Source organism: Vulpes vulpes, chromosome 5 (genome assembly GCF_048418805.1).
Source record: "Vulpes vulpes isolate BD-2025 chromosome 5, VulVul3, whole genome shotgun sequence".
In the NCBI taxonomy this organism is placed as follows: Eukaryota; Metazoa; Chordata; class Mammalia; order Carnivora; family Canidae; genus Vulpes; species Vulpes vulpes.
In genome coordinates, this window is record NC_132784.1 from 86,278,163 (window position 1) to 86,350,251 (window position 72,089).

Below are 72,089 nucleotides of genomic sequence, written 5' to 3' on the forward strand. Positions count from 1 at the left end.
TAGCTGGCTTCCAATTAAGAGGAAACACTTAAGTGTTTTGATTTGTTTTGTTGTGTTTACTTAATCTTGTCTGATAGTGAATTAAATATAGCTTTATTTGGGGGTCAAGGACTATATATATATATATATATATATATATATATATAGTTATAGTTATAGTTATAGTTATAGTTATAGTTATTTAAAATGAATAATAATGTAAAGAAATTCTTAGTTTGTGGCCAGATTTGGCTCTTGGACCATATAGTTTGATAGTCCTTGATTTAGATTATTGGTTAGTTACTAGATGCAAAATTATGAAGCACAAAGAAACAAATAAATAAAGCATCCTGTGAAATTACCTATAATATCACATATATATTATATATATAAATATTTTTCAGATGGTCATATATTCTATGTAGAAAGTACTCCAGGAAGGTTAACTATTTCTTGTGATTGTTTTTGATTCAACCATTTACAGACTGAATGGCTGACAGGTAGAAGAGAGACAGTCAAACAATGAGAACATAGAGGGGTAGATGCCTAGTACCTCAGTACAGAAAACTATATTAATTGAACACCATTAGGGGGTGTTCTATTTTATAACATTTTATTTATGTAATATAAATATATTTAATATATAATAATATATAAATTTTAATATTATATTTATATAATAGTGTGACCTATTATATTTTTATTTTTTAAGATTTTATTTATTTATTCATGAGAGACACAGAGAGAGAGGCAGAGACACAGGCAGAGGGAGAAGCAGGCTCCATGCAGGGAGTCCAATGTGGGACTCCATCCTGGGTCTCCAGGGACCCGCCCTGGGCTGAAGGCAGTGCTAAACCACTGAGCCACCCGGGGCCTGGTGGGACCTATTTTATAACATAAATTTATGAATTAGTTTTTTAAAAATTGATTAAAGAAAAGCAAAAATTTTTAAATGCTTCTCTTGACATAAAGTTGGGTTAGAAGTTTGAGGTGTTTTTGTGAAAGAGAAATTCATCAATCACATCTGCTTCTGATAGAGTAAATAATCCCTCCTTTCAATTCTCCCTGATCCAGGAAAAAATAAATATAAGCTAAAACATTCAAGAAAAAAAAATAGGTGTTTTACAGATTATATGACTGAACATGTGGAATACATAGAAAATCTAAAAAAATCTGCATATGCATATTTATAAGTGAGTTTGGGAAGGTAGAGCAATACACAGGTAATGAAAAGGGGTGCCTGGGTGGCTCAGTTGGTTAAACATCAGAATCTTGGGATCAAGCCCCTGCTGAGTGGAGAGTCTATTTCTCCCTCTGCCCCTTTGCCTGCTTGTACTCTCTCCCTCTCTACTTTTTCTCAAATAAATAAAATATTTTTAAAAATGAAAGAAAAGAAACAACTTTGAGTTGTTTAAAACAAACTGTAGTGAAAAAAATCTAGCACTTTCATGTAACAATAAGGCAAATAAAAATCATATATAAAACCATTTATAAAAACACCAAAATATGTCATGTAGGTAGGAATAAATCTAACAAACATTACATAAGACATCTGATCCGGGAAAAATATTGAGAATAATTAAAGAAGATAGATGGATAAATAGGAAATATTACAACCTTATGGATTGCAAGATTAGTCAATAAACATCTTTCCAAATTGATTTATAGATAAAATGCAGTCTTAAGAATTCCCAACCCCTTTTCACTTGTAAAAGTTGATAAATTGATTCTAAAATATACTGAGATGTATGAAGTTCTAGGAATAGATAAGATGTCTTTAAGAAGAACATTTTTGGATTATCTGGTCTACTAGTTAGCAAGAATTATTTTAAAAGCTGTAAATATTTTAAAAGCTGTTGTATTTAAGAGAATGTAATATTGCTGCTAGGTTAGACAAATACACAGAATAGAATAGAAAATTCAGAAATAGACTCACTCATATATAGAAATTTGATATACAGTAATGTGACAATACAGAGCACAGTATTAAAAAAGTCAATATAAAAAAGTGCTATATAGATACCAATACATGAAAAAAAATAGTAACTTGACCCCTACTACCCATGAAGATCAAACCCAGATGGATAGATTGATTTTAAATTCAAATGTAAGAGGGGGAAAAAATAAGATTTTAAAACAATTTTATAAGAAAAATTTTAACTCCCAAAGGATGGAAATAATAAGAGAAAAAAAAGCATGGTTCATAATGGAAAGATTAATAAATAAGACTGTATTTTAAAAATATTTTCCAATAGATACTTTTATCTGATAAGGATGTTTTAGTTACATTTTGGAAATTAGTTCTGCTCTTCCAAAAATGGAAGCTGATATTTTTACAAGATAGATAGGTAGATAGATAATGTGTGTATGTGTGTGTGTATGGAATTTCTACAGCAAAATAATTCCATTGTTGGTGAAAGTGGATGGAGTAGAGATGAAACTAGTTTGTCCATGGAGCAATATTTCTTGAAACTGGATAATGATAGACATAGGCTCTCTTGCAAATGTTCTCTTATGTGCTTGAAAATTTTCACAATAAGGTAAATAAACAAAGTAGAAAAAATCATTTGCCACACAAATAGTTGACAATGAGCTCATATCCTGAATTGGTAAAGAATCCCTATAAATCTGTAGGATAAAAAGGAAACAGAACAATGGCTGAGAGACTTGAACAGACACTAAACAAAAGACGACATTCAGGTTTCCAATGATCTTAGGAAAGGGGACCAATATCAGTAATCATAAAGGAAGTATAAATTAAAATTGTAGTGATACACGACTGCACACCCACCAGAATGGCTAAAATTAAAACAACAACAACAAAAAAGATTGGCCATACAAAACACTAATAAAGATGTGGTACAACCAGAACTCTTAAATATTTAAGTATAAATTACTACCAACAGTCTCTGAAGTCCCAATCGGTCTTTCTAGGCCTACAAACCAGAAAAGTGCTGTACACGGGATCACAGATCTTATTAGACAGAGAACCAAATAGAATGACTAGGTAACTTTCCCCCCTGGAGGAACTCCCCTCACATCATTAAGAAGTAGAGATCATGTTGACTAATGGGGTCAGGATTTCAAAATTATACCTTCAGAATAATCCCACTGGAAAAATTTTAGGTGTTAGCAAACTCAAGAAATATGAATATTTTGATTTAGCTTTTAAAAACTCTGAAAAAATGGAAAATTTGAAAGGATCTGAAGTACTGACAAAATTTAACTTCACTGTAAATTTCATTGAAGACCTGGACAACAGTAAATGCCACAGCACAGCCTCTATCTGAAGGAGCTCTTTTGCATGGGTAACAGAATGGTGACTTTGAATGATACAGGAGTTTGATGGTGGCAATTCTTCAGTCGCTAAAGTGTGGGATGATAAAGGGAGCTCAGAAGGGATTCAAGAATTTCAGAATTAGTCAATAATTAGGCAGGAAAAGCATATTGTCTTAAATGTGCCAAAAACAGAAACATGTGGCTCAGAGGAAACTTCAAAAATAGCATAAAAACATACAAAAAAAAAAGTTACCCAGGCTTTGCCAGACATTGATACACAGATATCACTACTATCCTATCATCTTTAGAGAACAAAGACCACCAGATGCTAGAAACACAAGAAACGGAACTCAATCAAAAGAAGTCAGATGAAAGCAAAGAAGACTTAGCATTCTGGTATAACCTCTCTGAGTTTACAACTGAACCTACATTGGAAACTTATAGACAGATGCAAAAATAATGGAAAGACCAAGAAAAATTAGGTGCCACAAAGAAGAAAGGGAAATCACCAGAACTTTGATCAGTGAAGATGGAAAAGCCTTGAAAATAAATGAACCCCCAGGTGACTTCTCCATGACAGATGATGAAAGACATAACCAGGTCATCCTGGATCTTGCTGTCTATAGATAAAGGCAATTGATGTCCATGTGCAGTCAACTTGTATGTGAATAACGGCCAAAGGAAAGTCATTTCAGCTTGCACTTCCTACAGAAGTCAAACCCTAAAGCAGCTCTGCTAGAAAATCTCAAACATCAGAATGTTTAGTAATTTACATGCCTCAAGTAGAAGTAATTACAGGTGACAGAAAGGCACCCAGGTCTGCGAAAACTACCTTGAACATCAGCGGAGAGCAAACAAAAGAAGCAAACAGAAACCAGAAGTGGATTCTCACACCCACAGTCCCTAGGTAGCTAATGTAGTTCAAAAGGAAAAACAAACAAACAAACAAACAAACAAAAAACAAAAAAACAAACAACAACAACAACAAAAAAACACACCCAGAAGTGTTGGATCTGAAAAAAAATTATACCAATTGGTAAAGATCCACGCTAACGGATAACCCTGGAATGCCTCCATTGATATGAACATCAGACTGAGACCCAAGAGACTTAGTTTTACTCAGCAAGGAGTGTATAAGTAGCATTTGTGGAGTAAACAGAGTTATTTGTCAATATTGCTATGCTCTTTTCACTCACCTACTCTGTGTAATGCTACTTAAAGTGAAAAGGAGTAGTTAAATATTCTATAGCTGATTATTTGTCTCCGTAAAGTTTGGCTAGTGAAAATGCTCAAAAAATTAGTACCAATGATGTAGGAGTTTCGGAATCCTCTACTATATTTGAACCTATGCATATCCCTCAAAGTAGACTTTTTGCATGTGCTTGAGAGAAAAGCATAACAGAAAAGTTGTTAAAGAATTGTACAAGACTATGGGATAAATAAGGAAAAATGAAAACAAACATATATAATATATGAATAAATATACATAATGTAAAATCTATGAATCCTTCTATATAAAGATTCATTTAAAACTGGTAAATTAATCTCCAGTGTTGACATTTAGGACATTAAGTAACTATAGGAGAAAGGAGTAGTAGTGAATGAGGTAGGACCAGGTTTTGGGTGCATCTGGAATGCTAGCCATGACTTATTTATTGCCCTGTTTTGAGGTTTCAAGAGTGTCCATGTTTTGATAATTTGACTTTACATTCTCTTTATGTGTGGTATACTTCTATATATGCTTAGAAAAAGGAAATTAGCTTAAAGAGGAATATTTGGCAATGGATTTGATAAGTGTAGTGTATATGAAATGTCAAGGGATACAAAAAAGCAGTGATCAGTCTTTAAGTTGACACTATTGAAGAATGACAGCAGAAATCTTTCAATGCTAACTTGCCTGGATTCCAATAGACTCTTAAGGTCCTTTTAGTCTGGGGCCTTAATAATTCATTCATAAGTTAAAAGCAAAAGCTTTGCTTTAATATCTAAAAGAGTTATTCTTATTTAAAGCATAAAGCAACTTTGTAATGTTTTTTCTTAGGGATTTATACGAAGCAATCCAAATCTACTCTTTAGATAGGAATTATTCTAATGTTTATCCCTTGCATATCTCAAAAACTTATTTGACCTGATTAATGTCTTCTGAAGATCCAAAATCCCTAATCTAAACCCATTCATTATTTTACTTTTATGAATATCCATCCTTTATGCTTATTTGTAGCCCTTACCACTTGAAACTCTTTTTTTTTAAATCTAATCACTGACTCTAACATTTGAGCTCCTAGTTGTCATTACTTAAGTCTGATTTGTCTGTGTCAATGTAATATGCCCAATACTCATGAGAAAAAAAATATATTTTTAGAAGATTCAGTGTTGAATGATGTCTGGTTTGGAATCAGGTTGATAATCTTATAACTCTGAAGTTATTGTCTTTGATGATAAAGACTTAAAATCCCAAACACTAACTTAAAAACCAAAGCAAAAAATGCCTCTATTTGACTAAAACAGTTTCCCTTTAATATTCTTATACCAATAGGATGCTGCTTTCCTTTTTTTTAATATTAAATTTATTTTTTGTTGGTGTTCAATTTGCCAACATACAGAATAACACCCAGTGCTCATCCCATCAAGTGCCCCCTCAGTGCCCGTCACCCATTCACCCCACCCCCCGCCCTCCTCCCCTTCCACCACCCCCAGCTCATTTCCCAGAGTTAGGAGTCTTTATGTTCTGTCTCCCTTTCTGATATTTCCTACCCATTTCTTCTCCCTTCCCTTCTATTCCCTTTCACTATTACTTATATTCCCCCAAATGAATGAGAACATATAATTTTTTTCCTTTTTTAACACATTTCTGAAAGAAGTTGAAGACAGTACTTGTGAATAACACGTACTAGAGTCACTGGTTCTGCAGTTCATGCCTAGAAAGGAATGGATGTGTCATCTCCTTCATTAAAAAAAGGTGGGGGGGGGCATACTAGGAGTGTCATTTTTAAAGAAGCAGGAAAACTACTTTAGTATAAAAAAAAACTACTTTAGTATAAATCAATTCAATATTTAATGTCTATTTAGAAAAAATAATATAAAGCATGAAGGATTAAGGATGCCTGGGAAGTTCAGTGGTTGAGCATCTGCCTTCGGCTCACGGGGTCCTGGGATTGAGATCCACATTAGGTTTCCCACAGAGAGCCTGATTCTCCCTCTGTCTGTGTCTCTGCCTCTCTGTGTGTCTCATGAATAAAGAAAATCTAAAAAAAACAAACAAACAAGCAATAAGGATTAACTATACTAGTAAACACTTCCAAAGTGTCTTATATGCTAAAAACTATAAAGAGCTTTAATAAAAGGATGTCATATGGAGAATACATATATAATGTAACTGGGTATGGCAATATATTTAATCAATAAGACTTTTTGTGATTATTAAATAAAATAGTTTATATTTTAAAAGGCAAGCCATAAAACAGACTCTTAACTATAGAGAACAAACTGAGGGTTGTTGAGGGTTTGGGTGGGGAGTTGGGCTAAATGGGTGATGGGGATTAAGGAGGGTACTTGTTATGATGAACACCGGGTGTTACATATAAATGAATCACTAAATTCTACACCTGAAGCTAATATTACACTGTATGTTAACTAACTGGAATTTAAATAAAAACTTGGGGGGAATAAAAGAAGCATTAAACATAAAAACCCACGTACAACTTTAAAAAAATACTAAAAGTTGTAAATGATGTACTTGAAAGGAGAAGAAATGAAGATACTGCATAATAAACAAATGTAGGTCATCAAAAATTATATTTTTGGTACTCTTGGTACTCTATATATTTGGTACTCTTACAAGTACCAAAAAATATTTTATTTATTTATTCATGAGAGACACAGAGAAAGAGGCAGAGGGAGAAGCAGGCTCCCTGTGGGACTTAATCCCAGAACCCAAGGATCATGTCCTGAGCTAAAGGCAGATGCTCAGCCATTGAGCCACCCAGGCAACCCCCCCCCCAAAAAAAAATTAAGATAAAGGAAGTACTCTTTAAAATAAATATTTACTGTATCTCTGTAAGCATATGTGCATAGTGTACACATAACTAAACAAAACTGTGAGACTCTCATTCAGATATTACTTTGGTTACTTTTTATTATTCTCAAAGATTTCTTAAGCTGTATGAACTTTCGGTAAAATCAATTTTTTTGAATTATGACAGTGATTGTTGACAACATGAATGAATAAAAATAGCTTAGCCATTGTTGCTTGCCTTTTAATAGAGTTTAAGTAGAATTTAATAGAGCTTAAAGTATCACTTAATTATAGAATATGTTCACTTGCCTTCTGAATAGCAATTCTAAAATGTAACTCCATAACGATATGTGTACTTTGGCTAAAGCAAGAAGTAAAAAAAAAAAAGGAGATTTTTTTTTAACAGAAATTAAATAAAACAATAACAAGTCCTTAAAATCCCCATATCTGAGAGGCTCCTCAGTAGCAGTGCTTTTTTTCTTTCTGGAAGCATGAAGGATTACTATTCTTTAATAAATAGCATTATTAAACACTGTCACGTATTCTGTTTTGCTCCGTGTTCATCTGCTTTATTTCTCAAATTCCACATATGAATGAAATCATGTGGTATTTGCCTTTCTTTGACTGACATTTCGCTGAGCTTAATGCTCTCAGCTCTATCCACATTATTGCAAATGACACCATTTCATAATTTTTGATGGCTGAGTAATCCATATACTACTCAAATATACACACAGCACATCTTCCTTATCGGTTCATCTGTCAATGGACGTTTGGACTCTTTCCATGATTTAGCTAGTGTTGATAAAGTTGCTATAAACATTGGGGTGCGTATATCCCTTCAAATCACTATTTTTTGTATCCTTTGGGTAAGCACCTAGAGGTACAATTGCTCGATCATGGAATAGTTGTATTTGTAACTATTTGAGGAACCTCCGTACTGTTCTCCTGAGTGGCTGCACCAGTTTACATTCCAACAGTGTGAGAGGATTCCCTTCTCTGCATCTTTGCCAACATCTTTTGTTTCCTACATTGTTAATTTTAGCCTTTCCGACCAGTGTGAAGTGGTATCTCAATGTAGTTTTGATTTGCATTTTCCTGATGGTGAGTGATGTTGAGCATCTTTTCATATGTCTGTTAGCCATTTGCATGTCTTCTCTGGAAAAATGTCCAGTCATAGTTACATGTGATTTTGACATAGACTGTTTAGATACTGGATCTCCTATCCACCCTTCCCTTCATCCCACCATCTGGTCCACCTGATAAAGCAAATGCTTTTCATCACTATAGATAATTGGCTACCAGAGTTTGGGTCAATGTGGAAGAAGATTATTGTACCATAAATAGATCTAGTCTGAGTATTCTCGAGACCATTAGATATGTCCATGAAATCAATAGCTTTTGGTCATTAACGGACTGTCAGGTAATAGAGAATTCTCTTGCCTGATTTGCCTTGAGATAGGATATTGGTCCTTTCCTGCCTTTGGACTCAAATTAAAACATAAGTCCTTATTGGGTCTTTAGTCTGACTGTTTTTAGATTCGACCTTAATACCATTAGCTCTCCTGGTTCTCAAGCTTTTGAACTCAGACTGGATTTAGACCATTGGTTCTCCTGGGCATCCAACTGGCTTAGTATAGATCTTGGGACTTCTCCCCATCCATAACCATTTGAGATGAAAGTATACACACACACAGAGTGTATATATATATATATATATATATATATATATATATATATATCCTATTGGTGCTGTTTCACTGGGGAACCCTGACCAATACTGTGACCATGTCAAATTTTTTTTAACTCTTCCAATTATGTATTTAGAATCTTCAAAATGTGCTGGCTTAGTTATAAAACTCTTATGGTATTTTATTAAACATATTCTGTCCATATATTCTTTATATATATATTTATATAAATTCACATATTTTCTAGATTAATTATATGGTATGCTGATGTGTATATGATATAAATATATAAATTTATAAAGTGGTGAAACAGCCTGGCGTGAAGTAGGTAATCAATATATATATATATATATATTTTTTAATTTTTATTTATTTATGATAGGAACACAGTGAGAGAGAGAGGCAGAGACACAGGCAGAGGGAGAAGCAGGCTCCATGCACCGGGAGCCCGACGTGGGATTCGATCCCGGATCTCCAGGATCGCGCCCGGGGCCAAAGGCAGGCGCCAAACCGCTGCGCCACCCAGGGATCCCTCAATATATATATTTTTAATATTGTTAGGTAAATCATACACATAAACATTTCTTTAATACTAAAATTGTCCTTGGTTATATTTTTTATATAAAAAATAGTAAAGAAGGAATATTTGGCTCATTTTGGAAGTGATCTCAGCCAGTTCCCAGAGAATAGCTAGAAGGGATCAACTTCATTTTAGAGATAAGGGAAAAGATGATGCTTGGGTAACTTGCCCAAGGTCACAAGCCTATTGTGGAGTAGAGTTGAGATCAGTATCCAGATGGTCTAAGGTAGCTCTGTGCTCCTTTTTATTACACCATGCTGCCTCTCAATTTTACAAGTTCAAGATCTCAGAGGGTTTCTATTTGCTCATTTGTTTTGTTTCTTTTTCAGTCACTATCATAGGATTTGGGGCCATGGCAACAGCTGCTGCACTGATGCTCCTTGCTTGCCAGTTCTCTGGGATGGCTGGCCATGTAAATGATGGTTGATTATCCTGTTGGCACAATTTTGTGCTTCTAACATCTCTGCCATATGGTCGTGTTTTCCCATTGGAAAATCTGACTAGTTTGTAAACTTTTTTCCTCAAGAGCAGAGACCATGACTCCTACTTCTTTGAAAATTTATTTTGGGCTGGGTATAGTACACACTAGAGCAAGAGCTTGATAAACAAAATGGGGGTTCGGGCCCTTCCTCTCATCTTTCTGTCTACCTAGGACAGATGATACCTCTATTAATTTTCTATTGCTGCTATACCACAAACTTAGTAGCTTAAAGCAATGCAAATATATTATCTAACAGTTCTGGAGGACAGAAGTTTGAAATGGATCACCTCAGGCTAAAATGAAAGGATTAGCATGGCTACATTCCTCTCTGTAGGCTCTAGAGGAGAATCCTGTTCTGTCCTTACCAGCTTCTAGAGGTTTCCCATATTCCTTTGTTCTTCCATCTTCAAGCCAGCAATGGTAGATTGAATCTTTCTCAGATCACAACATTCTGATGCTCTGTTTCCATCATCTGTCTCCTATTCTCATTCAGACTCTTCTGCTTCTCTCACTTGCAAAGGACCCTTGTAATTACGGTGAGTCCACTGAATAACCCAGGATACTCTCCTTATTTTAACTTCAACTGATTAGCAACCTTAACTCCATTTGTAATCTTAACTCCTATAATCCATGCAGCATAACATATCCATAAATTCTGGGGATTAGTGTGTGGACATCTTTGAAGGTCTGTTCCACCTACCATAGTTCCTTTTTATCTCGGCTATTATTTCTTTACATGCATTTTTATTATCCAGTTGTGAGCTTCTTGAACATGTTCTAGGTTGCTCACCTTTATACACATTAATCTGAACCTGGTTCCTACTGTGTAGAAGAGGTCAAATACATATTTGATGAAAAAGTGAAAGCATGAAGAAATATGATGCTTAAAAATGTCCTTCCCAGGGACACCTGGGTGGCTCAGTGGTTGAGAGTCTATCTTTGGCTTAGGGTGTGATCCTGGGGGCCTGGGATCAAGTCCAATATTGGGATCCCTTCAGGGTACCTGCTTCTCCCTCTGCCTGTGTCTCTGCCTCTGTCTTTGTGTCTCTCCTGAATGAATATTTAGAAATCTATAGAAAAACGTGGCTTACCTAGAAACAGAAATATGCAATCTGCATGTGTACATGTGAACATTGCTTTATCCATTTAACGAACATTTTGGGTTGTTTACCATATACCAAGAGCTATTCTGGGCACTCTGAACAAAAGCAACCAAAATTCTTGGATTTAGATCCTAGCAGTTGGTGAAAGTCAACAAATAATTAATAGGAAAAAAAATAGTACATTTATGCCATGTAAGAAGGTAATGGAAAATGTTAAATTGGAGTATGAGAAAAATGAATCTATATGTCCACACAAAAACTTGTACACCTGGGACACCTGGGTGGCTCAGTGGTTGAGTGTCTGCCTTTGGCTCAGGGCATGATCCCAGAGTCCCAGGATCGAGTCCCGCATCGGGCTCCCTATGGGGAGCCTGCTTCTCCCTCTGCCCGTGTCTCTGCCTTTCTCTCTGTGTCTGTCATGAATAAATAACTATAATCTTAAAAAAAACTTGTACTTCAATGTCCATAACATTATTGTTCATAATAGCCAATGAGTGAAAACAACCCAAAGTCCATCAATTAGTGAATGAATTTTAAAAATGTAGTATAGAGATGCCTGAATGGCTCAGTCATTAAGCATCTTGACTCTTCATTTCCACTCTGGTCATGATCTCAGGGTTGTGAGATGGAGCCCCGTGTCAGGATCCGTACTGGGTATGGAGTTTGCTTGAGATTTTCTCTCTCCCAGTGCCCCTCCCCCGCTCTCTCTTTCACACTCAAAAATGATTTTAAAAAAATTTAAAAAAATTAAAAATGTAGTATGTAGGGCTGTGTTTGGAAAAAGGAAATGACTACAAGTGGACACAGGGTTTCTTTTGGAGTTATAAAAATGTTTTAAAATTAAATTGTGGTTATGCAAACCTCTGTAAATATGCTAAAAATTACTAAATTATAAACTTACAGTAAAAAATTTATGGTTTTTAATTACATCTCAATAAACCTGTTAATTAAAACAATAAAGAAAAGGAAATGTGGAAATATAATGATGATATGGAGGGTCACCTGGGTGCATCTCTAATTTTCATTACGGTGTTCAGCACAGTTGGATCTCACTAAGAAGAAGATATTTGATCACAGACTATATGGATGTGATCAAAGTGCAGATGTATGGGGACACGGGTTCAAGCCTGAAACAAAACCTGCAAACCTGTGAAATGTCTCTGATGCAGGAGGGTAGGTGGTATGTCATATGGATAACAAGGGAGTAAGTGTGACAGAACTAGAAGGAGTTAAATTGCTAAAAATAAGAGAGATAAAGAGTGGTGCACAGAATGGACAGGGCTCTCTAGCCCACTCTAGCCCATTCCTCTTGAGTGAAATGAAAAGAAAATGGAAGATTTTGAGCATAAAAGTGAGATATTTTCACTTACATTTTTAACCGATCCTCATAGCTGCTTTGTAGATAATTATTACAGGAGGACAAAGGTGGACACAGGAGAAGTGGGTTGCTCGTGTGTGTGTGTGTGTGTGTGTGTGTGTGTGTGTGTTGTTGTACTAAGGAAGAATTTTCCCCTAGCTTTATAAAAACGATATACCATTTTTAGAAAATCTAAGATGCTGGATGTAATTTAGCCAGTCTGCTGTAGACTTTCAGACATCCTAGTTGTATCAGGCAATTCCTTTCCCTTGACCTGTTCTGTTTCTATAAAAAACTGGAGGTGCACACTTATAGAATCATTACAATGATAAGGAAGCAAAATAGATATGGAAACAAAATTTTATCAACCTTGGCAAAATGTAATTTGGTTTAGCTAGTAGATCAAACAAATGAATTAAGTTCTTAGAACTATATGAAGAAAAAACAAAATTAATCAAAGACTTTTAAATCTAAAATAGTAATTATCTGAAGTCTGATGTGAGAAAAATAAACTGATATTTGGTTTCTACTTAAAAGAACTGTTCAAGGGGTGATTGGGTGTCTCAGTTGGTTGAGTATCTGCCTCCGTCTTGGGTCATAAACTCAGGGTCCTAGGATCTAGTTCTATGTAGGGACCCCTGCTCAGTAGGGAGTCTGCTTTTCCCTCTCTCTTTGCCCTTCCCCACTTTTCCTTTATTCTGTCTGTCTCTCAAATAAATAAATCTTAAAAATAAAAAGAACTGTTCAAATTTATTTACTTAAAATTATTTATAATTTCCTAAATATCATTTATTTCACTATTTTCTACGGAGACAATTTAGAGAAAGATTAGTAGATCCATATCTCAGAAAAATTCCAATTTTACTTGTTAGAAATTTTTGAAAAGATTATTTTCAAATATAAATATTACTTTTAATGAAAAATGCTCTATAGAAAGCATATGAAAAAATTCTCCTTTGAATCACCTGCTAATATTCTGAAATAAAGGACTTTTTTTCATTATTTGTGAGTTTTATGGGTGTGTAACACATGTGAATTCCTCAAAATGGAAATATTCAATCTTTTAAATTATTGTGTATGAGTTACTAGCACATACATCACCTTCCATTTTATACCTAGCAATAGAGAACAAAAAGAACAGAGAAAGGAGGAGGGATATAATATCACTAATCTAGCATATTAGTATTATCTTTGATCCTAATTAGTAGCTTTATTTCAACCATACAATATTTTCTTTGATCTATAGGTAGAAAATACTCAATGAACATTTGTCCAAATAAAATATTGAAAATATCATAGTCTTTCGAAAAATATTTTTAAGGCTCTTGGTAAAACAAAAAGGATTTTGTTTACCTTGATCACATTTGTAGCTTTGTTTTTGGATCCTACAATGTTGTTTTACTTCAAGTATAGCCATTTTGTGATGATGTTTTAAAATTTAGAGTTAAACGTAATCCAACAGGCTAGAATGATATTTAATATTTGGGAGTTTGTAAACATGAAAAATAGCTCAGGATCTTTTTCTAATTACACTGGAGTTTTATAACATTGTATTTGGATTTAATGACCATAGTAACTCTACATGGAAGTGACTGCTCTTGAGATGACTGTTATAATGCATACTAGGCTATATTAAATTATATCATAAAAAGGGTTAATGAGTTCATCAGTAAAAAAATATTTTTCCTGATTTCTCTTTCCTCCTATGAAATTGCTGGACATGCAGTATTGGTGGCAAAACCATGTAGATGAAAAATATATTGGAGCCTAATTCACTGTGTAAATGTAAACTTGTAAAACTATTTAGAAAGAAAAATCCATTGTTCTTTCCCACGTTGTGGAGGAACCTTAGTTTATGGTAGTGTATGGTTTTAGTTTTCTGTTAGGTTGCACTGTACAGTTAGGCAAAGATATGGAAAAAATCTGGTGGCAATATTCCCCAAATAAGTCATCAAACAAATGTAATCAGGTTCAAAAGCCAGTTAAACTATCTGGTGTCCCCCCAAAAAAATAGGAATCTGGATGGCTGTCATAGAGAAAGCCAGTTGATATAGAAATGTTTCATTGTACACCCCGGATAGAGTAAAATATGTTGCCTAACTTCAAACCATTTTTATTGGTTGGACATGTAGAGAGTTGCAATAAATGTGCCCAAACTTCAGTATTTTAACACAATACAAAAGTATTTTTTCACTCACACAATCAAACAATATGGTAATGTGGAGCGCCTATTCCATTGTATCTCCTGGGTATTTCCATTAAGTGGTGATTCCAGAGCCCTGCATCTTCCTATCCCCTGGTTCCATCATCCCCTTGGGTTTTGGAGTCCTCTGCTGGATTTTTTTGCATTCAAACAGCCAATGGAAAAAAGAAAGCATAAAGGAGATGAGGAATTTGTTTAGATGTGTGATGTGGAAGAGAAATATGTATCACTTCTGCTCACATCCCATTAATGAGAGCTCAGTCAACCAGGACCCTTGTAACTGCAAGGAAGGTGAGGAAATTAGCTCTAGCTCTGTGTCCAGTGTCAAAGGTGTGGTGAGCTTATTGGTGCCTCTGCCATGTGGTTTAATTCTTGAGGGTGAAAAGAAGAGGCAACAAACAAGATGTGAATTCAGGAATACAGATCTTCCTCGATTTACAATGGGGTTACTTCCCCAATAAATCACAAATGGAAAATATGATAAGTTAAAATATCGTAAGTCAATATCATAGGTCAAAACTGAATTTAATTCACCTAGCCAACCAAACATCATAGCTTCACCCTGCCCCCCATAAATGTGTGTAGTGCACAAATGTTCACCTCTGGTTGGGCCCAACATCCTAACAAAAAGTCTATTTTAAAATAAAGTGTTGAGTATCCCATATAATTTCTTGAACACTGTACTAAAAATAAAAAAAAAATAGAATGGTTGTCTGGTGCAGAATGGTTTTAACTGTATTGGTTGTTTACCCTTGTAATCTCATGGCTGACTAGAACATGAGGCTTGCTGCCACTGCCCAGCATCACTAGAGAGAGAATCATACTGCATATCACTAGCCTGGGAAAATATCAAAATTCAAAGTTACAAGTATGATTTCTAGCGAATGCCTGTCCCTTTTGCATCATCATCATAAAGTCAAAAAATGGGATCCCTGGGTGGTGCAGCGGTTTAGCGCCTGCCTTTGGCCCAGGGCGCGATCCTGGAGACCCGGTATCGAATCCCACGTCGGGCTCCCGGTGCATGGAGCCTGCTTCTCCCTCTGCCTATGTCTCTGCTTCTCTCTCTCTCACTGTGTGCCTATCATAAATAAATAAAATAAAAAAAAAAAATAAATAAATAAAGTCAAAAAATCCTAGGTTGAAATGTCATGTTCCAGGGACGTTCAGTAAAAAAAGATTAGAGTGTTTATGAAAACTATTATCTTAATAAACCACGCTCAAGTCCACAGCGTTGTCAATAGAAATATGTATCTATTTTTACAGGATAATGTTAGAATGTATGTTTTAACAAAATTCCCCACTGATTCATAGGTCAATTAAAGTTTGAGAAGCACTGCTCTATATAATATATCTCACTTGAAAAATTTACAGTGTACCATAGTGTTTAAAAAAAAAAAAAACAAGCTTGAGAATTTGTACTGCAAAGAAATTTGTTAACTTTTATTATTATTATGAATAATCTGAATATTCCAACTGAACTTGATCATGATCACTTCTTAACAAGACAACCATCAACATCCCACAGGAGGCTAGTTTTCTGTGAAACTGATAGAAAAATTGATTTTTTTAAAGATTTTATTTATTTATTCATGAGAGGCACCGAGAGAGAGAGAGAGGGAGAGAGAGAGAGGCAGAGACACAGGCAGAGGGAGAAGAAGGCTCCATGCATGGAGCCCGATGCAGGATTCAATCCCGGGACTCCAGGATCACGCCCTGGGCTGAAGGCAGGCACTAAACCACTGAGCCACCCAGGGATCCCCAGGAAAATGGATTTAAATGCACAAAATGGGGAAGAAGTAAAGTCAGAAATTTAAGTGTTAGTTTTGAAATGGTGTCTCCTCCATAAGCTACCCCTGAATTGGAAGACTAATTCCAGTATTCCCAATTAGATAGACTGATTCTAACATGAAGGGTTTTAGTTCTCCATTCATTTATTAATTCTGCCTACTATTTTTCAAACACTCATTTAAGGTCTGTGAAACCAAGAGTGATCCAGGATTTCAGCGGAGGAAGAGGGAAAATAAGTTAAAATAGGATGTGAATATAAAATATTTACAATGGGTGGACACATCCATTTGGATAGACTGTAAGTGAATTTGCCTTAAAATGAACCCTCATTTGTTGCAAACTCCACACACTCTATCAAAACGTTGTAATGTTAGAATTAGCCTATTAAAAACTGAGGTCCTCACTGATAACACTGGATTGGCTCTGAATTGTTTTATGTATTCAGGATTCATTAGATGGATGGATGGATAGATAGATAGATAGATAGATAGATAGATAGATGATAGATAGATAGATAGATAGATAGATAGATAGATGATAGATAGATAGATAGATGATAGATAGATAGATAGATAGATAGATAGATAGATAGATAGATAGATGATAGATGATAGATAGATAGATAGATAGATAGATAGATAGATAGATAGATAGATGATAGATATCATAGAGTAGAAAAAAAATTATTGGATTTGGAATCAGTTACCTAAATTTCAGTCTCGGTTCTTTAATTCTAGAATACTGTAGTGGCTTTAAACATAGATTTCCATTGAGAGGTGGAATCTCCTTGCTCCATGAATCTGGGTGGGCTTGTTACTATTTCAACGAAAGAAAATGATAGAGGTGAGACTATGTGTCCTCTAAGGCTCAGTCAGAAAAAGTTATGCAACCTGTCTTGGAAGGGTTGCACTGAGAGAAGTCAGTCACCGTGTAAGTTGACTACCCAGAGTCTACCGTGTTGGAGAGGCCACTTGTAGAAGCACCCGTCGCCAGCTACAGCTGAGCTCCAAGCCAACAAAGAGCATTAGCTGCCCCTTAAACTGTGTGAGTGAACCGTTTTGAAAGTCCAGCCAGGCTCAGTCTTCAGGGGACTGCAGCCCCACTTGGTGTTTGACCAAAGTCACATGAGAGACTCTGAACAAGAATTGCCCAGCTAAGCCCTTCTCAAATTCCTGACCCACAAAACTGTAGGCAAAATAAAGTGGTTGCTGGTTTCAGCTATGACAAAATTAATTTATGATGCAGCGGTAATAACTATAACAGTGTTCTGGGGTGAGTCACTTACTCTCTTTAAACTCTTACGCCTTACATTTCCAATAGGAATATCATCTCTTTAATACCATCGCAAGGCTTAAAGGATATTATAAATCTTAGAATACTGAGAAAATACTTGTAGTTTTATTTTGTTCACTTATTTATATGTTTAACTCAACATATGTATTGAATACTTACTATATTTCAAGTCTTTTGTCTATATAGTAGCTTCCCATTCCTTTCATTTTAAGAAAATAAATTGCTTAAAAGTATAACATAGCAGAATTGAGTTAAACATGAAGCTTGGATACATTTTAAGAGCAGTTGGGGGCTAGGGGAGAAGTATGTCTCAAACTAAAGTGAAAAGCAACCAAAAATTATAATGTGAGAGTTTGATGACTATACCCTACACATTTTAAAGACATATATATATATATATATATATATATATATATATATATAATTATAAGTTGTATAATCGTAGCTGAAACACAGGCAGCTGAGTGTATCACCCAGCTTTTATTTCTGTTGATTCTGTTCTGAGGCACTATAATGTTCTGGAAGAACTGTTTTGATGAACAAGTTAATCCTGCTCTTAAGGATTAATAAGAACATTTAATTCATTTTAAATTTACTCTATTGTCTTTAATAGCCAAATAAACCAGGGGGGTGGGGAAGGTTGTGGCTTAATTTTCCATCTGCACAATGTGGCTTAACTAAATGTGATTTAATGAGTTAAATGGGTGTGATATATCAAATTGCACTTCCTGCAGAGAAAAGCAAGTTCAATGATGTGAGCCACCAAACCCAGGTGTTTGTTTGTTTTTTCTCCTTCACTAAGGGAACTAAAATATTTCTTAAATCAACTGTTAAATACCTAAGTGATATGCTTTTGGTTTAGATCTGATGTCATTAATATTTATTTTTAATCAGCTCTTTTTGGATACAGCTTCAGACCCATTTTTAAGAATGATGACAAATTTAGACACTTGTGTAATAGCCAGCACACACCAAGATACAAAACATTTGTCCCACATTATAAGTTTGTCAATGAATTTCCCATTTGGTGTCCATCCCTTTGCCTACAAATCGTACCCTATCCAGGCAACCACAGATCTACTTCATGTGATTATGAATTTGATTTGCATCTGGCTTCTTTTGGTCATCTTAATCTTGGGATCCATCCATATAGTTGCACATATCATAGTCCATTCCCTTTGGGATGAATAGAATATACTTACATGGATATATCACAGTTCATGTAGCCTTTCCCTTGTTAATGGACATAGGGTTGTTTTTAGATTTTGGTTACCATGAAGAAAGTTGCTATAAATGTTCATATACAGGTCTTCATGTAGACGTAGGTTTTTGTTTCTCTTGGGTAAACCCTTAGGAGTAGAATTGCTGGTAATTGCATCTCTAATGTTATAAGAAACTGTCAAACTGTTTTAAGAGGCGATTGAACTACTTGTCATTCCCACAAACAGTACATAAGAAATCCAATTGTACCATGTCCCCTTTCAGTTTTGTCGTTCGTTTCAATGTTAGCAATTCTAATGAGTGCTTGCTGATACTACTTTGTGGTTTTAATTTGCATTTATTTGATGACTAAAGGTGTTGAACATTTTTTCAAGTACTTATTTGCTTGTTCTTTGGGTTAGTGTCTGTTCAATTATTTTGCCTGTTTTTATCTGGTTATTAGTCTTATTAAGTTGTAAGGACCCATTACATATTCAGGATATAGTCCATCAGATTTATATTTTGCAGAAGTTCCCCACCACCTATTTTGTGGTTTAACTTGTTGGTTTCTTTGCAGTGTTTCACAAAGTGTACAAGTTACCAATTTGGATGAAATTCAAGTTGTATTATTTTTTTCTTAGGGTTTGTTCTTTTGATTCTCTAAGTATTTTTGGCTAACCCAAGATCACTAGGATGCCTTATAAGATTTTCTTCTAGACTCTGCTAGTTTTAACATTCACATTTAGGTGTATAATTCAATAAATTGAAGTTTATTGAAATAAATTTCTGATTGCTGTGAGTTGGATAGCACATTGTTTGGTTGATATTGTTTAAAAAGACGATTGTTTCCTCACTAAATTTTCTTAAAAGATTTGTCACAAGTGAATCAACTTTATAGAAAAGAAAGAAAAGAAAGAAAGAAAGAGAAAGAAAGAAAGAAAGAAAGAAAGAAAGAAAGAAAGAAAGAAAGAGAAAGAAAGAAAGAGAAAGAAAGAAAGAAAGAAAGAAAGAAAGAAAGAAAGAAAGAAAGAAAGAAAAGAAAGAAAGAAAAAGAAGGAAAGAAAGAAAGAAAATGTCAAATGTATAGATCGGTTTGAAGAGAATTGACATCTTACAATATCTGGGTGTTGTAATATATAAACACAGTATATCCCTCCATATATTTAGGCTTTCTATAAATTTTCCCAGAAATGATGTGCAGTTTTCAATGTGTTATCTTCCATGTTTTTTCTCAAACTTACTTGTATTTCATTATTTTGGTACCATTGCAAATAGTATTTAATGCTTTTGCAAATAACATCATCTTTTCTTTTTCAGCTTCATCATGATAATTGCCTACCATATATTAAATAATATTGTGTTAAATACATATTTTAGTTCTGATAGGATTTTTGTAGTTTCATTGATATTTTCTGCATCAACAATTCTACCATCTATAAATTTTAAAAAAAGTTTTATTTTTTTCTCCAATTTGTATACATCCTATTTTTACAATGCTAGGACTTCCTGTAAATTTTGAAGACAAGTGGTTGATAGTGACATGCATGCCCTTATATTCTATGTCTATTCATTCTGTTTCAATTAATGAAAACAGTTTTGACATATCAAAATATTATGCAAGTTTTATTTCTCATTTCTCCTTCAGTTTCATGTTTTTTATATGTTTTGGCACTGTTATTAGATGCATACACATTTAGAATTGTAATGTTCCTTGATGAGTTGATTATTTTTATCATTATTATGTGTCTCTCTTTGCCACTTACAATGATTCTTATTCTGTGGTCTACTTCCATATTAATATACACAATCCAGTTTTTTTTTTTAATTAGTGTTTGCATAGTGTGTGCTTTCCAACTTTACTTTTATCCTACATATGCATTTTTCATTAATATTTCTTGTAGAGAGCAAACAGATTGATTGTGCTTTGCTTTCAATAGCTTTGGTTCAAGTTTGTCACTTTAAATCAACGTTTGCTCATTTATTTATACTATATGCTCTGTTTCTTTTTTCTTCTTTCCTGCTTTGCTTATTATTTTTTTTACCATTAATTAATATTTACTTTCTCTTATTTCTGAGACTCTAATTACATTTTTTAAAGTCTCATTGATACTGGCTCACAAGCCATTGATACTTGGTTTAAGTTTTACAGTCTTTGTATTTCATTTTAAATAATTTCTCCTGCTATATATTCAAGTCCACTAATTTTTTCTTGTGCTATTTCTAGTCAGTTATTAAATCTTATTTGGCATAATTTTTATTTTAAATATGTATTTTATATCTCTAGATATTCTGTTTGGGTCTGTTCTAATAATTCCATCTAACTTACCATTGTGTTCACATTTTTATTGAACATTTAGAATGTGCTTGTGTATGTATGATTTTAATGTCCATATTTGATAGTTGTGTAATTCCTAGAGGTAACCGAGTGATTCCCAGAGGTATGTAAGTGCTTAAATTCATTCAATTTATGGCTCTTCTGTAACTGTTATTTCCTTGACATTTTTTTTCTCCTCCAGCTTGTGTCCTTTATGACATATGTGCATATTGATTTTCAATCAGAGACTCCACTCAGAAATAGTCTTCCTGTCTTGTTCTCCCTAACCTATCCATGTACTCTTATCTTAATGAGTCTTCTGGTCTCTGCTTGGCTTCCCATGTTTTGCTGAAGCTGGAACATGCTTCACTGGAGAAATTGTCAGGTTCACCTCATTTGTTGATTTTCCCTTTGAGATTTTTGTCTTGCATTGGCTATTAGCCAGGGTCCCAAAACAGTGGTTTCATATATTTAGTTCAATTTTCTATTTGTTAGAGCAGGAGGGGACTTATCATTATGAATGATCTTTCATGAAGAGAAATAGAAATTTCCTCATCCTATTTTAAATGCAAAATATTGGCAAGATGAAATTAATGTGCACTTTGCCATTATGTTTCTAATTCATATGATACATATTAAATGCATTTAAAAAACCAAATAATATACAATAGTATATTTAAAATATTGAGACAGACTTAATGAAGCAAAGTACTCTGAATTATCTGAATTAGTTGTCAAATGCTCTTGATATTAACCCTATTAGCCCTATTTCTACTACTAACCATTGACTAGATTTTATTTTTGAACACCAAATACTCTAGTTCTTTTTTGAAGTGCCCCCTGTCGGAGGGAAGATTATAAGGTTTGACCCTGAATAACTCAAAAACAGCTATGAGATAGACATGGCTAGGAGAATGTGGATAGAGATGCCATGTGCTATTATTCCTGGGTAGGGCCTTTGTAACATTCTTTTTTCCTTCTCCTTATTCACGAGCTCATTCCATGTAGGAGTTGCTCTATCAGAGTGGGATCCTGACTGAAAATGACATGAAGTAACATATCATAACTGGGTTAATGTATACCTAACCCAAGACAAGTGTGTAATTCAAAGAAGAAATAAAACTTTAGTTGTTTTGTACCACTCACATTTTTTGATCTTTAGTTACTTTGACGTAACTTAGCCTATTTAAACTGATGAGTAGTGCAGTTTTATCAACCTAATAAGTTCTTTAATCTCAAATTCATTAAAAATGAATTTTAAATAATTCCTACAGTATATTACATAAAATTTTCTTGTGGTAATTTAGTTCATGTGTAGATTCAAGTACAATCGCTAATTAAGGACAGTGCATAAATATAAAGAACTCATCCTAAGCCATATTTAGTTCTTAAATATAGCATTTTAATCTATTCTGTTAACTTTATGAGAATGTAAGTTTAAATTTTGAAAGAACTTGGTCTTTAATGGCCTGTAATTTCTGCCTAGTAAGTGCCTTAAATTTTTAAAGCAATCTTTTCTTTCAAAATTTTAGCTCCAAATACCTATCATCTGTCAACCATAAAATACACTGAATGATTACGTATTCATTGTATACTTTATGTCTATTTTATTTACTGAAATTTTCAGTGCCTCTTCAAAAACTCTAAACCCTATTTAAAAAAGAAAGATTGTTCTGTTCTTTGATGTTTCATTCTCTAGTAATCTTATACTGCAAAGTAAATTGAAATTTAGTTATTCCCTTAAAAGATATAAAAATGTACCTCCAGCACATTTTGCAGCCCATAATAAACCATTTTGCTTCCCTTCGTAAAAATATCTTTTTTTTTTCTTATGCTTTTAATCCCAATCTCTCTTTTGAGAGACAGGAATGATCCTTTTAGGTCAATTACTATATTCCAAACAGTCACATTTTCCAGCTATAATACAAAGATTCCCTAAAGTAATAGAAACCACTAACATGACTTTTTGACAAGAGAGATAAAGACGAAGTGTGGGTAAGACATTTATTTCATCGTCCCAGGTCCTTATTTTGATCTCCAGTATCTTTTATCATAGCATCATACACATGTCAGTTCTTTACACATTCTTGGAGCTTTAAAGAAAGGGACGAGGTTTTTCATTTCATGTTCAAATCTATTCAAGGTTTATTTAGGCATTCTTTTGTGTTCTATCTAATCAGACTTTCTGAAATAAAAAGGGCTTGTGCTAAAACTGTGTTATGGACCAAACATAAGAAAACACTTTTAGAACTATGTTCTTTGGATTAATATCTTGTGCAGCTTCCCAAATAGATACATTTGCTATAAGACATTTTAGAGCATTCAGCATACCCCAGGCTGTACGATTCCCCAAATAGGAGGTACAGTAGGCAATAGTTTCTGGAATCATTGGACCGTGGTGTCATCTTATTTATAGAAATCTTGCAAGATGTCACTCCCTAGATCTTCTTTTACAAACAAAGGAATAAAGCAATGAAATTGTGTCTTAGAAAGAAGATAGTACTTGTTTGCCAGCCAACAAATAAGGTTCTTTCTCACCTGAGAGGAACATCCTCTTTAACAGAGATTGTTACTTCAGGAGTGAGGTGTGATTAGACCTGACATTTGAAGATCCAGTAAGATTTATATAATATTCTCTGTCTGAACTCTAACAAATCATTCAAAAGCTATATCCCTGCAGCTTGCTCTGAATTAAGCTATTTCATCCACACTTGTCACACAATGAAAAAGAAATCACCCCACTTGCTTCAAAACGTATTTACCTGCAATAGAAGTGTTTATTTCATTTTTCAGGAAAGAGTAATGTTTTCTTAAATCTTTGTTTAAAAATCTACCATCACACCAAAGTCTGTCTTTTCAACAGTTAAGTGCAGTTTTCTTTCCATACTCAAACCTAGCATCTAGTATTTTCCTTTTATTATTCACATCAGATAAACAAAAATCCCATCACTGTATAACTTCTGCCTAAAATATCACTGGCTTATCGAGCAATTGAGATAAATGAGTTTCATTCTCTGTCTTCTGAGTAGGGTGGGTGGACATTTATAATATTGTTCTTCCTTTCAGACACAATTTATTAAAGAGACACACCCAAATCAGAACAAAAAACATAATAATAGAAAGTTTTTTTTTCTAACTATTTTATCTTTTCCTTGGTTTATTTTATAAGGTAATGTAATAATACTGGTTTCGACTTTGGGAATTGAAGGTGTTTGATATAAAATATTTATTTGTTATCTTTCTGCCTTGACAAAGCCAACATTTAATAACTTTCTTGAAAGTGAGTACAACATCAAGGCCCAGGTGCTTTTCCCAAATTCATCTTTATTCTGGCATTGTTAGGTATCTCTTGGCCTTTCAGCAACCACAAATGTTAGATTTTTTTTTTTTCTTTTTGGCAGTCACATCACTGTCCTCTCTACCTTCCCGAACTTGTGTGTTTTGCACTCTTTGTCAAAACATTAGCAAAGGAAAATTGCTAAATTTCCACAGGAGGTGGAAGTCTAAGGTCTAGCTTGTATAAGATTACATTATTTTGACCTCTTGCCACCAACACCAATACCTTCTGCAATCTGCTTGACTTAAAAAAAAAAAAAAAAAGGGAAGAAATGTAAGAAAGACTGATTCCTACTTCAAACTAGGCATTTGCTACTAACTAGTGAAGAATTTGTAAAAAAGAATAGGGAACAATTACCCTTCCCTTATTTCATGTTTAGTGGGTGCATTGTTGTCTATTCCAGAATGGGGCAAAGAAATTCATGTTAAGCATTCCATTTTTAATATTTTTTGTTTATTTATTCATGAGACACACACACACACAGAGGTATAGACACAGGCAGAGGGAGAAGCAGGCTCCCTGCGAGGAGCCTTATGTGGGACTCGATCCCAGGGCCCCGGGATCATGTCCTGAGCCAAAGGCAAACGCTCAACTGCTGAGCCATCCAGGCATCCCAAGCATTCCATTTTTAAATGTTTGTTTTCCTCTCTTTCTTTTATTTATTTCTAATTTCCCCTTTGCATTGAACAATAGCAATTTTCAGAAAGTTGTTTTTCTGTTATATGTCAGGCAATGAACCAGTCACTCTGTTCCATCATATTCTGAGCACCCAGTTTTACTGAATGGGAAATTAGGACCCAGAGAAGTCCTATGACTTCTCTAACCTCAGTAAATGAATCAGACTTTTCACACTGAAGAATGTATTTCCACCTAATAATTCTATCCTTTCATAAATGAGAAAGTAATGTATATGGCACCAGTTCTTTATGACTCATCTGCTAAGAAACATTTTGTTTGTAATGGAAGATCTTATCAGTCTAAAATTAGAGTCAAATGGCCCATTTGACTGTACTGGGATTGCTAATCATTTGGTTCTTTGTCTGTGAAAACAGAAACTGGTGCGATCCAAGCTGGATGAAGGTTCAGTGATTCATCTGTGAAAGGGTACAGTTCCAATTTCGTGGATTTGTGTTTTATTTGAGGCAAATTATGCTCAGAAACTGTGATTCTTTGCAAATAATTTAGTTAACATGGGTTCCCTGTAGGAACTATCATTTATAATAATAATAATAATATTTCACAAACTGATACCATACAGGATAATATCTCTTAAGAAGCTAATAAAGAAGTAACATATGCCAAACCAATGTTTCTCCAAACAAAGGAGAAATGAAAGAAATAAAGCCCAAATTTAGCTGACATGTACCTTTCTAAAAGCTCATATTCAGAAGCACCAGCTTAGCTGAGGAAGAGCTGATGTTCACAGCTGTCAACGCAAAACAAAAGTCCCTTGTTACTAGAGCACATTGCTAGGGAAACGGAGGTGCTGGTGTTAGCAGGCAAGATGAACTCCTTTACAAGGCCACTTTATGGTTTTTAGCACTGCTGGCAGACTTGGCTTGCACAGCAAGAGTTAATGCTCAAGGTCATCAGAGAACTATTTAGATCAGCGAAGCATAGCCTTGTACAGACTGAACACTCTAGGCAAGTCCTCACAAATTCTTGATTTTTAAAGTTTAAATGTCTAGGGGCACCCGGGTAGCTTAGTAGGTTAAGCATCTGACTTATGCTTAGGTCATGATCTCAGGAACCTGGGATAGAGCCCCCAGTAGGACTCCAAGCTCGGCAGGGAGTCTGCTTCTCCGTCTCCCTCTGTCCCCCAATAAATAGATAAAATCTTTAAAACATAAATGAAATAAAATTTAAATGTCCATTATGTTATAGCCATTCTTCCCCACATTTATCAATCAGTCCCCAGTGGCTACTGTCATCAGCTGAGCCACTGAGTGCTTACTGACAATAACAGATGTCATTGACAACATCCTGACACAGTTTCCCGAATGTGAACACATTCACTCCTAGATCAAAATAACTTTAAGTGAGAAACGAGTAAATCAAAACAACTTCACTTAAGTCATGAATAAGTAGATTTGAAGCCATAATACAACAATGTAGAAACTATGGGGTAATATCCCAAATTTTTGTTTCATTATTTTTGTTTTTTGTCTATTGTCTTACTAAATCTTACATAAAATGAAGGAATTAAAAAAATTATCAGTAAGTATCAAAGCCTAGAGCAAGCCATGAATATCATATCTAACCTTTCTTTTTACAGACACGAAACCTATTTATGAGGTTGGGAATTAATCACCTCTCAATGGCCCCACCTCAGCATACCATCACATTAGGGATTAGGGTTTCAACATATGAATTTGCCAGCACACAGTCAGAACACAGTAACATCAAAGACAGAGACAGAGAAAGAGATACAGGGAGGAAGGAGAGAGCAAAGACATTGGGAGAGAGAAGGAGAGATTTATTTAAAGGAATAGATTTAAGTGATTGTGGAGAGGCTGCTGAATCCAAAATCTGCAGGGTAGACGAGCCAGCTGGAGACCCAAGAGAAAGCTGTCATTGCAGCCTGAGTCCAAAGGCAACCAGGAGTAGGAATTCCCTCTCCTGACAAGGACATTAGTCTTTTTTTTTTTTTTTTTTAAAGCCTTCCACTGATGGGATGAGGCCATTGTATTATGGAGAGTAATTTTCTTTATTCATAGTCTACCTATTGAAATACTAATTCCATCCAAAAAATCTTTATACAGCAACTCCTAGACTAGTGTTTGACCAAACATCTGTGCACTGAAACCTAGCTAATCTGACACATAAAATTAACCACCACAGTTCCACTGATCCAGGAACAAGACAAAGATTCCACTGTTTTCACTATAATTTAATACCACATTGTATATTAACCAATGTGATCACCTAAAAGGAAAAAAATAGAGATGCACATTAATAATTAAAAAATGGATAAGACCATCTCTATTTGTTTATCATGAGTATGTATATTTGGAAAAGCCAAAAGAATAAGTGACAAAAGTAACTCAAACACTACAGGCATTCAGCAAGTCAGAAGAAAATAAAAGAAAAAATGAACAAAATACCTATGTTGTTCATACAAACAACTAATTATAGACCTGGTTGGACAAAAATTATAGTACAAATGTGTAAAAATATTTAGTAATAGACTCAATATGAGATGCACAAAATCTATAGGATAAATCTTCACAGTGTAGCAAAACTTAGCCTAACCTTTCTTAAATAAGACCCAGAATTATAAGCAATAAGTTTTAGCCTTGTAGTATCACTTATCCCCAAAATTAAGAAAAAAATTATCTGAGTCAAAAAAAAAAAAAAAGAAAAGAAAAAGAAATGCTCGGATACCTGGGTATGTCAGTTGGTTAAGTATCTGACTCTTAATTTCAGCTCATTCATGATTTCAGGGTTCTGGGATCAGCAGGGAGTCGGCTGGAAGATTATCTCTCCCTCTCCCTCTGTCCCTCCCTCCACTTGTTCTCTCTCTGTCTCTCAAATAAATAAATCCTTTAAAAAAATATTTATTTTTGGCAAAATAGTTAAATCACATATAAGTAGCATGGCCATATTATTTATTATCTACTTGGGAAACTTTTAGTAGTACAATTTCATTTTACTAATAATTATGGTGAACACCAGGCATAAAACAGAACATGTCGTGGCTTGACTTTTAAAAATAAGTCAAATTAGGATAACACTCCCTTCACCATACTGAAACACCAGAAAGATGAACAAAAAAGACCGTGTGAGTCAGGGATTTTATATCGAAAATTAACCTTCAAGTAAAAAGGCTACTGACAAATTATTTTTAAAATAAAAGAGCTTAGGGAATATCATTCTCATGACTCATTGTTAATAAAACTATCAAAGGACAAATTTCAAGTTAACAGAATATGACAGAGGAAAACTTTTTAAAAAAGTACTAGCGATAAACAATGGATATATTTAAAGGTAAATCTGAGGCATCAAATAATGCCTATAAGGTTAAGATAGACTACAAATATATTATATGGCCTAAAATTGGAGGAATAATATAATTTACAAAAATGCAAGAAGATGGGAGAGAGACGGTGAGAAGTAGACGAGCTCATAAATGATCTCCTCTCTAATAAATGAAAATTAAGGATAATTTTAAGCTGAAAGAAATAAAAGCTCCAGGAAAATTTTAGTTTTGAATTAGTAGAAAAGTGAAACACAAGATAAATCATGATAGGGATCCCTGGGTGGCGCAGCGGTTTAGCGCCTGCCTTTGGCCCAGGGCGCAATCCTGGAGACCCGGGATCGAATCCCACGTCAGGCTCCCGGTGCATGGAGCCTGCTTCTCCCTCTGCCTGTGTCTCTGCCTCTCTCTCTCTCTCTCTCTCTCTGTGACTATCATAAATAAAAATTAAAAGAAAACTTAATTTCTAAAAAAAAGATAAATCATGATATTTTTAAAAAAAATGAGTGGGGGAGAAATTAAAGAAGGTGGAAAAAACGTAAAAATAATTATATTTAGATACATAGTAGGGGAAAATATAAATTGAAAGCTCTCCAAAGAAAAAGGGAGGAGAACATTTTACTGCCTTAAGTGCAAAATTAAAATGCTCTGCTAAAGTAGAAAGGATTGAAGAGAATATAGTCCCATACGAAACTTTAAGAATTGTCAGCGTTTTTGTTTGTTTTTTAAAGATTTTATTTATTTATTCATGAGAGACACACACAGAGAGAGAGGCAGAGACACAGGCAGAGGGAGAAGCAGGCTCCCTGCAGGTAGCCCGATGTGGGACTCAATCCTGCGACCCCAGGGTCATGCCCTGAGTTGAAGGCAGACACTCAACAGCTGAGCCCCCAAGGCATCCCAAGAATTGTCAGCCATAAGAGATTGATGCTAAGCAGAAATCATAGCAGATAAGATGCTTAGAGATGTTGGTAGGGGAACAACAGCACTTCGTTGACACAAAGTCATTTATGAGGACCATTCAGTCCTCCCCTTGAGCCATCAAATATTTGGGGGAAAAAGGACTGTAGTTGTGCAGTAAGGCAGAGGGTTTCCAACACATCAAAATTGAATTATGATTCCAAATTTAATCCCATGTGTATCCATGAGCTGATGATTGGCAGACTGAGAAGTAAAATTTCAGTGAAATATCTAATGCTAGACATATATTACACATAAAAATACACATTCATGATATATATTAATCCATATATATGTATAGTTACATAATTATTATCCATACATGCATAGGAAAGATTCAAGGTCACTCGTATTAGTTGAGAAACAGGCTCCGTCTATATTTAGAAAGTCGTGTCTATATTTTATATGTTTTTGTGTCCTATAATGAAATTGTTATTAGGTTAAATTAAATGCTACTGTTTTGAGATAGGATCCTGAAATTCCACTTTCTGTGTGACATCAGTGATGATGGACTTTAGGGCCTCAGTTTCTTTCCTCTTTCCTACACATGGTACTAATAATGCTGATAATGCTGATAATTACTTTGGTGTGATGATTAACTGAAATCCTATATAGAACACTATGGAGTAAAAAAAGCTTGACACATTGGTGTTCACTATCTGGCTGTTTAATGAATGTGCCCACAACTTAATATTAACGTACTGAGGATAAAGAAATGTTGCTTTAATATTATTTCAGCTTCTTTCACTTAAAACAACACATTTCCTTGGCCAGTATCCTGTGAGTTAAGGCATTCCACAACCCATTGGCAACTTACCAAATGGTATTCACGAAATAAAGATTTGTCTTCTGTAGATTCAAATTTTTATGGTAATAAAAAATAGTGCCACGTTGTGTCCTCTTAAGCACCTCTCCTATCAAAAACATTATTTTGTTTTACTGTGTTTAGCCAGGTGTGGAAATGTGAGTAACAATTTTTGCAACTTTGGCCTTGCTTTATCACTCTTTCACTGTTTTGGTTTCAATCATCTGACCTAGTGGCAGCTGTCAGATTACAGTTGCTGAATGGTTTCCCATCATGAAATGCCTTCTTAGAAGCCCAAGCTGAAATGCTCTCAGCTGGGTTGATTATGAAAATTGTAGGGTTTTTACAAGATTAAAAACAGCATGCCTTGTCTAAAGCAAATGTGGGAATGAAATGTCTGGTTTAGCCGCTCAGTTCTGCTTTAGAAAACTACTAGCAAATGATAATCAAGAGAAGAAGAAAGGCAAGAAGGCAACCTCATCTTATTAATAATAAAGGAGGTGGAATTTAATAGGAAGTCAGTTTTAGTCACAGTGATAGTTTAGCTATAATATTTGCAAAGTGTAATGCAATTATAATGTTGAATATAATGAGGACATGGTAAGCAGTCATTAGATTGCTGTTGGAGAGGGGCGCCTGGGTGGCTCAGTGGTTGAGTATCTGCCTTTGGCTCAGGTGGTGATCCTGGGGTCCTGGGATCAAGTCCTGCATCAGGCTCCCTGCATGGAGATTGCTTCTCCCTCTGCTTGTGTCTCTGCCTCTCAGTCTCTCATGAATAAATAAATTATTAAAAAAAAAAAAGATTGCTGTTGGAGAATGAAAATTCATGAACTCTTTATAGAAAACAATTTAGCACCAGGTAACATGTATTAATACACTTTTAACATAGTTATATCTTTTTTTTTTTCATAGTTATATCTTTAATCCAGAAGTTCCCCTTTTATTACTACATTCTATGGAAAACCTTGCACATAAATGGACAAACACCTTCCTATAAAGATTTATTTACATTAATCAAATGCAAGAGATTGATTTTCAAAAATTGGGGAAAATTTAAATATATATATATATATATATAATCTTTGAACTTCTAGCTTTCAACAAATACTTTATTTACATCAGATTCACCCTCCTGCTGGTAACAAAAACTTCAGGAAAGGATCAAACTGTTTGGAGGCACTGGAAAGCACACGAAAGCAAGCAAACCCCACAAGTGAAACAGTTCTTGAAATGAGAGAAAGACGGGAGGTCAGATGAACATTTATCTCACTCTTCCCTGAAGCAATTCTTCTGTCCACAAGTCTTATAAGGAATAAGGCTCAAGAAGAAAGTGGCAAACTTCTTGGGCTGAGGAGGACTCAGAGGTCAGATTTTCCACATGGATGAAAACATCAGAAGATGTTTGGAAACATCAGAAGAGTAATGGAAACTCTAAAATAACATATAAAATAAAAATTCCAAACCTGGGGCACCCAGATGGCTCATTCTGTGAAGTATCTGACTCTTGATTTTGGCTCAGGCCATGATCTCAGAGTCATAAGGTCAAGCCCCACGTTAGACTCCATTCTCTCTCTCCTTCATTCTCTGCCTACCCCCTACTCTGCTCAAGCTCTCTCCCCTCCCCCCTAAGAAAATTAAATTGAACAAATAAAACATTAAAAAAGATTGAACTCCTTTAAAAGGAATTCTAAACCTAAAAAAAAAAAAAAAAAAAAAAACAATACTCAAAAATGTCAGTGGATGAACTTGATAGGAGATTGGACAATACAGAATAAAAGGTCTGTGAACTTAGGGAAATGGATATTATCCAAGCTAATTTATAAATTGTAGATGGGAAATACTGAGAATTCCTACAACCTGGTCATGATATGAAGCTATCTAACATATGTCTGAATGAAATACTGGATGATATTAGAGAAAAACTAGGACAGTCAATGTTAAGGAACATTAAGGAAACAACGGTTGATAATTCTATATGTTCCATAAAATATTAAATCCACAGATTTGAGAGGCTCAGCAAACATTAATTAAGATTAATACAGAGAAAACCATAGCTAAATACATGATAGCGAAAATGCTGAAATACAAAGATGGTGATAAAAATCATGAAATCAACCAAAGCAAAATGGCTTTCTTCATGTAGGGAAATAATGATACAATATTGGCTATTGACAGAGAAAAATATCTTTCAAAATTTTTGCCTTAAGGATTCTGAAGATAGAGCAAGACTTAATATACTTGTGAACGTTGGTAAGATGACTTCCAGGTTGAATATTGAAAGCATCAGAGATAGAACATTCAGGTTCAGAAAGAAAATGATTTGCCCATTTCATAATTGGATTGTTTGTTTCTTTGCTGTTGAGTTTGATAAGTTCTTTATAGATCTTGGAAACTAGCCCTTTATCTAATATGTCACTTGCAAATATCTTCTCCCATTCTGTAGGTTGTTTTCTAGTTTTGTGGACTGTTTCTTTTGCTGTGCAGAAGCTTTTTATCTTGACATGAAGAGAAATCTCACAGAGGAAGACATACACATGGCAACAAGCACATGAGAAAATGCTCCGCATCACTGGCCATCAGGGAAATACAAATCAAAACCACAATGAGATCCCACCTCACCCCAGTGAAAATGGGGAAAATTAACAATACAGGAAACAACCAACGTTGGAGAGGATGTGGGGAAAGGGGAACCCTCCTGCACTGTTGGTAGGAATGTGACTTGGTGCAGCCACTCTGGAAAACTGTGTAGAGGTTCCTCAAAAGGTAAAAAATAGATCTGCCCTACGACCCAGCAATTGCACTGCTGAGGATTTACCCCAAAGATACAGATGCAGTGAAACGCCAGGACACCTGCACCCCTATGTTTCTAGCAGCAACGTCCACAATAGCCAAACTGCGGAAGGAGCCTCGGTGTCCATAGAAAGATGATGGATAGAGAAGCTGTGGTCTATGTATACAATGGAATATTCCTCAGCCATTAGAAATGACAAATACCCACCATTTGCTTCGACATGGATGGAACTGGAGGGTTGATGCTGAGTGAAGTAAGTCAATCTGAGAAGGGCAAACATTATAGGGTCTCATTCATTCAGGGAATATAAAAATATAGTGAAAGAGATTATAGGGGAAAGGAGAGAAGATGAGTGGGAAATATCAATGAGGGTGACAAAACATGAGAGACTCCTAACTCTGGGAGACGAACAAGGGGTGTCTGAAAGGGAGGTGGACAGGGGGTTACGTTGACTGGGTGATGGGCACTAAGGGGGGCACTTGACGGGATGAGCCCTGGGGGTTATGCTGTATGTTGGCAAATCGAACTCCAATAAAAAATATACAAAAATTTATGGGTATGAAAGGTACAGCAAAGGGAATACAGTCAATGGTATTGTAACACTGTCGTGTGGTGACAGACGGTAGCTACACTGTGGTGAGCACAGCTTAATGGACAGATTTGTCTAATCACTATGCTGTACATCTGAAACTACTGTAACATTGTGTCAGCTACATTTCAATTAAAAAGAAAAAGTTTTAAAAAGTGTATACCCCCTAAAACTGTAGTGAAGATTAAACGAATTAAAACAAGTACAACCCTTCCAAAAAAAAAGAAAGAAAGCAAGAAAGCAAGAAAAGAAAAATGATTTCTCATCCTATTCTTCCCATATAATCTTCTGCTCTTAGAAATCTTGGGGTCTGGTGGCATTTTTAAAATTTAAAAGCTTTCAGTCCTCTGTCATCCATGCTAATAGTACATTGCTAATATGACATTCTTACAATATGCGTTTTCTGCTTGCCAAATAATAGTTTACTCCATTTAACAAAAAATGTCCCCACAATTCTCTTGAGACAAGCTTGTATCTCTCTGTTAGCATAACAGGCTGCTGTGAGACTTCTTTAAGAGTGTTAGAAGAGTCACACGTGCACACAGTGCCTGTACACGCATAGCTTTGAGTCTGTAGAGTTCTTAAGAAAGACTCTTATCTCCACGTTTTTTTGGTCTTTGGCATTTAGCCTCTTTTCATTTGGAAACATTTATGTCAAATATTAGTGTTAATTTTTGACAGCTGGTAATTTGGAACCCTTTATCACTTGAAACCTTTGTTCCTTTGAGAGAGAAAGCTGTTTAGAAACCAATATAGAGGGATCCCTGGGTGGCGCAGCGGTTTGGTGCCTGCCTTTGGCCCAGGGCGCGATCCTGGAGACCCGGGATCGAATCCCAAGTCGGGCTCCCGGTGCATGGAGTCTGCTTCTCCCTCTGCCTGTGTCGCTGCCTCTCTCTCTGTGTGACTATCATAAATAAAAAAGAAAAAAAAAGAAAGAAACCAATATAGAGGTGTTGGGTATGCTCCTCATTGGCAGAGGGTTGGTGTTTTGGGATATTCTCAGCAGATAGAGCTGGGATCGGCTGGCCAAAGAATTTTTGGTAGGATAGTAGACTAATCAAATTTATAATTTAGAAAAATTACTCTGGCAGTACTGTCATGGGCATGTAGTATGCACAAAATATATAAATTATTTAAATGTACATAGAACCCAAACATAGGTTTTCTTGTACTAAGTTCCACATATCTGCTATGTGTACCTCTGGAAGGGACATAGTCTATATACATTTATTCTCTAATATAGCCAAGTTGTTCTTTTTTTTTTTTTAAGATTTTATTTCTTTATTCATGAGAGACAGAGAGGCAGAGACACAGGCAGAGGGAGAAGCAGGCTCCATGCAGGGAGCCCGACGTGGGACTTGATCCCGAGTCTCCAGGTTCAGGCCCTGGGCTGAAGGCGGCACTAAATTGCTGAGTTACCCTGGCTGCCCCCGTTAAGTCTTTCAATATATGATTATATGGAAGCAAATGGAAAATAATGATATAGCATATGTTCATGGTATCTTTAGAAATAGAGGCTTCATATAAATCACACACCAACCACACACACACAAGTGGATTTTGCCAGTTTGGAGAGTGGTGATTAGTCCTACATGTAAAGCAGCACTGTGGATAGCTACATTTAAGGAACTGGTATCCACTCAGGAAATGCTGAAGAAATAGTTTTCAGTGAGTTGGCCGCCCATTGACTGAGCGGCTTATGCACATTTGCCTACAGAATCAGTTGTTGAATGTTGAAAAGCTAATGTAATAAATCACAGCTACTTTTCTACATTTTTATGATTATTTGTTCGTCATCCCTAAATTATATGAGAGGCAATAAAAATTGATTCTAAGTAAAGTCATTATCCTTTTAAGTGAGAGCTATATAGCTCAGGCGTCAAGATATTTGTAAGACAAAGCAATTTTTTTTAAAGGTTCACTTTTTACTAAATAAGCTAGAAGAGAAATGCATATCACCTAAAAACTGCAATAAGCTAACATCTTCCTAGAAGTGAGTAAGCACATGGAGTCAGTGGAATTTCTTTTTTATAAAATTTTTACTAATTGTTGAATACTTATAAAAATAGCTATCAATATTTGATGCTTGTAAAAATAACAATAAAATAAAATAATTTTAAAAAATAAAATAATTTTAAAAAATAAAATAAAATAATTTTAAAAAATAAAATAATTTGTGCTTACCAATTCTAATAAGAAATGGAACAATATAATTTACCTTCAGAAAAATTGTTGTTCTGATTTGTATATATTGTACATAAATAATATATCTTACACGAATAAACATTCAAGGAAGAAGGACTCCAGTGTTGCACAGACGATTCCAAAGTGGGCTGTGTTCCTAATCCTGAGCTTAGCATCTATAATCATTGATAATTGGCTGCAGGCAAACCTGCCCATCTGTTCAAATTTTGCCAAGAATACAGAAAATATATATATTCCAAGTAGATACACTTTTTTGATCTTCCCAAGTTATTTGCTGTACAAAACATCCTTGAAAAGATCATCCTGAGCAAAGGGCTGCAGGGCCCCTGATCACAGGACATGCAGAAATGTGAGTGACACATGCTATGTTATCTCCCAGTATATAAGAAGTACTTACTAAGCGGTAATTATTGGTTTCACTACAATATCAAGCATGAGATTCATCTATGGAGATTCATCTCATCTGAGATAATAGGTATGCTGAAATATTACAGGTTGTTTTATTCCTGTATTGTCATTTAAGGTTGCTCTCATTAAACCCAATTTAAAACATTGCCAGACTCTGCATAAAATTAATTTCAAATTAAACAACAAAATTTCAGGGCCTCTGTGTGGCTGACTCAGTTAAGCATCTGACTCTTGATTTCAGCTCAGGTCATGATCTCAGGAACCCTGAGATGGAACCCCATGTGGGATTCCACACTCAGTGGGGAGTCTACCTGAAGATGCTCTCTCTTCCTCTGCCCCTCTCTCCCACTTGTGTGCACACTCTCTCTCAAATAACTAAATAAATATTTTTTAAAAAATTAATACTCATTTTTCTCTTTTTCTGAATGTGCATAAAAAAAACAGATACAGTTGCTGACAGTTTAACTCAAGATGTGGCTTAACTCTGAAGACCTTTGAGCATAACCTAGAAATGATAGAATGAAGGCACACAATGGATAAGAAATTACAAAAATTAAAGCAAAGATTTCTGAAACAGCCTTCTTTTATTCAGATAAAATTACTAAAAGCCTTACGAGCTCCAGTTACATTATTTAAACCGGGTTGTCAGAGGGCAAGAGGCATAAACTTACCTCTATCAAATTCAACCTTGTTAAAACAATCTCAGTTATTCAATCTAAATGTTCAGAGTTTAGGGTTTAACTAAAACTAGAATAAGACAGTTCTTTTCTGACCATATATCCACTATTATATTTAGGCCCCCTTTTTTTTTCTCTGATTAAGTCATCCTCTTAAAGCTTTCTTTCCTCTCATTTGCCACCTCCATCAATGGATTTATTGAAATCAGTTATCCATGATATCAGATACCCATGATTTATACACATTTGCTCAAGAAATAGAAACATTTGTCCACACAAAGAATTTATATGAATGTCCGTAGCAATTGTATTTGTGATAGGCAAAAACTAGAAACAATATTGATGTCCATCAACAAGTAAATGTTTTATACAAAATAGGATATATCCAAATAATGAAATACTATTGGACAGACAATAAGGGAAAAAAGTAAGTTGCTAATATATGTACCATGATATTTGATTCTCAAAATCATTAAGTTGATCGAAGAAATCAGAAAGACATAAACACGCACATGCACACAATTAGAAAATAAATGTAAAATTTTATTTATAAAAAAAATTAAACTATCATAGTATAAAGCAGATTCACAGTTGCTTAAAGATCAAGGGCAGAGTGAAAGCTGGACTGTAAAGAAACCCAAGAATGTTAGAGTTGACGGACATGTTTGTATTTGTGGTGATGATTTCCTAGGTTTATATAACTATCAAGATATATAGAAGAGTATAACTTAAAAATATGCAAGTTATTGTGTATAAGCTATTCTTCAGTGTATATTATGACAGGGGATTTCTGAAAATTGAAATTCCCCAATGGCACGTCCCAAAATGCATAATGTCCACTGTAATAAAACACACCCCAAAAGAGTCTGGTGTTTCACGCTTTGTGAATGAATTTTGCAATATAATACGATCCCCAAACAACACTATAATCCTTCCTCATCTACTCATACTTCTTTATCTTTATTCAGCCTAGAATATCACTCTCAACTCCTCCCATAACATTTCCACTGTTTCTTTCAAATATGTGCATCAGAATTAGGTTTCTCTACAGTCTCTACTTCCCCAAAATTCCTACTTGAATTTTCCCTGCCCATTTTGTCTGCATTCAAAATTCTTCTTTTCTTTTTTTAAACACTTACTTATTTATTTTTAGAGAGGTAGTGAAAGAGAAAAGGAGGGGGGGTCAGAGGGAGAGAGAAAATCTCCAGCAGACTCCCTGTTGAGCACAGAGCCCAACACAAGGCTCAATCTCACAACCCTGAGATCATGACCCAAGCCAAAATCGAGAGTCAGACTCTCAACCCACTGAGCTATACTAAGACTTGGAAACTTCAGTGACCTACCTTAAAAGGAGTATAAAGATCTCACCATGATCCATGGGTTTGTAGTTGATAACCCAGATATGATATGACTTTGGAATAGAAATTACATCCTAGCATGAGAACATTATAAGAATATTTTTTTCCTAACAGTGTGAATGAAGCTGAGTTTGACAAGATCAAGAAAACTTGCATGCAGTAATTTAGATGCTTGTCAGAATAAAACACAAGACTACTTAAATGAAGATAACATATTTTTGGCGCCTTGTTACTTGTCTCCCACAGTATCCAGCATTTTTTATCCGAACACAACAAAACATCAGACTTGCACTTAAAACCAAAGGAAGAGGAAGCATTCAATGGACATTGAATGTAATATGTGACAGATATTTCAGGTGCAGACTAGGACTTAGCTATTGAAAATATGGATATATCTGGGAGGTATTGTGAGTTTGGTTCCACAATGAGTATCACAATAAAGCCAGTCAAATGAATTTTTTGGCTTCCCAATGCATATACAGGTTTGTGTGCACTATACTGTAGTCTTTGAAGTGTGCAATAGCACTATGTCAAAAAAGGTACATATTTTAATTAAAAAATACTTTATTACTAAAAAATGCTAATCACCACCTGAGCTTTCAAGAAGTTGGAATCTTTTTGCTAGTAGAGGATCTTGCCTTGATACTGATGACTGCTGACTGATCGGGGTGGTGGTTGCGACCCGTTGGGTTGGCAATTTCTTTTTTTTTTTTCATTTTTTTTTAATTTTTTAAATTTATTTATGATAGTCACAGAGAGAGAGAGAGAGAGAGAGAGAGAGGCAGAGACATAGGCAGAGGGAGAAGCAGGCTCCGTGCACTGGGAGCCCAATGTGGGATTCGATCCTGGGTCTCCAGGATCGCGCCCTGGGCCAAAGGCAGGCGCCAAACCACGGCGCCACTTCAGGGATCCCAGGTGTGGCAATTTCTTAATGTAACACTGACGTCTGGTGCCTTGATTGAGCCTTCCTTTCATGATCAGTTTCTCTGTGGCATGCGGTGCTGTTTGAAAGCATTTTACACACAGTAGAACTTCTTCAGAATTGGAGTCAATCCTCTCAAAATCTGTAGATGCTTTATCAACCAACCATATGTAGTATTTTAAATTCTTTGTTGCCATTTCAACAATCTTTACAGCACCTTCACCAGGAGGAAATTTTATCCCAAGAAACCATGTTATTGCTCATTTATAAGAAGCAACTCTTCATCTCTTGAAGCTTTATCATGAGTTTGTCACCTCTTCAGGCTCCACTGCAAATTCTAGTTCTCTTGCTGTCTCTACTGCATCTGTAGTTACTTCCTCCACTGAGTCTTGAACCCCTCAAAGTCAGCCATGATGGTTGGAATCAACTTTTTCCAAACTCCTGTTCATGTTGATATTTTGACCACTTTTCATGAATCACAAGTGTTCTTAGCGACATCTAGAATAGTGGACTCTTTCCAGAAGGTTTTCACTTTGTTTTGTTCGGATCCATCAGAAGAATGACTGTCTATGGAAGCCGTAGCCTTACTAAATGTATTTCTTAAATAATAATATGTGAATATTGAAATTACTCCTTGATCCATGGGCTGCAGAATGGATGTTGTATTAGCAGGCATGAAAACAACATTAATCTCATTGAACATTTCCATCAGAGCTCTTGAGTGACTAGGTGCATTGTCAATGAGCAGTGATATTTTGATAAAAAATTTTTTTTGTTTATTTTTGTTGTTTTTGCAGGAACCATCAAGGCTTTGATGTTCCATTTATAAAGCACAGGTAGAGTAGATTTAGTATCATTCTTGAGGGTCCCAGAATTTTTAAGATGATCAATGAGCATGACTTCAACTGAAAGTCATCAGCTATATAGCCCCTAACAGGAAAGTCAACCTCTCCTTTTAAGTTCTGAGATCAGGTGCGAGCTTCTCTCTGGCTATAAAAGTCCTAGGTGGCATCGTCTTCCAATAGAAGGCTGTTTCATCTATATTGAAAATCTGTTGTTTGGTGTAGTCACCTTCATTAATTATCTTAATTTATTGAAAAGGTAGCTTTGTGTTTCATGTTATAATAGTAACAATGCATTGGGTGATTATATCCTATGGATGAGAGAAATGAATGACAGCTTTGTCAAAAGGGATAGGAAGGAAAACTTTAGAATACTATGTTACACGATTTCTGTACTACATATGAAGCAATACATGTGAAAGTGGTCCTAAATTAGTTAAAAATACATAATATATACTATAGGATTACCATTAAAATTATTTTTAAAGAAATATAATTGAGACTTCTGTTTATCCCCCTCTCCCCAGTGAGAAGTGCTGTGCTCTAACTCCAACCTACTCAACTTGGTTGAAACCCAGCTGGCACCAAAATTCCAGCTTACCACTCTTCTCTCATGAACCCTGACACCAAACTCATTGGAAACACAGCACAGGTCAGTTAAAAGGACCTGCCCCTAGAGAGGAAGATACAGATAGTGTAGATGAGGCTATCTATTACATCAAGGCCAATATCTTCTTCAAAAACTGTGAGATTGGGACACATGGGTGATTCAGTGGTTGAGCGTCTGCCTTCAGCTCAGGGCATGATTGCAGTCCCAGGATCAAGTCCCACATTGGGCTCCCTGAATGGAGCCTGCTTCTCCCTCTGCCTGTGTTGCTGCCTCTCTCTGTGTGTGTCTCTCATGAATGAATAAATAAAATCTTAAAAAAAAAAAAAACCTGTGAGATTAACAATGAAGCTGATAGAACCTTGATAGTTGTAACTCTACATTTCTGAGTGCCTAAAAAACTCCAAAGTGCAGTTCCAAAAGATAAATTGAGAAATAAATGTGTACACTAGGAATCACTAATTTTCTCACTCCTGGAGAGTCTGGTTTTCCACTTAATGCTGTTTATGCTAAGTCTGCAAGCGGGAAGATGAGATGATGAGGACTTACTTACAGCAGCTGAGACAAGACACTGGATTGACTTGGTGAGAAATCTTTTCACCTTCAGAATGATAAACCCAGCAAGTGCTGGCCTTGCTTTGTGAAGAAACAGTTCATGACCACGTCTTAGGACCTGGAGAGTAAAAGGAGCATGGGCAGACACTGTTTCCACAGTCATGGGCAGCATTTTACAGTAAGATGTACACAGTTCTTGGCCTTGATTTGATAAAGTTTTATGCAGAAAAGAGCATGTCTTCACTTAAATCTTTATTAAGAATTTGGGTTGGGGAGAGAAGAATGGGTTTTCAAAGTGTGATTTTAAGTTTTCTGTAGCTTACAGCTCGTGCTTAATAAGAGTAAGTAATAATACATTTCTAGCATTAAAAAATATTTATACTTTAAGGGGGAGATAAGTTGAAATCAAAATGTTCAATTAAGTACAGAAGTAAAGGAATAATAGTTATAAAATACAAAAATGATGAATATGAAACATTATAAACATGAGAGATAGTAATCCAACTATATCAATACTCAATTTAAATGTGACCTGACTAAATATACCAGTTAAAAGACAGGAATCATCAGAGCAGATTAGAAAATAATATCCAACTCTATTTTGTCTGCAAGAAATACACTTTAAATATAAAGACTGACATAGGTTAAAAGTAAGGACACAGAGGAAGACCTACCATGCTACAACTAATAATAATAATAATAATAATAATAATAATAATAATATCTGGAATAGCCTTTTTTATTTTTTTAAGATTTTATTTATTTATTCATGAAAGACACACACACAGAGAGAAAGGCAGAGACACAGGCAGAGGAAGAAGCAGGATCCATGCAGAGAGCCTGATGTGGGACTCAATCTCAGGTCTCCAGGATCACACCCTGGGCCAAAGGCAGGCGCTAAACCACTGAGCCACCCAGGGATTCCCATGGAATAGCCTTTTTAATTTCAGACAGAGCAGACTTCAGAACAAGAAAGGTTCTCAGGTATAAAGAAGGGCATTGTGTAGAAGTCAATTATCCAAGATGACACAAAAATCTTCCATGTGTATGTACCTAACAAAAAAGTACCAAAATACAGAGGCAAAAACTGATAGACCTGAGAGGAAATAGAGACAAATCTACTATTAAAGAGTTACAAAATCTACTATGTTAGTAATTAATATATCATGTAGAAAGAAAATTGATAAAGATATAAATTACCTGAGCAGAGCTATCAATTAAATTGATCTAATTGTCATTTATACAATATTCCTTCCAACTGTAGCAAAATACACATGCTTCTTAAATTCATATGGAACATACATCAAAATAGACTACATAATGGGTCATTCAGCACCCTTAATGCACTTAAAAGAATAATGGTAAGGGTTGAAAAGATATGATGAATTTGACCTTATTTGGAAATAGTGATTTGTAGATGGAATCAAGTCAAGATGAGGACACTAAGGTGAGCCCTAATCTAATATAAATGATATATTTATATGAAGGGAACAAGATAGAGACATATAGGGAAGAAACAGCCATGTGAAGATGAAGGCCCAGAAGGGAGTAATGATACTACAAGACATGGGACACCAGGGGCTACTGGAGGCTGGAAGATTCAAAGAAGACTCCTCCCCTTAAGTCTTCAGAGGGAGCATGGCTTGATTTTGAACTTCTAGCTTCCAAAACTATGAATGAATATATTTTTGTTGTTTTAAGCCATGCAGTTTGTGGTACTTTGTTATAGCAGCCCTAGGAAACAAATACAAATAGAAATCATACAAGATGTGTTCTCTGATCAAAATCAAACTAGATTTTTTTTTTAAGATTTTATTTATTTATACATGAGAGACACACAGAGAGAGGCAGAGACACAGGCAGAGGGAGAAGCAGGCTCCCTGCTTGATGTGGGACTCTGGACCTGGGATGACCCAATGAGGCAAAGGTTGACACTCAACCGCTGAGCCACCCAGGTGCCCCGAATTAATATAGAAATTAAGAAGAGAAAGACCACCAGAATATATACAAATATCTGGAAATTAAATGATACATTTCTAAATAACCCAAGGATCAAAGAAAAAGTCTCAATAGAAATTTTAAAAGTATGTTTGAATTAAATGAAAATGAATACACAACTTATCAGAATCTATGAAATGAAGTAAAAATATTGTTTAGGGAGAAATCTGTTCCTTTAAGTGCATACTTAAGAAAATAAAGATGAAATACATAAATCAATAACCTAAATTTCCATCACAGGAAGCTAGAAAAAGAAGGGCCATTTAAGCTGAAAGTAAGTAGGAAGAACAAGATACTAAAATTAGAAGAGAAATCAATGAAATTTAAAATAAGACAACCATAGAGAAAATTAACAAAATCTCAAACTAGTTCTTGGAGATCAATAACATTGATATATCTGTACTCAAGTTAACTAATTGGGAGAAGGAGAAGAGAGAGACAGAGAGAAAGTCAACAGAGAGAGAGAGAGAAGAAAAAACAAAACACAGCTTATCAGAAATGAAAGTAGGTCATCATGAATGACCCCACAGACATTAAAATAATAATAAAGGAATGCTTTCTACAGATATACCCACACATTTGTAATTTAGATGAAATGGAACAATTCTTGAAGGACACAGACTACCAAAACTCATATGAGGGAAAGTAGGCAGCCAGAAAGATCTTACATCTACTATAGTAATTGAATAAAAAATTAATAACCTTCCAATAAAGAAAGAACAAAGCTCAGATGGTTTGACTGGCAAATTCCACTAAATATTTAAATAAGAAATCATCCTAATTGCCCAAACTTTGTTCCAGAAATAGAAGCAGCAGGAATACAACTTACCTCATTCTTATGAGGTCAGCATTGCCCTAATCGAAAAGCAGATTAAAAGAAAATATTTCAAAAGAGAAAAGACCATTATCTTTAATAAACATAGTTGCATAAATTCTCAACAACTGCTACCATATAAAATCCAGTGATATGGAGAAATAATTATAGACCGCAATCTAGTTGATTATTTTGGGCATGGAAGGCAGGTTTCATATTTAAAAATCAATTAATGTAATCTTCCACATCAAAAGATTTAAATAGGCATTTAATTTTATGAAGTTTTTGATTTTGATTCTTGTATAGTTAACATACAATGTCATGTTAGTTCCAGGTGTACGATATGGCGATTCAACACCCGTAGGTTACCCAGAGCTCATCATAAGTGTACTCTTCAGTTCCACATGTTTTTGAGTTTTATATAAAGTCGATCAGTAATTGTGTCTTGAATTTTTTTCATTCAACATTATGTTTATGAGATTCATCATGATTTGGCTTAAAGTTGTACTTGGTTCTCATTCTACTCCTGATGGATATTAAATTTGAAACTTTCACAGGCAGAGCTGCTATGGAAATTATACATCTGGTTCCCTTGGGAAGTAAATCGCTAAACCCTCGTGCTCATTGGATAATGACAAATTATTTTCCAAAGTGGTGCCAACTTATACTCCCACACTCAGTGTATAAATGTTTTCATTGCTCTGTCTCAACAGTACTTAGTTTTGTTTGTTTGTTGTTTGTTTTTTACTGTGAGTTATTATGCGCTATCTCTGGATTTAATTACTCCCTTTATCTCCAATAGAGTATATTTTTATAGTTTAGAAGAAGATAAAAAAAAAGAAAATCATGATTATAGAAATTCCCAAGCACTGTAAAAAAGTCTATCATCTGTTTTTGACAAAAAAATTGCGGAAAATTAGGAATATGGAATAAGTTCCTCAGCTTGGTAAAGAACACCCACAACAAAACTAGACAGCAGAAAACAAAACTAAGAGCTAACATCACAATTAATTATGAGAAAGTGGATGTTTCCCTTCTAAAAGTAGAAACAAGGTGAGGATATCCTCTCTCCCTACACCTCTTCAATGTCAGAGTGGAAGTCCTAGCTAATATAATAAGAAAAAAAAAAAGGAAGGTGTACATGTTAGGATGGCGGAAATAAAACCATCTCTGTTCACAGAAGGTTTGTCAATGGTAGAAATGCAAAATGTTACAATCATTTTGGAAGAGAGTTCGATGGTTTCTTGCAAGGTTACATATTCTTACTGGATGATCCAGCAGTCATGCTCCTAGGTATTACCAATTTATTTGAAAACGTAGGTTCATACAAAAACCAGCACATGAATATTGTATCAATCTTATGTACAACTCCCCCAAATGGAAAGCAACTTAGGTATCCCTCAGCAGGTGAATGAATGAATGAATGAATGAATGAATGAGTTGTAGTACATCAATACAATGGAACATTATTCATCACTGAAAAGAAACATGCCATCAAGCCACGAAAAGACAGGGATGAATCTTAAATCTATATTGCTAAGTGAAAGTGTCCAGTCTGAAAAGACTATATACTGAATCATTTCACGTATATGACATTTGTAAAAAGCGAACAATATAGATGGTTGCATATAACTGGTTGCTAGACGTTTTGAGGTGTGAAGGTTTAAGGCTTTAAGAGAAAAAGAGGAGATTTGGGGCGGGGGGTCAGTGAGAGTTCCTTGATAACAGAGCTTGAGAGAACGTGACAACACAAAGAGTGTACATCCAAATGTGCAAATTTAAAGAAACAACTATGGAGGAGGTTGGGGAAACCTAGGCTAGAATACAGACTGGAGCCAAAAAAATCTCATTATTAGAAATATATGAAGCTGTCTCACGGAAGAGGATGGGGAATCAAGCATGCTGACCTAAGTAACTTTGGAAACGAGACCAAAGTTAGAAGGAACTCTATGTATATTTAATATTCCTTATTTAATGATGTTGTTTCCTATGGGATTACAGGTTATCAAAAACCATCACAGCCAAAAGGAGCTGAAGAAGACATGACAACCAACACAATATGTTATTCTAGCATAGATCCTATACTAGAGTGAAGGACATGAGATAAAAACTAAAGAAATAATGAATAGCGTATGGACTTCAGTTAATAATGTATCCAATATAGGTTCATGCACTAAGACAAGCATGTCACAGTAACGTAAGCTGTCACTACAGGAAACTGAGTGACAGATGTATGGAAACCTCTGAACATCTTTGCAATTTTTCTGTAAACCCCAAATCTTCTAAAATGAAAATTTTGTTTAAGACAGCAGCTTAGGAAAAATATATGGTATGCTGTGATTTATTTAAAAAGACCAAAGTCAGTACTTGATCTTGCTGTTAGACACAGCTGTGTGTTTCCGTGCACACGTCCTCATGTATATGTGTGCTTTAAATGTGGAAGAAAATATTATGGGGGGATCCCTGGGTGGCTCAGCGGTTTAGCCCCTGCCTTCGGCCCAGGGCGTGATCCTGGAGTCCTGGGATTGAGTCCCAAATCAGGCTCCCTGCATGGAGTCTGCTTCTCCCTCTGCCTGTGTCTCTGTCTCTCTCTGTCTCTGTCTCTCTCTGTCTCTCACGAATAAATAAATAAGATCTTTAAAAAAAAGAAAAAAAGAAAATATTATGAAATGATAGACAAAAATAACATACGTGTAGTTATTTCTTATAGAACATTTGGAATTGAGGATATGATTTAAATCCCATCTTAATGCTATCCATAATGTTTCAAAATTTATAAGAAAAATTATGCAATGGATTACTTAAGGGATTATTTCTTTGAAAAAATAAAGGGCCAAACGGTATGGGCATAAACTGCCATACAATCCTCTATTAGCAGCATGGTTTGGAACAATTCTTGAATAACTGTTCCCTCTTGTGGAAAAATAGAAACAATTATATTTACCTTAATATTGCAGCAGTTCCTTTACTTAGCAACCCTTATCTCCTTCTAAAAAGTCTGCACATGTAAAATTATTTCTCAGATCTCAATGCTCTCTCAAATTGCTTTCTGATTAGGGGATCTACAGTAGAAAAATGAATTCACCATGTTAAGGATCCCCGATGGCTGGTAGGTGGAGAAGTTGAGGTGAGACTTTAGTTGGAAAGCTTAAAGATCAACTTTAGACTCCAAGTCATATTCCTCAAAATTGATACAATTGCCTAATGCATATTTTAAGTACTTAATCTCTAAGGCAAAATCTCATTTCTTGGTAAGAATTAACAAAATCTCAGCCATCATGTAAGTCTGTTGTATACTTACAACTATCCAGAGTATATAGTCCTTGAACATTATATACAAAGTCTTTGTTTTGCATAATTTTCATATATAAATTATTCCTCTGTAAATGATACCTATCTAGTCACACATATCAGGGTGTATCACATATATAATGTGTTAAGGCTCATTAAACAGACCAAAACATGAATCTCAGCACATGTTGCATGTAGGTTTTGTCAAGTTACCATAAATTTCCCTTTTCATTCCCTGAAAAATCCTAAAAAGAGTACAGCTTCCGACAGAGGGGCTATAGAGAGCTGATACCATCACAGAGGATTTTGAAAAATGGCTCAAAGGCTTTGAATATTTGTGTTAGATTCATTTACCACCTAAATCATGAGTGGACTGGATTAGAGCATCTCTAAAACTTAATCTTAAGTGCTCTCTGTGGGGGGAGATTCCATAATTAATGGAAGCACCCCTAAGAGAGTCCTTCAAATAGGGTCGGAGGCCTGTGCACATCTCCCGTTTCAATTCTTGGAACACTGTGAACTCTGGACTTTCATCAGCTGCAACTTGCCAATTGCACCTTTCCTGCCTCCTGAATATGCCCTTCTACTTTGGGCCAAAATCGAGATAACGTGGCATCTGTTAGAGGAATAGCCAATCCTGTAACAGATGGTTCAACTCCATCAGCATCATTCATAATTGTTTCAAAACATGTACCTTGTGGTTTTGCCTTTGATTTTCAGTTAACCATGTGCCTCCTGGATTGCATCCCCCACACCTCAAATATATGCTTTTAGTTGCTTCATAGCCTCGTCTTGGTTGGTCTCTAATTCAAATAGCTATAGAGTGGGATGTTAAATTAATTCAACAAGGAACCCATTAGACTTGAGGTAGTGGTCCATTTAAGCCAATCAAAATGTAACTTTGTAAATGCCTCAAGGTTGCAAAATCAAAACACTAATGATAACCAATCATAAGCAGCCAACTAATCTTTAGCCAATCAAATAATTCCTTTCTTTGCATTTAAAAAAAAAAAAATAAGTCCTTTTTCCTGGCTCCTTGTAGGTGGAGCACTCCTAACCACCTAATGCTTTGCACTGCCCAGTTTCAACAGATTTTTGCTCAAATCAACTCTTAAAATTTTTATTATGCCTCAGTTTATCTTTTTAAACTTATCCTGTGTGTGTGTGTGTGTGTGTGTGTGTGTGTGTGTGTGTGTTTTGCCTTGGTTTATCTGTTAACAGTTCACAGCACAAAAAGGAAAAGAAGGAGACTTTCCCAAATAGCAATGTTATCATTCCTCAAATCACACAACCCAGCTTCAAAATGGTGCTGAAACCCAAATTTCTTTACTCCATGCTCAGGGCTCTACCAAGCATGTTGCAGGTTGTAGGGCTACGGCCTGAATTATCCATCGCCCTCAGTGATCCCAGGATAACGGGAAAAGCAAAATCCCATTAAGATCAATTGAGATCACAGGACACTCCCTTTTCTCTGGGCAAGAAGGGATGGACACATGTGCTGTCCGTGCTCCTCTGGCAGATGGTGTTCTTTATGCCACGTTTAGTGGGCAAAACTTGATGTTCTGATTATCTTGAGGTTTCTGAAGCTCAAACCAACAGCTTTCATTTTGAAAGCCCTAAGTTGCCTGATATAATATCTTAAGGAAAGGTAGACCAGTATGAATCACCAAATACCAAGAATGAGCAATATGAGTGATAAATAGAAGCTAAAAGAATAATTTAATCTAATTATGAGGAAACCTGGAATTTCTATAAGCAAGTATATGTAGGCAGACAAAGAATACTTCTCAGGTAGCTTGTAGATCACTGGTAATAAATGTGAGTGTGTGAACGTATCCTCAAGTGTTTGGGCTTCCTTCAGTATCTGATCCCCTCTATTCAGTGTATACCGAGATACCTGATAGCTAGGAACTAATAGGTTCTTGCAATATTCCTGATATTAGGATCATAGAGTACACAACCCTTGCTGGAAATGCTGTGAAGCTACACAGATGAAGCCAACATGACCTTGCATACATCCAAGGCCAGCAATCAAAATCTTTATTTACCCCTTTATGATGTCCCTGGATATTAACTGTTTCCCAAAACATTTCTCAAGGTGTGGGTGTTCTTTAAAACTACTTCAAATTATTTCAGTCTTTTCTCCTGAATTCTCCTAAGGCAGAGGGGAAAACAGAGTCTAATTTATAACTCTGAAGACCGGGACCTAATTTATAACTCTGAAGTTCACTGGAGATTTTAAGAGACAGCAGTCTCAGCTCACTGGCTACTGAATGAAAGGTCCTTTTTTATTTTTTAGAAACAAACATTATATTACAGTCGTGTTTAGCCCAGCTGGGGAAGCCTAATGTAGCTTGAAATAAGTTTTGTTATGAAGTAGTGATTCTGAGCTGGAATGCCTAGTCTTGCTGGCCAGGGGTATTTACAGAGCCTAGCACCATCTTGGGAGAAAAAAAAAAAAGTGAAATAAAGGCATGCATTGTAAGGGATTATAAATAAAGGCTTTGCTGCAACCACAGAGTTTGGTTTAATTTGTTTGTGGCTCTTTCTGTGCAGTACTCTCTGTTCCTCTGTATTGCTAACTTGAGCTTCTTTGATTTCCATAGTGATACCCCCAGGGAATTTCTCTTCTACTTGGTGTTTGGCTTACGATTGTTGGATTGTTGATTTCTGGTCTTACTCTGTGTCATAAACCCATTTTCTGCTGAATATCACTGAAAGGTATTAGAGAATCTATTTGAAAAATCAGTTTGTCAGCCTTCTCTTTTTCCCAAACTGGATGAGGCTTGAGTTTCTAAAATGTAGCAATTTTAGAATAAAGGAATCAGAATAAATCCTTAAGAGCAAGCAGTCTCAGATACTTTCCAAACACATGCTAAACAAAAGTACATTTAACCTGACATTTTAAAATGGCCTCAAAAGCCATGTAAAAAAAAAAAAAATCAATAATGATTAGCTAAACTTTTAAACTAGTGATTACTGATGAGCCTACTATATAATTTAAAATACTATTTTTAAATAATAATGTTGGGGCACCTGGGTGGCTCAGTTTGTTAAGAGTCAGACTCTTGGTTTTGGCTCAGGTCACGGTCTCATGGTCTTGGATGGAACCTGGCAACAGGCTCTGCCCTCAGCATGGAGTCGTCTTCAGAGTCGCTCTCCCTCTCCCTACCACTCTCTCTCATTCTCAAATAAATAAATAAAATCTTTAAAATCACTAGTGTTAATAAGTTTTAGAGACAAAAAATCAGCATACAGATTATAGTGTGAAGCACTGTGGGAACTGCATGGAATAGGATGGAATGGAATGGAAGGTAACAGTGTCTAGTGCTAGGATTTCATCAGAAGCTATGTGACCTTGGGCAAATCAGTTCATCTTTCTGGGTCAATTGTTTATTAACAATTTTTTAAAGGCTTTATTTATTTAACAGAGACCACAAGCAGGGGGAGTGGCATGCAAAAGAAGTGTCAGCAGAGGGAGAGAGAGAAGCAGGCTCCCCTCGGAGCCAGGAGCCTGATGTGGATCTGGATCCGGGGAGCCTGGGATCACGACCCGAGCAGAAGGCAGACGCTTAACCTGCTGAGCCACCCAGGCGCCCCTCTGAACAGCATCTTAATGAGTACTCTAACATATTGCACATATTTGATAGGCATTATTATTATTTTCTCTATTTTTAAATAAGAAACCTGAGGCATAGAGAGTCTATGTGACATAAGCAGGATCACACAATTCATAGGAGAATTAATCTCATTATTCAGCTTTTAAACACATCCAAGACCAGCACCTGCTTTCTTAGCCAAGGTGGGGTATGTCATTTGAACCAAATTACCTACATGTGTAGAAAAGTAGACTGAGGCTAAGTAACTCACTGAGGGACACTTAGGATCATTACGGCTTATATCTTGTGTTCTTTTCTCCAACACAACAAAATTCTAAAAATGTCTATATGTTTATGACTCCACTATGCTTTGCTCTTTCAGAAAGAGAAGTTAATAAAAGCAAATACTATAACTAAAATTTCACAAAAAAATGAGTATAAATGGTGTAATGTATACTTCAGATTTCCTCCAACAACCTGAAAATATTAAAGAAGAAATTAAATCTTATTCTCAGTGTTTATTTTCAATAGTTTTGATTGTTCATTTAGGATAAAGAGTGTATAAAAATATCATCCCTTTGCTTATAAGAATTAATGGGAGATAATGATGATTTACATGTTTAAGGATGCATCACACATCTCTAGTATGTTAACCCCCTCCCCATCCCTTTCGCCCTGAGATTCCACAGCACTTATCTTTTACTCTGGCCATTTTTGTTGTAAGCAGCTTCATTCACCTGTGACCCCATCTTGCCTCAGCTGAACCTCTTTTGTTTGTTTTTGGTCCCAGCTTTCTTTTTGGTCTGAAGCTTCAGTCTAGGGCAGGCATCTTATGGGAACTAATGACATTCACACAGCTGTAATTTGGGAAGGCAGTACTTGTCCAGTAGGGGAGTGATGCTTATCTGTGCTAGAATCATTTCACCAAATAAACTCCAAGCATATGATTCTTTGACTCGATTCCCACTTTCTGCAGAAACCCAAGCATAAACATAAGATAGAAGGTCTAGATGCTATATTTTTATGAATTTGCCCTCATTTCTACCTACATCAGAAGGAGGGTACATGCTATAGTTTCAAAATTTGCATGGACACGTTTATTCTTTTTTTTTTTTTTTTTTTTTATGATAGTCACAGAGAGAGAGAGAGAGAGAGAGAGGCAGAGACACAGGCAGAGGAAGAAGCAGGCTCCATGCACCGGGAGTCTGATGTGGGATTCGATCCGGGGTCTCCAGGATCGCACCCTGGGCCAAAGGCAGGCGCCAAACCGCTGCGTCATCCAGGGATCCCCTTCAGAATTAAATCTATTCAAGAACAAACATGTCCAGGATCCCTGGGTGGCGCAGCGGTTTGGCGCCTGCCTTTGGCCCAGGGCGCGATCCTGGAGACCCCGGATCGAATCCCACATCAGACTCCCGGTGTATGGAGCCTGCTTCTTCCTCCGCCTGTGTCTCTGCCTCTCTCTCTCTCTCTGTGACTATCATAAATAAATAAAAATTTAAAAAAAATTAATTCTGAAGTTTTTTTTTTCAAATACTAAGCTAAAAGATATTGTATGTCAAACTTTTCATAATTTTTTGATGTTGTACATTGGATTAAATATATATATATACACGCATATTTTTTTAAAAATCTAAAAATTAAGACATATGAAACAAAGTAAAATACATATCAAAATATAACTAATCAGGGCAGCCTGGCTGGTTCAGTGGTTTAGCGCTGCCTGCCCAGGGCCTGATTCTGGAGTCCTGGGATTGAGTCCCACATTGGGCTCCCTGCATGGAGCCTGCTTCTCCCTCTGCCTTTGTCTCTGCCTCTCTTTCTCTCTGTGTGTGTGTCTCTCATGAATAAATAAATTTAAAATAATATATACATATATAGTTAATCAGTCTTAAAACATATATATCTACATACCCCCACAGAGTATATAATAACACATATTTTATACATGGAAAATAATGTTTTAGGGTTTGTTAAACCTATTCTTTTTGATTCCCCAGTTCAAAAATTAAGGGATGCCATGAAACCAGTCAATGGATTTAAAAATAGTTTCTTCTTTATTTGTAGCAGGGCTGAGCAATATCCAGAATTCGTGGCCTTGATTCCAGACATTTGTGGGGACTTTAATCTGCTGAATGATTGTCAGGGCATCTCTTTTGGTGACAAAGGACAGATGAAAAAGGCTTCATGCTTATTGTTCAAAGTTACGATGGTGATGTTTAGAATTAGAGGTGCTGAAAGGCAGGCAATGATCTATCTCTTCCTTTCCTCGAAAAATAAAGTGAGAGTCCACGATAACCACAAACATAATTTTAATTTTCCTGATTTTGGACACTGAAAGGCTGATTTCTTCCTATTATTAAATATTGAATTATTTAAATATTCAGATGATTAAAATATGAAGAAGGGTATGAATAATCTCTAAAGAAATGTGCCTAAAGCACAAGATATTTAGAGATCTATTGTTCACGGTTTTTGAAGATAAGCAGACTGTTCTGGTAGATTTGAAGATAGTGATTACAGTATAACTTTAATAATATTAATATTAATGGAAATAATTTGCATAACAAAAATTCTATGAACTTTAAAAAAACGTTTATGGAACATAACACTATGTACTAAGCTTTCATATAAACTATTAACACCTAATTTCTAATTAATCCTCACATATCCTATTTGTTATATTATTATCCCTGTTTTGAACACTGTAGTATGTACTTGGCATCCTTACAAAATTCTAATATTGAATTTCTAGTGATTGCATACACACTATCAGGCATATTATTACCACTGTTCTCAAAATGAGAAAAACAAAGCATACAAAGATTAAATTATATGCCTAAAGTCATATAGCGAGTAAGGGATGGAACCATGATGGAAGCCAGGTGGTCTGAACACAGATCTACTGCATTATGCACTGAACTACAGGGCTCAGGACTACTTACATCACCTCAGAATTAGCTTACACTGTTACGGTTTGGGTTATGGAATCTTGGGCTTTAGACAGAATTATTTTCCCAAGGGTTTCCGCCCCCCCCAATTGCACACCAAGTGCAGATAGTGATAGAAATTCATGATTGTTTTAATTTGTGTTCTTTGCTTTTTGCATTTCCAAACTCTCTATAATGAACATGCTTATTATCTTTGCAATAAAACTAATCATTAGAATGCATTTAAGTATCAGGTACCTGGGTGGCTCACACAGTTGGGTGTCCAGCTCTTGATTTTCCCTAGGTCATGATCTCAAGGTGGTGGAATCCAGGCCTGAGTGGGTTTTCCCCTCTCAGTGTGGAGTCTGCTTCTCTCTCTCTCTCCTTCTTCCTGTCCCAAGCCCTCCCCTCTACTTGTGCATTCTCTCCCTCTCTCTCTCCGAAATGAATAAATAATTATTTAAAGAAGGAAAACAATATATTTAAGTGTGTTGTAGAGCTATGGCAAAAATCTAATAAAGTAAATCTGAAAAATGCACCACAGTGCGCATCCTTATGATCATGTTTTAATTATAATTTTTACAATATGTAAATTGTTCTGTTATACATACCAACCAAGCTCAACCGTATATGTCTTGATAGAATATTAAAATACTAAACGTATGAATTTAATGTTTGCCATGCTATTTGTCATGAAAATTATTTGATCTACAACCTTTTGCTCCTCTTTTTCTGTCATAATTGTCATTTCATATTGTAAAAGTCATCAACAAAATGGTATATTTACATTTCCTACCACAATTATATATGTAATGGTTATTTAAATACCTCTAAAACAAAATCTCTTACTATATACAATAATTTTCTTATATTTATATTTTTGACAGTTATGTTTCATGTAAATGAATGTGGTATATTTATATCTTAAAAACATATTTTGATCTTACTAATGATTAAAAGACTGAATGTCAATAATTTTCTTCCACCATGAAACCCTAGTGGAATCTTTCCCTTATTAATTAATGATGCATATCTTAACTATTCCATTTTCCCCCAATTATTTAACTGTGGATAGGAGAAAATTTCAAAGCATATGTTCCTTCAGTTAGTGTAGTCATTTTTATTTTTAGCTAACTGAAGTGCTTTTTATATAAAGTTTCCATTTCAATATGTGGCAAGATTTACAAGTCAATTAAATTAGCATTCTCTCTACCATCTTTGGGTTCTATCTGGACTTGCATTGTACAGGGTTGTGGCAGAAATCTGACTTTATTGGTCTATGTCTCTCCTTGCTGGTATCCAGTCTTCCTCCTCATTACGTCTCTGTGTTTTGTTCAATAAATGTTACTACTTCGTCCCTCTCTGCCTTACTTCTATGTCTGTCCGGGCCAGTTCATTTTTTTCAAATGGCTCATATGTTTCTCTTTGGTTACTAGAAACTCAGTGAGTCTATTTATGGGGCTTTGCAGCCTACTCAACACATAATTGTTACACGACTTTCTGATCATTATTGGGAAAAATAGGATTTCTACGAGCCCCGTTTTCAAGTTTATCTGCCTAACCATATTAGTTAACCATTTTTAATTGGCCCCATGATGTGCTGCACTAAGAAAATGTGAGACCCTTTTACAGAACTGGGACACACACAAGCAGAGATTTATGATCTCTTCTACTTTTAGTTTCTTAAATTCAGTGTAGAGATTCTGCATGTCATACTGCCATTGGGCCAGTAGGAATAACTGTCACCATAAGTTATTGCTAGAATAATGCAGCTTGTGTATAAAATGAATCAATTATTTAGCTAACATATAAACATATAATACTTTCTTTACATTCTTTCCCATTTAATAAAACCTAGTAATCTTCTATCTTTAAAGGTTGTGTAATATGGCATCTTCAAGAGCATAGAATGGATGAGACTAAGTTTCCTTGAGATGACATCGATAGGTGAAATTATAAAATATGTTTTCTTGATCGATAATCCATACCTTTATAATTTCTTTTGAATTAATGTATTAGTCAATTTAATATGCTAACCTTAAAATTTCAGTGATTTAACATATTCAACATCTTTTTCTCATTATATCACAAACCAGTGATGATGTTCCTAATGAGATGCCTGAGTCCCCCAGTATGAAACAACGAAATTTCAAGATATTTAAAGCTAAAAGGACAGAATAGTTCATTATCTGATAAAGTAGACAGAAGAATGGCAGCTAGAATTCAGCGTATGAAATGAAAGCCATTATTATTAAGCTTATTGAATGATTTAAACTATATTTATAAAATAATAGCCTCCGAGCCCTTTTGTGACCCATGAAAGGGAATGAAGGATCATGTGTGCCACTATGGGTAAAAAGAATCATCCAGTGCTAGATAGCGTGTGATACGTAAACACAGTGTATGTACCCAGATTTCGGTATGATGCTCTGTATTTAAGTTTCTGGACTGTATTTTCCCTTATGCCTAAGTGGGAGAAAAGCTAAGAAATAATCAAAAGTCCTTTTACATGATTAAACCGAAAAAGAGAATCCATTATTTATAAGTCTTTATAGATGAAAGCTAAAAGGGAATACGATCACCAAAGGAATGGAGTGGATGAATATCAAATGTTCCAATCCCTAGACATTAATATGTGAGAGAATCCTTTGAGGTAGCATAAAAATGAAGACAGATCAAAATAAAATAAAATGACTGTCCTAAAACACAAAAGATTGAGTGAGGATAAATGAAAAATGGATTCAATTAAATTTAAGCTATATTTGAAGTAGGCATTCAAGAAATGAGCCTTCTTATATTGTCATAAAAAGGTAGGGAGGTTTGGAGTTCTATCTATCTATCATCTATCTATCTATCTATCTATCTATCTATCTATCATCTATCTATCTATCATCTATCATGTGTATCTGTATCTATATATACTCATACATATATACATATATACATACACATGTGTACATGTCCCATTTACACATTACATGTAATCTAATTATTGTGCTTACTATTAAGTTTGGCTAATATACACCATATTATTATTATTTGTTTTGTGTAGACTTATCAGTTTTATGATTCTTTTATTTTGCTTCCCTGCTCTTTTATATTATCAACCATTTCTATGATTTTTCCCTTTTTTTGTTGTTGGTATACATTCTTTTACTATCCTTTTAATATGTAGGTTACCCTACATATTAGCATATACATTCTTGACACACTATTGTCAGATACAAAGAATTTAGTTTCCCGTCCATAGTCTACTCGAATATTAGAACCTTTAAAATTCATAAACCACATTGAAACATTTTGTCATGCATTTTAATTTATGTACATAATGCAAATTTTAAAAGACATTACACTTGTGTCATACGGACAAGTATTGTTTCTATTGTTCTTTAACTGAGTGTGTACCTTCTACATACTCATATTACTATTGAAATCAATTTCCATCTTTTACTACAGAACTACTGGCAGCACATTCCCTCCATATTGTTTTATCTGAAAATATCTTCATTTTGCCTTCTATTTTGAAGGATATATTCTCTAGGTATACAATTCTAGGTTGGCAGTTACGTTCTTTCAACAATTTAAAAACCTCATTATATTTCCTTTTGTCTTTCCTCATTTCTATTGAAATGTAATCTGCCAATCTAATTCTTCGCTTTATTAATAGTGATGTGTTTTGTTTTCTCTTGTGGAATTTTTATTCCTTTCCCCTGGTTTTTGGTTTTCAGCATTTATTCTGTAATGCACTTAAAAGATGTTATCTTTGGATTTATCCTGTTTGTGCTTTGCTATGTTCATTGGATCTGTGGATTGATATTTTCTCTTTTTTTCTACAAATATATCCCCATGTCTCTTAAACTCTGGTGTATTCTTTTCTTTTTATTCTATTTCTATTCATTTCTCTCTCTCTCTCTCTCTCTCTCTCTCTCTCTCTCTCTCTCTCTCTGCATGTCTCCATGTCTCATCCTGTATATTAATTTATATTTAACTTTATTCATTCAGTTCTCCTCTGTCCAATATATTTAATCATATATATTATTAATTTCAGATACTGCATTTTTTCAATTCCAGAAAGTTCATTTTATTACTTTTTAAAATTAAAACCTCTAGTAAAATTCTGTATCTTTATACTGAGACTCTCTTTTGTTCTTATATTGTGTTTAACATGTTTATCAAAGTTAAAGTCTTTTTCTTCAATATATGAATCATATATTCTTTGGTTTTCTATTGATTGCAAATCATGTATGTGTACTTCTTTACATGTCTATTTTCTTTTATTGTATTTTGAACACCGTATGCACACACACATACAAAAAAAAACAAAACAACTATAGTGCTACTAGGTGATCTTATCTTTTCCTTTAGACAAATCAGGAGAATTTTAACCACATCCAAACTAAAGTAAACTGCTTCATATTGCAGGCTAGTACCACTCAATCTATGTAGAATTTCCCTCCTGCTCTGGCATGTTAGCCCTTGTAGAAATTTGTTTTTGAGTGTGGTAGGCACAGACTTTTCCACCTTGAAAACCTGTGAGAAACAGAGATTCTACCCCAGACTAACACTGCAAATAGATTCAAGATCAGGAAAAAAAAAAATCTCAGTGGATATCCATGATGTGATTGATGGGGACTCACTTCCAGCAGTATCTTGTTTCCTGTGCATTGGGAATCTATGAGAAATTTAACTCTACTCCAGAAGCTTTTAAGTCCCATCCCATGTTTTGGGAAAAGCCTGAACTCACCAGAAGTTTGGGAATTGTCAGAGGCCTCTGTGGTTTCCAACTTTCACTCCAGCACCAAATGTTTGCTGAGGTTTCTGTTTGTTTTCATTTTTGTTTTCCTTCTAGAAGAGTCTTTCTAACACAGAAGACCAGATTCTTACCCCAGCGTGATTTGGAAAATGTCCTCAGGGGAAAAAACAAACAAACAAACAAACAAACAAACTACAGATCATTAGGCAAACCTAAAATGACGTTTGTTCTCTTAATTTTATTTCAGCTAATCCTTATCCATTCCTCACCTATTTGATACCTGTACTCACAAAACTTTTGTAACTTCTCCTATTCTTGCCGTAGGATTCTTGGCTAGCTCAAAATTACTACTAAGATCATTTTACTATTTTTACTTGAAAAAATACTGTCTGTACTGTTGGTGTGGTACTTTGTAAACACAGACTAGATTTTGCTAACTGGAAGAAATACTCAATTTCACTTTGTTTTACACTGAAATGTATAAATATTTTAGCACAAATATTTTCATTGACTTATACCACAGGCCTTCACCTGGCAAGCCTTTCCCCTTGGACTGGAAGTTATACTATTGGCTCCTCAGGTTCTCAGGTCTTCAGACTCAGACTAAATTACACCATCAACTTTCCTGGTTCTCCAGTTTGCAGACAGCAGATTGTGGGATTTCTCAGCCTCCCTAATGCTGAGAGCCAAGGCCTATAATAAATCTTCTCATGTATATATATATCACATTGGTTCTGTTTCTCTGGAAAACCCTGAGGAATATACCCTACAACTAGATAGATTTTAAATTTTCAAAATAAAAGTATAATCATTTGAATTTCATAATTTAATTTTTTGCCTCCTACATTGACTTTGTGAGCATAAATTTTAATGACATGCTATTTGAATTCCCTTTAATTAAATCATCAAAGCTAAAGTTTTTTTATACTCCATTTCTTGAAATTTAAGCTTAAGATCTCTAATGGATTTTGAATTCGAATTAAAAAGAGAATTTCTTACAAGGAAGACTTCTTTAAAAACTACTCCAGTAGGGATGAGAGGCCAAAGTGAGTGTGAACTCAACTCCACTGAAAGAAAGCGATAATGGGTTTTTAAGAGCTGGAGTGGAGAGTAGGAGAGTCACAAACTGCAGTGTTTGCTGTTCAGCCCCACCCCCCCAAAAAATTAAAGTTTCTTCTATCTTCATGAAAGGAAATAGTTGTACCACAAGGATCAGGATACACTCTGAAGTCAGTCCCCTACCCTCCAAAGATATTAGGAGGTAGGGGTGCTATCTGCTTTGATGATTACATTTCAAAGAGATGACTTTCAAGCCCTAGAGAAAGAATTTTGGTTGTAAAACTGGCAAAAGAAGTATTATTTCTTTAATTTCTATCTCAAAGTGGAAGAGAAAGAATTTACAATTATAACTCTCCTAAAGTAAATGCTCTCAGGAAATGGAGATGGGGAGAGGGGGCGGCTAGAGGCAGGAGGAAGCCTACCAAAAATTTGGTCAAACTGAGGAAAACTTTAAAACCATCTTGGCACCTCTCATTAGATTATCCTAGCCACAAGTAATTTTCTATGTTACTTCTTAGCATTTATAATTAATCTTAATTGCTGCTAAACATTTTTCTATCATATATTAGTAACATCTTTTTTTTTTTTTTTGGAACAATTCCTTTTTGGATCATTGCTTGATTTTTGTCCTTTGTTTAAAAAAAAAAAATCCTATATGTGCATTGAACTCTCATCCATTTCTTAGAAAATTTGCCTTTGTAAGTAGCCCTGCTTAATATATACCACCTGTAAAAAATGATCCCACCTCTAATTTATGGGTGATTAAATAGAATGAATCTAACTGAAGACTTTCACCCACAGGCTGTAAGATAACTCTGCTTTCTTAATCTAGAGTGAGTGATGGACTGCTCCAGGATTCCTCTCTTGATTTAGAATTAGGACAATGAAAAGTTGTTGACACTTAATTGTGAGGATCTATCCCAAACTCAAAAGTTGGGAAGCCATTCTGAGCCCAGAGAGAAAGAGCTTGGAATATTTATATTAGAAAAGAAAGCATTTGGGGGTAAATAATATATGAGAAAAGAGGAGGAAAATTAAAAGGAAATTTTGGTTTATTTTGATTTTTCTTGAAGCCTGGTTTTATGTTTTTACATGTTTGGTTTTATATTATTTTATTTATTTTTTAAAATTTAATTTACAATAACTTTTCTCTATATATTTTGCATTATTTGGCCATGAAAAAAAAAAGTTCTTTAACATGTGTTTTAAACAAATATAGATGTATTTTGCCACAAAATGATTCCTAATCTTTTTTTTTTCAGAGAGATAACAATGAAGTTAATGGTGAACTGTATGTGTGACTAAAAATAATTCTAAGTTTACCTTGATTATCTTAATAACAAATAAATAAATCAAATTCCCAGGCCTATAATGTATGTCGAGTGAGAGACTTGCTTAAAATCAAAGGCACTTTCCACATTTACTATTTTTAAAAATAATAATGCAATTTGTTTTCACAACTAATTCATATAGCTCCATGCACTCTTAATAATTATGGCTTGTATCTGTAACAGAAAATTATATTCAACTTAACACATCTTTGGAGTGCATCAAATGATAGTGACTATCTTAAGTTTATCTAATTCTATTTGACTTGTACAGATTTATTTACAGAGACAATTGAAAGCAAATTTTAAACCCATTGGAAAAATAGAAACACATTTGCAGATTGATCAGCACAAATGAAAGTAAAATACACTCTCCCAAGGATATAATCCCACAGGGAGTTTTCAAAATTTTTATTGCAGTTGAAAAAAAAAATAAAGCATATTCATAAAGTGAAATGATCTTTTGAAGATGAAATTTTTCATGGTTTTAATTTGGGGAATGAGATGAGGCTTCTCAAAGAACATTGTCAAATTCCCTGCGATGGGCTCCGGCAACCTGTCATCTTTAGTTGTACCTCCGTACTCTACTTCCACTAATTTAACGATGTGTTTGAAGTGAAGCACACTTTCAAATTGGCAGGATGTCAGGAAGGTTTGAAAATAACTCTTATTAGCAGAGACAGCCTAAGCTGGCCAGCAGGTGTTGTTATCAGTGTCCTACGATTTTGCTGTGTTTATTAGATTATTACTGAGAGATGGGGCTAAACAAAACTTAACATTGCAAATTTCAGTCTCTCCTTTTAAAAACACTTAATTGAAAAGGGTCTGAAGGTTCACAGAAACAAATGTGCTCTTGCTAATAATCTCCTTACATATACTCATTAGTGTCCTAGGAATACAAATTCGGCCTGCTACACGTTTGCTCTCCCACCAAATGGTGGAAATGACAATCAGGAGCTGATTAGAAAATCACATTTGGAGTACAAAAAGCAAACTGCCTGAAATCTCCACAGTTTTGCAGTCTTTGCAGTGGAAAACATGTTCCATAGTCAGGGTCATGACTGAAGTCAAGTACTTGAGGTGCTAGTTATTGATTCTAAAGAGGTTTCTAGTTTTTCTACTGACTTTTTTATGGCTTGACAACTCCTACAAAAGCACCCAATGAACCAATTTGGCCTTTTTCCAGGTACCTCCATTTATTGCTCTGCATAACAAGCCTTCCTTATGAAACAACCTTAGAGTATTGAGCTGTTAGCAATAAGAACATTTTTTTTTTTTTTGCATATGTGTATAGTAGAAGTCATAACTATGTCTGGAAAAGGCTGCATTTTCTAAGTCATTTCGTTTATTCTCCTCCTAGTAATATGAAGAACAGTGTTCCTGGCATTTTTCCAAATAAGATGAAATGTCATTGATAAAGAATCAAAGCCCCTTTCAAGTATTTCAATTGAAGTAAAGTTTGATTAAATTCACAGCTGTAAATGATTGTAATTGGTATCATTTATTGAAACTTTGTTGCATGGGAGAAAATGAACAAAAATTTTATGTGTAATTGAACTGTATTTTCACAATTATCATAAGGATCAGAATTAATTATCAATATCACAGAGAGATAGTTTTTATTTAGAAAGGTTAAATAATTTCTCAATGTCACACAATCGATAAAATATGTAATGTTGGTTCTAATCTTTATCTGACTTGAAAACTCTTGATCTTAATCATTGTGCTATATGCTGTGTGTGTCCAGATATATTGGGAAAGTGTAAGGGAGGTGTGGGATAATGGACAGTTCTGTGATAGATTTCAACAAAATCGGAATGAGCAGATACTAGAATATTCTCTCATTTCCCATTGCATCTTAAATAACAAATATGGCATCAAGGGATAGGAACTTAGATATTAGAATTTTAAAATAGAATCATTCTTAGATATCAACCAGAATAACTGCCTTTCCACAGATAAAGTAATGGTCAGGTAAGGTTATGACCAGATGACCAAAAGGAAACAAATAAGGCCATCCACTCATCCTGACTGCTCTGACATACTACCTTCTAGCACATTCTACAGGAAACTTAAGTAGACAAAATTGTATCACTGAACCGAGAAGAATGGTACTTTAGAATTTATGAGACAGAATATCAAAAAACAAATAAGCAAACAAACAAAACCAGAGCTGTGCAGAAAAGGAGTTCCTGAATCCAACCAGAGTCTCATAAGTCTAGTTAGACACCTATTTGCACACACATAGGGCAAGACTGTAGGATCAGGCAAAGTACAATAACCAACGAGATAAAATGAGATTCCAGATGCTGTAAAAGTTGAGGTTGGATTTCTGAAAACAAGCATGGAGATATCTGGCTGAACGTACTACAGAAATTAAGGAAAGAATAAATTAAATAAACCTTATTTCTGGATACATCTGTGAGGGTGTTTCAGGATGAGATCCGCATTTAAATTGGTGGACTCTGTAGAGGAAATTATCCTTCCCAATATGTTGGGCATCATCTAATCCACTGAGAGCCTCAATAGAACAAAAGGCAGAGGAAGGAGGAATTTGCTCCATTTTTCCTGCCTCTATGCTGCACTGGTACATCTTCTCTCATCTTTTGCCTTTGGACTGGAATTTAATCATTAGATCTCTTGAATCTCCAGCCTTCAGGTTTGAACTGAAATGCTCCACTATCTTCCCCAAATCTCTAACTTACAGATAAGAGCTTGTGGAATGTCTTAACCTACACAGTTAGGTAAATCAATTTCTCATAATAATCCTCACCTCAGTAGATGATAGATAGATGATAGACAGATAGATAGATAGATAGATAGATAGATAGATAGATAGATCTTTTATCTATCTCTCCTTTTGCTTCTGTTTACCAGGAGAACCCTGATTAATCAATACAACAGCTTTATTCATAATTACCCAGACTTTGAAGCAACCAAGATGTCCATCAAGGAAAATGGACAAATGAACTTTGGTACACCCAGACAATGGAACATTATTCAGCACTGAAAATAATTGAATTATCAAGCTATGGGAGGACATGAAGGAAACTTAAATGCATATTACTGAGTGAAAGAAACCAATCATAAAGGCTAGATACTGTTTGATTGCACCCACGCAACATTGTAGAAAGAGTAACACTATGGAGGCAATAGAATGATTTATGGTAACCAGGATATTTAGAGCAATAAAACTACTTTGTGTGATTCTATAGTGATGGGTGCATTTGTCCAATCCCACAGAATGTATAAAACCAAGAGTGAACCTTAACTCAAATTATGGAGTCTGAGTGATAATTATGATTCCATGTAGTCTATCAGCTGAACTTGGGGTCAGGAGATATATTCCTCTCAAGTGTGAAACTGTCATTGCCTTCACTTAGTGTTTGGCACATAGCTTGCTAGCATCAAGCAATTTTTTTTGTGAACTGATTCAATGATATATTCTGCGGTCCTGAAAATACAAGATAGGAGAAGGCTAAATTAAAGACAACAGTGTGGAGTGGATTTCAGGAAAAGCTGCAAATAGAAAATTAGTTTTGGGCTAGGCCATGAGTGCAATTAGATGACTATATGCTCACATCGTATTTTATTCCAGAATTTTACAATGTAAAAATACTCTCTTCCATTGGATTCACTGAAACCACACTCCCCTTATTTTTCTACCATAATTATGAACACTTTTCCTCAGTCATTTTAACTTTCACGTGCTTCTCTCTTTAGCCTTTAAATATGTAGATTTTCATACTCCTTCCGAGGCTCTCTCAAGTACTTCACACTCCGTTCTCTCCACCACTGGCCAAGATTTAGATTCTTCATTAATCCCTCAGCCTCCTCTCTAGTTACTGAAGTATTCTCTGCACTTCAGTGAGAGCAATCGTCTCAAATTTCAACTTTGATTATCCTTACCCCTATTTAAAAACATTTAATAACTTCCATTTGCCCTTTGCATCAACATAAAAATAGTGATAATTGTAAGAATAGTCTAACATAATCTCTCTTAAACCTCATTTGATTCCACACCCTGCCTCACCTACATACAAAAACCTTCCTATTCTATTGCCACAGACTCTCGTTTATCATGTACCTCTCTATAAATGTCCTTAATAGAATGAATCATAGGTTGGTATTTAAAAAAAAAAAAAAAAAAAATATATATATATATATATATATATATATATATATGAACTTGGTTTAAAAAAGTAAATAAACTTATTTGACTAAGGTTTTACTGCTCTAAATGCAATAATATGCCGCAATTTGGGTCTTCAAGAAAGAGTAAATTACATAGTGTTTCCTATAGAAACATTTTGGAATAGTATAAAATGGATTTAAATGATGTGTAATTCTATGGTATAGTGCCTGTGATTGAAACCTAGTTCTTAACTTTATAAAAACTCTGTAATGTTTTTTTTTATTTTCTTCCAATCTGCTCAATACCATTCCATAATATGAACTAAATATTAAAATGTAAGAGATGAAACAGTCTCTTCTCTACTCCTGCAAGCAATGACCCTTCCACCCTGCCCAGTGAATGTCACTTTTAATAGTTAGAAACCTACTGCTTTTTTCTCATTAAGTTATTCCTCAACCAGAAACTTTTTTGAGGTACATAGGAGGTCTCTATGGGAGCCAACAGGAGAGCTTTTAATTGGCTTTCAAGAATTGCAATAAACAGCCTTTAAGATATTTCAGATACTAACAGAAAATGCTAAAGACGTTTAGAAAAAGCTTTGAATTTAGTTAAAGTCAGACCTGAATGAAAACTTTGATATGTATTGTGTTGCAAAGAAAGTACCCACAGAATCTATAAACAAGGCATTTCCCTTCCTTTCAAGAGGTAATTAGACAATTGTCAAGTAATGCCATGAAAGCAAAACCTAGTATAAAGTAGGTGTTCAATTTATGTTTGAATAAATACAACATGGACATTATTTCCATGTCTCCTACTCATGCTTTTCCCATTCATGGATAACCTTGGTGCTTTGATTTCAATGTATCAAACATATTGGATGTTGCAATAGGTACAGTATTACCCCCCTTACCCTCCCACCCCCAGGGACAAACGTCTTTACATGTGATAAACAGAGTAGATAGAAAGTCTCTTCAGATTTTAAATGGCACAAGGTCATTTTGTTCTCCTTGCCCCATCCCAGTGGTAAAGCTTATTCTCAAGTGTTGTGTTTACATCAAATATAATATAAACATACACACATATTCATATACATATATATACATACATTAAAGTGTATACATATATACATTAAAAATAACATCTTATTGCATTACTGTTCTCTATGCGGTATTTGTATGAAATGAATATTGAAGCAGGTCCCTCTAGCCCTGATTCCCCATGGCAGGCATATGGTTGTAGGCTCCCTGTAGAGGCTTCCAAGCCACTGCCTCTGCTACTTACTTACTAAGTATGAACATAGGCTATTGGCTCCATGTTTAGACAACTCAGACCACTACTGTCCTGGCCTTGATGGTTTTCACCCATCCTTCCCCTATCCTCATTCCTTCCCATAAGTTTCTCACACCTTCCTAGAATCAATTATACAAAAAAACTCCTCATGCTCTCTATCCTGGCTGCCTTCTCTAATCCCTGGTTAGGAACCTATAATTAATTTGACAGGTGAAAGGAGGACTGTAGGGATGGGTTTTCTTTAGACCATGGGTTGGCAAACTATGGTCTATTGGCCAAATCTAACCCACCTCCTGTTTTTGTATAGCCTATGCAGTTAGAATATTGTTTTTACCTGCTTAAATTATTGAAAAAAACATCAAAGAATGATATTTTGTGAAATGTGAAATTATATGAAATTCAGAATTTAATCCTTTCAGTTCCCTTTTGTAGGGAGGAAGAGGCCAATCTGTAAAGGCAGCCTATCCAGATGAAATTTTGTTCAGCCGTCTATCTCCTTCTATGTGAAGGGATCACAGCTAGCCAGAGAATATTGCTGGAGCAAGGTGAAATCACCTTCTATAGGGTAGGGGCCAAGCTCTGGAGAGCACTGAGATGTAAACTCAGGGCTACACAGTTCTGAATGTTAGGAAGGGGTTTTCAGACCTGGTGTTCGCTTTCTGAGGAGATAGACAGTGTTTCACTGTGCCAGAGTACAACTTTTTACAGATTATTAATAAAGCTATATATGTTTCATTGTTAAAAGAAATGCTTCACAGTTCTGCATTTTATCTTTAGATCTATGATTGAGGTTATTTTCTTGAAGTATGTATGATCTATGTCTAGGTACTTTGGTTCTTGTTGCATGTCAATATCAAATTGTCCTAGAACCATTTGCTAAAAGACTTTTATTTCTCTGTTGAATGGCCTTTATGGCTCTGTCAATAATCAGCTAATTATATTTGTGCAAGACTATATCTGAACTGTCTATACTATTCCATTGACCTATGCTTCTTTTGCTAGTACATCATTGCCTTGATTACCGTAGCTTTATAATTAGTCTTAAAATTGATACTGTGAGTCCTCCAACACGGATCTTCTTCACTGTTTTGCTGGTAATTTTAGGTTCTTTGCAATTCCACTTAAACTGTGGAATCAGTTTACCAATATCAATAATACATATTGCTAGTATTTTGATTTGAATTGTATTGAATCCATAGATCAAGTAGGGATGCACTGGCATTTTAACAATATTGAGCCTTCCAATCTGTGAACAAAGATTATCTTTCCATTTATTTAGATCTTCTTTAATGATTTACATCCATGTTTTATGGTTTTCTACATGCAGATCTTAGACATATTTTGTTATATTTATACCCAAGAACACCGTTTTTTGTTATTCTGGACAATTAAGTCAATTTTTACATAGATAATCATGTCATTTGAGAAGGAAGAAATTTGTTATTTTATTATATTTATATTCCCACCCGCATACATTTCTTTTCTTGTATAATTGAACTAAATAGGGCTTCCCTGGGTGATGTTGAATAAGAGTAGTGAGAGAAGAAGGCTTGGAGTTTAGAGAGGGGGCACCCAGTCTCTTACCATTATGTATTATGTTGGCTGTTGGTCTCTCATAGATATTTTTATGAAGTTGAGAAATTTCCTATTTTTTCTAGGTTATTTTTATCATGAATTGCAGTTGTACTTTTTCAAATGAGTTTTCCACATCAATTAATGTGATCATATGATTTTTCTATTCAGCCTGTTGATATGCTGGGTTACATTAATTGATTTTTCAAATATTGAACCAGTTTATATATCTGGAATACATTATTTTTAAGAGTTTGAAACCAACAGTGCATTCTCACATTTATATCTATTAAAATTACTGCAAGCCTAAATCTCTAAAATGTTTTAGTTCTTTATACATTTTTTGAAAGATTTTATTTATTTATTTATTTTAGAGAGGGAAAGAGAGAGAGTGGAGAAAGAGAGTGGAGAGAGACAAAGCATGCAAGCAAGAAAGGGCAGGAGCAGAGAGTGAGGGAAAGGGATGACTTTGCTTTGTACAGCAAGAGGAGCCCAAAGTGGGACTTCATCTCAGGACCATCAGGACATGAGTTGAAACTGAGTCAGATGCTTAACTGACTGAGCCACCTAGGTGCCCCTAGTTTTTTTTATATATTTTTTACTATCAAATGCATATCACGTCTCTTAGAGGTTTATGTATATGTCCTCTATAGCCTGCTAAGTTATGTTGAGTTGGACAAATGCTAGGAAAAACCTGGATCTCATATTCAGAAATTCTTATTCAGAATGCTATCAGTTAGTAAGATTATTTTTTGTTTGTTTTTCTTTTGGGGGGGTATAGTTTTTGTTGATTGTTAGGTATGTGAACTTAAAGACTTGTACCCCATCTAAACTCTAATACATATAAAAATAAATTTGGTACATATTAAGGATTATATTAATAGTAAATGCAGATACTAATATTTATAAATTAGTTTATAATTTTTTAATAGTGTTGGACATAACCCCCCATCCTTTGGTTTATTTACAGTGATACCTGAATAGAAGTTCACAATTCTTTGACATCACCGAGCACTCTCTAGGCAATTTCTTTTATCTCTCAATGAAAGAAATAGAATTAATTTCACAAGATGTATTCTTTAGAATGCTTATGAATCCTTAGGAGCCTTGTATCTCCGATATGCTATTTTTTTTTCTGAACTATGTCTTTGGTAATCTATATCTAGAACTGAAATTAAAATCATCAGTCTAATGAGGTCAATGTGTTCTAGGGCAGGAGGGAGTTTTATATGCCCAAGTCTTTTGACTTACTGAACACTGATTTCTAACATTTTGCTGAATCTGCTCAAATGACTCAAGGAGAGAACTCTATAAAGAGATTTTTGTTATGAATGACATACGGACTATAGGAAAGGGGCCATCTCAGATGCCAGGACAAGAAATTAGTGGAACATTTTCTCTTTTGAACGTTTTAATTATTCTAGCAGAGAGATCATTGTTATTATTACCAGTATAATGTTCAAGGAATCAGTAAAACTACTAGAAGGGGTAGATAAAGATTCCCACATTTCACCTTTATTAACCTTTTTTCCTTTTCTATCTCTTGAGAAATCACATAGCTTAATGAGTGCTATTTTACTATTGATTATTATCAAGGCAATAAAATTGTCTTTTATTTCAGATTAATGCTGAAATAATTAACTAGACGTTTCTTTTTCTTACTTTGTATTTTCAAGTCTCATATGGGATACTTTTTTTTTTTTTTTGCCTCTGTCCCCACTGGCAATCAACCAATGGCCCAGACCAGATCTTAACCACTATCTTCTATTTTTAAAGGCACTACTAAAGGCAACACAAAATATTTTGATTTTTAGTCCAAAATAGTCATATTGATCATATGGCAGTACTTTTTTAACTAATAAATTATTCTATATCTCAAGACATGTGGCCAAAAGACAAGACAAGAGCAATGACTAGAAAGGGGTTTATAGTTGCAGCAGCTGGATTTGCGTGTCAGTCTGCTTGGATGGATTTCAATCTGTAGTATTTTCATTTGTGTATTAAAATAAAGATGATATCAAGAAATTTGAAAAAATATATATAATTGCATCTAATCATTTACTTTCAGAAAATTATTAAGATAGCTGTGGAATAGAATATGCAAAAATCCCCCATGTTATTATTTAAATTATTTTGTAGAAAAAATACATTATGTATGAAGAAAGAGATTTACTGCCTTTTTATCCATTCCATACTTCAATAATATCCTTATTCTTTTACACTTTTAAGGGGAAACACTCTAAAAATAGTGGGGAGCAGGTGGGAAAGGAAGGAAAGAAAGGTAGTGAGCGGTCCTCCCTTCAGTATGATCTCTTTGTGACTAGGGTTTTCTGGAGATGTAATGTGTGAAATATTTAAGATTTGAAGTAGATATTTTTTGCTTAATCTGACACTGTTTTAAGCATAGGCAAAGGATTTAAACCATTTGAATGAAATTGTCTGTGTCTAATACACTACATCTTTCCCATAAAAGTCTTATTTTTGTTCACTTAATATGCCCAGCATGTAACTAGGCTGCACTTGGTATCTGTGAAATGTCATTTCTTGTCAATTCTGGCTTCTTTGCCAGAGGAGAAATTACTATTTTCTTATCCTAGGACTAGATGCCATTTTGACATATTTTTAATGTAAATGCCATTTATCTACTCCCATATATTTCAAAATAAGAAATTATAAAAGAAAGCCTCTCCAAACATCCCACTCCATCACACTCCTGTTCCTAAGCCAACCTTGCATTTTCTATTCTGCCAAAAGTTATTCTTTGAAACCAAATTCCAGTTTCAACCAATTCATTCATGCAGTATTCTCTCATTGTATATTTGGCTCATTTATTTTTGTCAGTTGGTAAAACCTGAAATTGTACCATATTTGCTCTACATTTCCTCAATCTACTCCCCTAAAATGTTCTCTTTCTTTTGCTATGCTTATCTTGTCTTTCCCTTTCTTCACTTATTTCAGGTATACTTTGATAACACTTTTCTGCACTGATGTTCAGGTAATCGTAGTAGACTTTTAAAGAGTGTCATATAACTTTAGTTGTAGATTCTAGTTATCTAATATATTTATAGTAGTGAGTACCTATGATCTATGCCATGTTTATGATTGTCAGCTAAAAATTAATCTCAGGATTAATTCTAAGATTAATTAGATTGACAATATGGATGATGGTAAATCACTTTTTTTTTTTTTTTTTTTGCAGGCAGTGATTGATATAAGCATTATAGGTAAAGAAATATTTGCCTGGTGTGGCCTCTTTTCTTCATTTTTCCTTGCCCATTAGCATTTCTCAAAATTGCCTCTCAAAACACCATCCCTCATTGATTGTCTCTCTTCTGATTTTTGCATCATTGAATGTCAAAAAGATTGCCATCTTTCTATGAGGACATTAGTTTTGTGATTGTACTTTCAGATTAAAATCTGTGTACATTTCTTAGGTATGCATTATTTCTTAATTTCCCTAACTTGTAAAGATATGATGGATTCAGTCGTCCTCTATAATTCTGACATCCTACTATTATACTTGGATCCTAAATAAATCTTCAGTTATTCCCTTGAATGGTATGCCATAGACAAGAACCAACACTTCAACTATTACAAATACTACCAGAAATTTCCTAAACCGGCTTCTAATAGCATTTACTTCTTCTTTCTTTCTTTCTTTCTTTCTTTCTTTCTTTCTTTCTTTCTTTCTTTCTTTCTCTTTCTTTCTTTCTTCTTCTTTCTTTCTTTCTTTCTCTTATTTTTTAAATAATATTTACTTCTTTCTGTTACCTGGCCATCTAATGCAACCTACCTGGATCTTTATTCTTCATACTTTCAGCATTCAAGACACTAAGTTTGGACCTCCACTATCCTTCCATTTTTAACATCAAATGTAAAATATTATGTGTTTTTAACCTCAATAAATCCTAAAATAAATTAACTTTTTGCCAGAATTTCTCTAATATCTTTTCTTCCCATGAACCACAATGAAATTAAGCAGGAATTTAATCATATTTGTTCTAT

At 35.0% G+C, this 72,089-nt stretch overlaps 2 pseudogenes; both read left to right on the top strand.

Annotated features, from left to right (window-relative positions):
* The first annotated feature begins 3,535 nt into the window (after window positions 1–3,535).
* Window positions 3,536–4,165, top strand: LOC112914507 (dynein axonemal assembly factor 11 pseudogene; annotated as a pseudogene).
* An 8,045-nt stretch (window positions 4,166–12,210) lies between these two features.
* LOC112914506 (actin-related protein 2/3 complex subunit 3 pseudogene) lies at window positions 12,211–41,430 on the top strand (annotated as a pseudogene).
* The last annotated feature ends 30,659 nt before the right edge of the window (window positions 41,431–72,089 follow it).